General features: G+C 46.5%; 12 non-coding genes across 12 annotated transcripts; 11 read left to right on the top strand and 1 right to left on the bottom strand.

The window, feature by feature from the left end:
- The first annotated feature begins 14,069 nt into the window (after positions 1 to 14,069).
- On the top strand, positions 14,070 to 14,143 carry trnan-guu (transfer RNA asparagine (anticodon GUU)). Its single transcript has one exon. It is a non-coding gene; the product is annotated as a tRNA-Asn (tRNA).
- Positions 14,144 to 17,433: 3,290 nt separating this feature from the next.
- trnan-auu (transfer RNA asparagine (anticodon AUU)) lies at positions 17,434 to 17,507 on the top strand. The gene has a single exon. It is a non-coding gene; the product is annotated as a tRNA-Asn (tRNA).
- Positions 17,508 to 27,002: 9,495 nt separating this feature from the next.
- Positions 27,003 to 27,076, bottom strand: trnan-guu (transfer RNA asparagine (anticodon GUU)). Its single transcript has one exon. It is a non-coding gene; the product is annotated as a tRNA-Asn (tRNA).
- A 13,553-nt stretch (positions 27,077 to 40,629) lies between these two features.
- Positions 40,630 to 40,701, top strand: trnae-uuc (transfer RNA glutamic acid (anticodon UUC)). Its single transcript has one exon. It is a non-coding gene; the product is annotated as a tRNA-Glu (tRNA).
- Positions 40,702 to 41,325: 624 nt separating this feature from the next.
- On the top strand, positions 41,326 to 41,397 carry trnae-uuc (transfer RNA glutamic acid (anticodon UUC)). Its single transcript has one exon. It is a non-coding gene; the product is annotated as a tRNA-Glu (tRNA).
- A 625-nt stretch (positions 41,398 to 42,022) lies between these two features.
- trnae-uuc (transfer RNA glutamic acid (anticodon UUC)) lies at positions 42,023 to 42,094 on the top strand. Its single transcript has one exon. It is a non-coding gene; the product is annotated as a tRNA-Glu (tRNA).
- A 1,322-nt stretch (positions 42,095 to 43,416) lies between these two features.
- trnae-uuc (transfer RNA glutamic acid (anticodon UUC)) lies at positions 43,417 to 43,488 on the top strand. Its single transcript has one exon. It is a non-coding gene; the product is annotated as a tRNA-Glu (tRNA).
- Positions 43,489 to 44,113: 625 nt separating this feature from the next.
- Positions 44,114 to 44,185, top strand: trnae-uuc (transfer RNA glutamic acid (anticodon UUC)). The gene has a single exon. It is a non-coding gene; the product is annotated as a tRNA-Glu (tRNA).
- A 625-nt stretch (positions 44,186 to 44,810) lies between these two features.
- Positions 44,811 to 44,882, top strand: trnae-uuc (transfer RNA glutamic acid (anticodon UUC)). The gene has a single exon. It is a non-coding gene; the product is annotated as a tRNA-Glu (tRNA).
- A 625-nt stretch (positions 44,883 to 45,507) lies between these two features.
- Positions 45,508 to 45,579, top strand: trnae-uuc (transfer RNA glutamic acid (anticodon UUC)). Its single transcript has one exon. It is a non-coding gene; the product is annotated as a tRNA-Glu (tRNA).
- Positions 45,580 to 46,204: 625 nt separating this feature from the next.
- On the top strand, positions 46,205 to 46,276 carry trnae-uuc (transfer RNA glutamic acid (anticodon UUC)). The gene has a single exon. It is a non-coding gene; the product is annotated as a tRNA-Glu (tRNA).
- Positions 46,277 to 61,725: 15,449 nt separating this feature from the next.
- trnae-cuc (transfer RNA glutamic acid (anticodon CUC)) lies at positions 61,726 to 61,797 on the top strand. The gene has a single exon. It is a non-coding gene; the product is annotated as a tRNA-Glu (tRNA).
- The last annotated feature ends 9,428 nt before the right edge of the window (positions 61,798 to 71,225 follow it).

The following is a 71,225-nucleotide window of genomic DNA, read 5'->3' as shown; positions in this document are numbered from 1 at the left end:
CATAACCTCCACCCATAATCTTCTACACTCCAGTGAAAAAAAAGTCCCAGCCTATGCCGTCAATAAATCATTCTGGCAACATCATAGTTTAAAAAGGTGAGCTTTAAGAATTGACTGAAAGGGCAGTGAAGATTCAACCAGCTGACAGCGGATCTGAAATCACATGTAGATCAGATCAGATCGGGTTTGGACAGCAGGAAACCAGATAAGATTTTTACAATAAACCACAACGGTTTCATCATTAAACTTTTAATTCCAGATTTCTATTGAATTCAGATTCCACCATCTGCCGTGGCAGCTTATGAACCCAGGTCCCCAGAACATTACTTGGGTGAATAGTCTGCTGACAATAAAGTCGGCCATTGCCTCCCCTGAACACATTGGCATATTGTGTTATTGTGTTTAGAGGTAACAGAGGAGCAAGAGATTTCAGCAGCTGCTAAGTTGTTGATATTACACAAGGGACATCAGCGCTCTCAGTAATGGCACATACTGAAGCCAGGACACTGTATCAGAGTTGAGGGCTCGGGAACCATAAGCAATAGGAATAGGAAAATGCCATTCAACCCCTTGAGCCGACTTCTCCATTCAATAGAATTGTGGCTGATCTGACATTCCCCACATGCACTCTCCTGCCCTTTTCCAGTAACTATTCATCCCCCAACTGATCATGAATCTATCGATCCTAGTTTTAAATGTAACATGAAGGCTGTCAACAGAGTTACTGGGATGGAGGAAGGGTGGCCTCAGGTCGAACTTGGGGACGAACACAATGCCTTCACACTTCACAATATATAACTAAGGGAATTTTTATAGTTTATAGTTAAAAATTCCTGAAGAAGGGCTCATGCCCGAAACGTCGATTCTCCTGCTCCTTGGATGCTGCCTGACCTGCTGCGTTTTTCCAGCAACACATTTTCAGCTCTGATCTCCAGCACCTGCAGTCCTCACTTTCTCCTCGTAAATTACAAAAGAAACCTAGCACAAAATACCAAAATGTGTAGCAAAAGCTTCCATCAACACCCTCTGTCTTCTACCTTCTAGCAAGTTCTGTATCCAAATGGCTAGTTGTCCCTGCATTCCATGCGATTAAACCTTGCTCACCAATCTCCCATGAGGACCCTTGATGAACGCCTTCCTGAAGTCCATATAGATCACGTCCATCGCTCTGCCCTCATCAGTCCACATTGTACTTCTTCAAAAACTCAATCATGTTCGTGAGACATGATTTCCCAAGCATAAAGCCATGCTGGCTATCCCTAATCAATTTTTGCCTTTCCAAATACATGTAAATCCTATCTCTCAGGATTCTCTCCAAAACCTTGCCCTTCACGGATGTCTGGTCACTGGTCTATAGTTCCCTGGCTTTTCCTTACCACCTTTCTTAAATAGTGGCACCATGTTAGCCACCCTCTAGCCTTCCGGCACCTCACCTGTGACTATTGATGATACAAATGTCTCAGTGAGAGGCCCAGCAATCACTTCCCCAGTTTCCCACCGAGTTTTAGTGTACTCCTGATCAGGTCCTTAGGATTTATCCACTTCTATGCTTTTCAAGATATGCAGCAATTTCTCATCTGTAATATGGACATTTTTTCAACATGTCACCATCTACTTTCTCACATTCTATATCTTCCATGCCCTTGTCCATAGCAAACACTGATGCACAATATCCGTTCAGCATCCACCGCACCGCCGCCCCCCCCATCTCCTGCAGCTCCACACAAAGGCCGTGTGTGGAGGGGCCCTATTCTCTCTCTTGTTATCCTTTTGCCCTCAACGTATATATATAAAAAAAACCCTTTGGGTTACCCTTAACTCTATTTTCCAAAGCTATCTCATGTCTCCTTTTTGCCCTCATGATTTCCCTCGTATGTACGCTCGTACTGCCTTCATACTCTAAGGATTCACTCGATCGCTCTGTCGATACCTGACGTATGCATCCTTCTTTATCTTAACCAAAATATCATTTTCTCTAGTCATCCAGCATTCCCCACACCTACCAGCCTTTCCTTTCACCCTAACAGGAACATACTGTGTCTGGACTCTTGTTATCTCATATTTGAAGGCTTCCCATTTTCCAGCAGTCCTTTAACCTGCGAACAACTGCCCCCAATCAGCTTTTGAAAGATCTTGTCTAATACCTGAGTCTTCATCCAATTTAGAACTTCAACTTTGAGATCGGATATATTATTTTCAATCACGATCTAACGTTAATAGAATTATGGTTGCTGACACTTAGGTTTTGCACCCTCGCCAGTCTGTACATCCACATTTAGAATTAGAAAATTTCCTTGTACAGACTCAACAAATTCCTCTATTTGGCGGATAATTAAATGGGCAGGAGTTATACCTGGGGTCAACTCTTCCTTCATTCCCATCAACCCAACCCCATTCCCACCCCAATAGTCCAACAGCACTTTCCCCTGCAACCGCCGAATGTGTGACACCAGCCCATTTACCTGCACCCTCCTCACTCTCCAAAGGCCCAAACTTACCTTCCAGGTGAAGTGGCACTTTACCTGCACTTCCCACAACCCAGTCTACTGCATTTGCTGCTCACCTTGTGGTCTCATCTACAATGGGGAAAACGAAGCATAAACTGGGTGACTGCTGCACAGAACATCTACGTTCTGCCCGCAAAAAAGACCCTGAGATTCCAGTTGCCTGCCAATTCCACACCCACCCTATTCCCTGTCCGACATCTCTGTCTCAGGTTTTCTGTAGTGTCCCAGCGAAGCTCAGCACCAGCAGAACGAAGAGCACCGAATATTACACTTGGAGACAATCCATCCCTCCGGTCCCAATATCGAATTCAGTAATTCTAGGGCCTGAACTCCATAGTGTCTCGTCCCTTCCATACAAACCAAGCCTTGTTATCACATAGTCTGTCATTACACACTACATATTCTTAGCCACACGTCTCCAACAGCTCCATTTCAGCCCTCCCACGCCCGGATCGCTTATCAAACTCCTTTCCTGTTCAACAGTTCTTCCCTCGCTTTAGGGTCTGTCCTAATTTATGATTTACTGCATCCGCCTTCCTCCCACAATATCTCCTGCATATAAACTAACGTTTTCCCAATCAAATCAATTCTATGGAAGGGTCACCGGCAACTACTGTTTTTTTTTGTTTCTGATCTACAGCATCCACAGTTCTTTCAGCTTTTTATTGAGGTGGAGTTGGAAATTGTTTCGAGAGACAGAATGAGAGGGAGGAGAGACAGAACAGACATGAACTGTTGATCTCCGTTGTTACTCATAACATAAAATCATTGTAGTGCGATCAATTCCCTTAAGCATGAATAGAGTTCCTGAGCTGTCTGTGAGCTTGTGGCACAATGGTAGCGCGTCTAACTCCAGACCAGAAAATTGCGTGTTCAAATCGCATCAAGCTGATTGAAGCTGAAAATGTGTTGCTGGTTAAAGCACAGCAGGTTAGGCAGCATCCAAGGAACAGGAAATTCGACGTTTCGGGCCAGAGCCCTTCATCAGGAATGAGGAGAGTGTGCCAGGCAGGCTAAGATAAAAGGTAGGGAGGAGGGACTTGGGGGAGGGGCGATGGAGATGTGATAGGTGGAAGGAGGTCAAGGTGAGGGTGATAGGCCGGAGTGGGGTGGGGGCGGAGAGGTCAGGAAGAAGATTGCAGGTTAGGAGGGCGGTGCTGAGTTGAGGGAACCGACTGAGACAATGTTGGGGGAGGGGAAATGAGGAAACTGAAGAAATCTGAGTTCATTTCTTGTGGTTGGAGGGTTCCCAGGCGGAAGATGAGGCGCTCTTCCTCCAACCGTCGTGTTGTTATGTTCTGGCGATGGAGGAGTCCAAGGACCTGCATGTCCTCGGTGGAGTGGGAGGGAGAGTTAAAGTGTTGAGCCACGGGGTGGTTGAGTTGGTTGGTCCGGGCGTCCCAGAGGTGTTCCCTGAAGCCTTCCACAAGTAGGCGGAATATAGAGGAGGCCACATCGGGTGCAGCGGACGCAATAGATGATGTGTGTGGAGGTACAGGTGAACTTGTGGAGGATATGGAAGGATCCCTTGGGGCCTTGGAGAGAGGTAAGGGAGGAGGTGTGGGCGCAAGTTTTGCATTTCCTGCGGTTGCAGGGGAAGGTGCCGGAAGTGGAGGTTGGGTTGGTGGGGGATGTGGACCTGACGAGGGAGTCGCGAAGGGAGTGGTCTTTGTGGAACGCTGATAGGGGAGGTGAGGGAAATATATCCCTGGTGGTGGGGCCGTTTGGAGGTGGCGGAAATGACAGCGGATGCTATACTGTATACGGAGGTTGGTGAGGTGGTAGGTGAGAAACAGTGGGGTTCTGTCTTGGTGGCGGTTGAAGGGGGGGCTCAAGGGCGGAGGAGCGGGAAGTGGAGGAGATGCGGTGGAGGGCATCGTCGATCAGGTCTGTGGGGAATCTGCGGTCCTTGAAGAAGGAGGCCATCTGGGCTGTACGGTATTGGAACTTGTCCTCCTGGGAGCAGATGCGGTGGAGATGAAAGAATTGGGAATATGGGATGGCGTTTTTACAGGGGCAGGGTGGGAGGAGGTGTAGTCCAGGTAGCTGTGGGAGTCAGTCGGTTTATAGTAGATATCTGTGTTGAGTCGGTCGCCCGAGATAGAAATGGAAAGGTCTAGGAAGGGGAGGGAGGAGTCTGAGACAGTCCAGGTGAATTTGAGGTCGGGATGGAAGGTGTTGGTAAAGTTGATGAACTGTTCAGCCTCCTCGTGGGAGCACGAGGCAGCGCCGATACAGTCATCGATATAACGGAGGAAAAGGTGGGGGGTGGTGCCAGTGTAGTTGCGGAAGATGGGTGACTGTCTGTGAGGAGTTTGCACATTCTCCCAGTGTCTGCGTGGGCTTTCTCTGGGTGGTCCTGTCCAAAGATATGCAGGTCTGAGGTTTGATGAAGGCCTTCCTGCACTTAGAGCAACTGAACAACCTCTCCCCCATGTGGACCCACCAGTGGGCCAGCAGGTCAGAAGAAAGAGCAAAGCCCTTCCTGCGCTCGGGGCAGAAGAACGGCCTCTCCTCGGTGTGGATCCACTGGTGTCTCAGCAGGTGGGAAGAACTGCTGAAAGCCATCTCACACTCAGGGCATGAGAACAGCCGTCCCGGGTGTGGACCAACTGGTGTGTCCGCATGGCAGAGGAATCACGAAAGGCCTTCCCGCACTCAGGGCAGCAGAAGGGCCTCTCCTCTCTGTGGACTCATTGGAGCTTCAGAACCCTTTCAAATTTCACAATATCCTTCTGATAGGAGGGAATCCAGAATTGCACACAATATTCCAAAAGTACTCCACAATATTCCAGTGTCCTGTCCAGCCACAACGTAACTTCCCAACTCCAATACTCAAGTCAGAAGATTGCGAAAGTTTTTAAAACTCACAAAATCAAACGTGAAATAATGGAAGGACAAACCGAATTTTTGAAGTCAACTTGGAAGCATCATTGAGAAATCGGCGGACTGGGTTTATTAGGTACCTGTTCTCCTTAAATACACTATATACATCTTTCTCATCGGCTCTTCGTTGTTCACAAAACCAAGCTGAGTATCCTTGATCACATTATTCCTATCCAGATGTTCATAAATCCTATCCCTTACAATTCTCTCTGAGACTTTGCCCACAACAGAAGTGAGCCTCACCGGCCTATTGTTACTAGGGTTATCCCTACTTCTGTTCTTGAACAAGGGAACCACATTTGCTATCCTCCAGTTTTCTGGCACTATTCCTGTAGAAAACGACGTCATAAAAATCAAGGCCAGTGGCTCTGCAATCTCCTCCCTTGCTTCCCAGAGAATCCTAGCACATATGCCATCGGGCCCAGGGGACTTTACTATTTTCACCCTTTCCAGAATTTCCAATACCTCTTCCCTACGTACCTCAAAGCCATCCATTTTAATTAGTTGTGACTCAATATTCACATCGGCAACAATGTCCTGTTCCTGAGTGAATACTGATGAAAAGTATTCATTCAGTGTCTCCCCAATCTCTTCGGCCTCCATGCGCAACTTCCTACTACTATCCTTGACTGGACCTATTCCTACCCGAGTCATTCTTTTATTCCTGACATACCTATAGAAAACCTTTGGGTTTTCCCTAATCCTACGAAGGACTTTTCATGTCCCCTCCTTGCTGCTCTTAGCTCTCCCTTTAGATCCTCTCTGGCTACCTTATAACTCTCAATCGCCCCAATTGAAACTTTCACGCCTCATCTTTACATAGGCCGCCCTCTACGCTTTAACAAGGGATTCCAATTCATTATTAAACCACGGCTCCCTCACACGACCCTTTCCTCCCCGCCTGACAGGTACATACTTATCAAGGACACTCAATAGTTGATCCTTGAACAAGCTCCACATATCGATTGTGCCCTTCCCTTGAAGCCTACTTTTCCAAGCCACGCATCCTAAGTCATGCCTCACCGCATCATAATTTCCCTGCCCCCCGCTATGACTCTTGCCCTACAGTGCACACGTAACCTTCTTCATCACCAGAGTAAAAGTCACCGAATTGTGGTCACTGTCCCCAAATTGCTCACCTACCTCCAATTCAAACACCTGGCCTGATTCGTTACCCAGAACCAAATCCAGTATGGTGTCACCTCTTGTTGGCCTGTCAACATATTGTATCAGGAAACCCTCCTGCACACATTAGACAAACACCGACCCATCTAAAGTACTCGAGCTATAGCTTTCCTAGTCAATATCTGGAAAGTTAAAGTCCACCATAACAACCACCCTATTACTTTCACTCTTCTCCTGAATCACCCTTGCAATCCTTTCTTCTACGTCTCTAGGACTATTAGGCCTGTAGAAAACACCTAACAGGGTGACCTCACCTTTCCTATTTCTAACCTCAGCCCAAACTACCTCAGATGGCGAGTTTTCATCCATCGTCTTTCCACCGCTGCAATACTATCCTTGACAAGCAGTGCCACACCTCCCCCTCTTTTACCCCCACCTCTGACTCTACTAAAACATTTAAACACCGGAACCTGCAACAGCCAATTCTGTCCCTGTTCTATCCATGTCTCCGTAATAGCCACAACATCGAAATCCCAGGTCCCAACCCGCGCTGCAAGTTCACCTATCTTATTTTGTACACTTCTCGCATTGAAGCACTGTCAAATGTATTTCACACTGAGCAAGACTCAGCTGGTGAAAGAGGTGGAGCGGGGGTGCTTGTGTGCTCTCTGTGTGGCTCGTTGGTCTCGGGTATGATTCTCGCTTTGGGTCTTCTACTATGTAGACTTGCGCGAAATCCCGGACGAGCCCGCGTTTCCTGACTTGTGCAAGAGTGCCCGGTTAACTTTCTCAAAAAGTACCTTCGCTAAAGTGTGGACTTTTGCCCGAAACGTCGATTTTACTGCTCCTCGGATGCTGCCTGAACGGCTGTGCTTTTCCAGCACCACTAATCCAGAATCTGGTTTCCAGCATCTGCAGTCATTGATTTTCCCGCTTGGAGTACAAATTGGGCAGAAGGCAAGGAAGTGAAATGATGGAATATTGCGTTGACGTCAGTGGTGCCGTGTTTAAGGAATGTCAGCACTGAAGCAAGATTGGAAATTTGGGACAGCTCTCCTCGGAGAAGAGAAGTTTGAAATCTGGCCTGGTTGAAGCTTTCCAAGTCATGCAAAGTTTAGACAGAGAAAGTGATGTAGTCAAAATGCTCCCACGCCTGAAAGGATCGGCAACAAGTCATGAGGAAAAGAACTAAAAGTGACGTTGGGAAGAACGCTTTCGTACAGGGAGTGGTTGCGTTCAGTAAATCCCTAACTGACACTGACAAAGAGACAGATTGAATAGACGCAAACGGGAATTCGGTGGTCATGTTTAAAGTAACACTGTGCAGAATTACATGGAGAAGGAAAGAGAATGATACGAATAGAGACCCACGTTTACTTACTGTGTCGAACCACCAGAGCGAAGGTGGGCCGCATGGCCTCCGTCTGTGCTGTGACACATGCTGTGATTCAGAATGGAATCACAATTCGACCAACAGAATGTGGGAAGTTAGGAAAAAGTTTATATTTACAGAGCTTCCATACATCTGCGCAACAGCACATGATACGATAGCAGAGGAGATCTTTGACATCAGTCTCGAAGGGACCTGTGGAAAACTCTCGGCGTGTAGGAGCAGAGTGGCGTAGTGGTTGTGTGCTGGGCTCATAGTCCCGAGGTCGATGGATTGAAGTCATCCTCCGCTGTAGTGCAATGTCTCCTTGAGCGGCTTCCTTTTGAACGGGGGCTGTGCTATATTCTATATCTTGCCTTTGCACCTACTGCCTGAGTGTCTGAATACCCTGTATCATACCGATACTCTCGGGGAACTCACACGATTCAAGTAACATGCTTTATGGAGGTCTGAGTGGTCTTCTCCTGTTCTTCGTCGGTTTCCTATGAACTGATTCGCAAAACCACTTCTTCTCAATGCCAATGAGCTAATTAAGTTGAAACGCATGCCTTGTACTTCCATCCATTCCCTGCATTAATCGCCACGCCGGGTCGGACGTGAATGACAAGACGATAAGTATGTCAGAAACCGTATCACCACTCAGATACAGTTCCTTCCTATGAGGACAGATATCACTGATTGTGAATCACCTCAGAGAGAGGCAAGTGGCAGAGAGTCGCCGTGGACTCGATGGGCTGAACGGCTTCTGTCTGCGCGAGAATGGTGCAACGTGTTTATGCCGTCCCACTGCCTGTCTCTGGGACAGGGAGGCTGAAGGAGCAAAACTGGTTCATTTTTAACCGTCCCTTCCGTGTTGGACTGCCTGCAGTCCCTCAGCTCAGGGCCATGGGGATGACTCTCAGTGAGTGAAGGTTTCACTCGGATTCTCTTCATCTGGGACACTTGGGACTCAGATGTTAACTGCTGCGCAGTCGCAGCAAAGAAAGCGATGTCCACTTTGCAATCGACTTTCTGTAAGATTGCTGCGTGAAGACGATTTCTGAACACCAAGCAGGCTGTACAACAATGTGAATTTACTTGAGGGAAGAGTGCTTGGTGTCCATTTCTCTCTGTCTCGCCAGCACAGCATCTTTCTATCTCTCCGATAATAGACCTTTGGAGGAAATTCATATTCAAAGTTACTCACTTCCCACGCATTAGTGTAACAGATACTTCTCTCACCTCAAGTGATTGAGAGAGACAGCAGAAGAGCGAATGGACTCTTCCCTCACCCCCAGAACAGCTTGCGAGTAGAAACAAAATGGTTTAATTATCTGCCAGTACAGAGAGTCCAATTCCTGGGGATGAGACAAACATCAGCGCCCCGGGGACAGAATGACAAGCAGATGTTCTGGAAACGCTTTGCTGCTTGCAATTCTTGGAGCAATGTATTTCACGCTGAGCAAGTTTCAACTGGCTCAGAGTTGTGGTTCTGTTCGCCGAGCTGGAAGTTTTTGTTGCAAACGTTTCATCCCCTGGCTAGGAGACATCATCAGTGCTCTGGAGCCTCCTGCGAAGCGCTTCTTTGATGTTTCTTCCGGTATTTATAGCGGTTTGTTCTTGCCGCTTCCAGGTGTCAGTTTCAGCTGTCCGTTGTAGTGGTTTGTATATGGGGTCCAGGTCGATGTGTCTGTTGATGGAGTTTGGGGATGAATGCCATGCTTCTAGGAATTCTCTGGCTGTTCTCTGTCTGGCTTGCCCTATGATAGTAGTGCTTTCCCAGTCGAATTCATGTTGCTTGTTGTCTGAGTGTATGGCTACTAAGGATAGCTGGTCGTGTCGTTTTGTAGCTAGCTGATGTTCATGGATGCGGATTGTTAGCTGTCTTCCTGTTTGTCCTATATAGTGTTTTGTGCAGTCCTTGCATGGTATTTTGTAAACTACGTTAGTTTGGCTCATGCTGGGTATTGGGTCCTTTGTTCTAGTAAGTTGTTCTCTGAGCGTGGCTGTTGGTTTGTGTGCCGTTATGAGTCCTAAGGGTCGCAGTAGTCTGGCTGTCAGTTCTGAGACGCTCCTGACATATGGTAGTGTGGCTAGTCCTTTTGGTTGTGGCATATCCTCGTTCCGTGGTCTATCTCTTAGGCATCTGGTGATAAAGTTGCGTGGGTATCCGTTTTTGCGAATACCTTGTATAGGTGTTCCTCTTCCTCTTTTCGCAGTTCTGGTGTACTGCAGTGTGTTGTGGCTCTTTTGAATAGTGTCCTGATGCAGCTTCGTTTGTGTGTGTTGGGGTGGTTACTTTCATAGTTTAGGACTTGGTCTGTGTGTGTTAGTTTCCTGTGTACCCTTGTGGTGAATTCTCCGTTAGGTGTTCTCTCTACTAACACGTCTAGGAATGGGAGTTGGCTATCGTTTTCCTCTTTTCTCGTGAATCGGATTCCTGTGAGTGTGGCGTTGATGATTCTGTGTGTTTTTTCTATTTCTGTGTTTTTGATGATTACAAAGGTGTCATCGACATATCTGATCCAGAGTTTGGGTTGGATTTGTGGTAGGGCTGTTTGTTCTAACCTTTGCATAACTGCCTCTGCTATGAGTCCCGAGATTGGTGATCCCATGGGTGTTCCGTTGATTTGTTCGCATATCTGATTGTTGAATGTAAAGTGTGTAGTGAGGCACAGGTCCAGTAGTTTAAGTATGCCGTCCTTGTTGATAGGTTCGGCCTCCTGTGTTCTGTTATGTATGTCCAGTAGGTTGGCTATTGTTTCTCTGGCTAGGGTTTTGTCAATTGAAGTGAACAGTGCTGTCACGTCGAATGAGATCATGGTTTCTTCTTTGTCTCCAGAGTCTCCAGTGTACATTACCCCCTGAGTTTATATTTGCACATCGGCGATATGTCTGCACAACAGCACATGACACTACAGCAGTGAAGATCTTTTGATTTCATTCTCGAACGTGCAAGACACACGCCAACTGAAAAGCTGAATACTTTTCACTGAGTACTCGGGAAAGCTGCCGTGCAATGCAGGAGAATGGCACAGCGGGTGCATGTTAGGATCACAACCCAGAAGGGAAACCATTTTCACTTATTTACTCAATGTCGTCTTCAGCAGCTCTTCCCTATAACGGCGCTCTGCTCTCTCCTTTACCTTGTCATCTGCTTCCCAAAACTTCGTGTATCTGAGCTCAATGTGTCACATCGATACACAATTCAAATTTACACAGTTATTCTGGCACGCTTGTGGAGCTCTGAGTCGTGTTGTCCAGTTTTCTGTCGGTGTGTTCTGATCTCAAGTGTTAAACCTCTTCTCTCAGATGGCAATGAACCGGTGAAGTTGAAACACATGCTGTTTTTGTCCATTTCCTGCGGTAAAGAAACCGACGCCCGTGTAATAAAAGACTCTCTGTAGGATTGCTGTGTCAAGACAAATTCTGAACACCAAGCAGGCTGCACAAAAATGCACTCATATCAATTTACCTGAGGGAAGGGTCTCCATTTCTCTCGGTCCCGACAACACAGCATCTTTCGGTCTCTCCGTTAACAGGACCTTTGGAACAAGCTCAAAGTTCCCCATTTCCTACGCATTTCTGTAACTGACTTATCCTGCCTCAACAACTAGTGAGAGAGAGCAGAAGAGCGTGTGGGCTCCTTCTTCCACCAGGACAGCTTGCAAGGAGAAATAAAATGGTTCAATTATCCACCAGTGGAGAGAGTCCGGTCCCTGGGGACGGGACAAACAGCAGCGTCCTGGGAGCAGAGACAGATTGAGAAGCAGATGTTCTTGAAACTCTTCCTTGCTTGCAATTCTGGGAGCAATGCACAATGTATTTCGTACTGAGCAAGTCACAGGTGCTTCAGGAGGTGGCTGCACCCATGGCTGGTGGCTCGTTAGTCTGGCATATGATTCTAGCTTTGGGTCTTCTCGCGAATGCAGACGTGTGAGAGTTCCCGGGTTCCAATCCCAGGCGAACCATCTTTTCTTAAATTGACCAGAGCAAAAATACCCGATCAATTTTCTCAAAAAGACGCTTCGTTAAATGAGATCGGACTGCCTGAATTAGGGACGGCGCAAAAGCTGCCATTGCAGTGAACACAGCGAAGGGAAACGCATGTTCAAAGTGAAAACAAGTACTGCAGATTTTTCGCCGGCGCAATCCGAGTCTGAATGAATCTTCCACCTGTATTACGCTCAATTCTGAGTGTGATACTTCAGGAAGCGGGGAAGTGAAGTGTTTGCAGACGGCGCTGAACATGTTAACGTGAATGGTATCGTTCTGAGGAATGTCAGCAATGAAGGGAGATTGGAAAGTTTGGGCCAACTCACTTTGGAGAACAGACGGCTGAAAGCTGGCCTCATTGAAGTTTTCCACGTCATGAGGGTTTTAGACAGAGGCAATAATGCAGTGAAAATGCTCCCAGGCCAGAAAGGATCGAGAACGATTTGGCAGAGATTGAAAGTCATCAGGAAAATAAGTAAAAGTGACATTAGGAAGACCGTTTTCGCACAGGGAGTGGGGTCAGTAAGTTGCTGTCTGACAGTGACAAAGAGGCAGATTCAATGGACTCAAAAGGGAATTCGGTGGGCATGTTCAATGTAACAATGTGCAGATTTACAGGGAGAAGGCGACAGAATGAGACACTTATTTACATATTGTGTTGAACCAGCAGAGCTAAGGTGGGCTGCAGGCCTCAGTCTGCGCTGTCACACATTTTGTGATTCTGAGTGAAACCGGAGTGGGACCAACAGAACGTAGGAAATTTGACAACGGATATATTCTGCCCAACAGGATACTCCATCACAGCAATGAAGGTGTTTTGACATAATTCTCGAAGGTCCATGCCACAATACAGATTCAAAACCGAGTATTCATTTGAATCACTGAGTAAGTTGTTTACAGTTATTCAGTTGAGGTGAGCGGAGTTGCGCATTGGGAGCCACTCCAGTTGATCTGTCGAAGCCGTTTCCTCCTGTGTGATAGTCCCACCAGCACTCCAATTTGCTGTGCTTCCAGTCAGTAGATGCAGATTACTGTCCCATACTGATACACGGGCCACGATGACCCAACTGTGGTGACAAGCTTGTGAAGGTCTGAGTGCTCTTCTCCTGCTCTCTGTCGGCCTCCTATGATCCGAAACATCAAACCTCTCTTCCCCGAGATGGGAATAAACTGGTGAAGGTGAAACACATCAGTTGCGGTGTGTTCCATGTGCAGGAGGCCCTGCAGTAACTCCCCACACTGTTTCACACAGCAGCATCCTCTCGGTGAATTACGCTTGGCAAAAAAAACCTATTAAACCAAATCAGTGTCGTCCATTGGATTTTACTGACACCGTTTATACAATTCAGGCTCACCGTTAATGTGGAGAGGGGCCGTCAGACTGTAGTTTCCGCTCCTTCTGTTGAATAAAGATAATTTTAACAGTGTCCAGTGAGAGGAAAGAATTTGTTGTTGGTGGTAAACATTTCTATCTGAACTCGCTGTCACTCTGCTATGACAGGATGAGCTGGGACCTCCTGATAGATTGAAACACACAACTGGTAATCTCTAGATTATGTTGTAAAAACATCGGTATAATGTTATTCACACCGCGCTGTCACCAACTGAACGAAGCGGCTGTGTTTTCATTCTCACAGTGGGGGGAGCTGAGCATTTACCGAAACACTGGGCACACCACCTCCCTGACACAGTGTTCACAAATCAAACTGACAGCAAAGCCTCACGTGTGATCGAAAGTTTCCGCAACGAACATTTGACTCAACAGATATCGGGAGTGAACGTAATCATTCCTGGATTTGAAATGTAAGAAGCAGACTTTTAGTGAGCCTGACGCGATTTGAACACGCAACCGATTGATCTGGAGTCAGACGCGCTACAGTTGCGCCACAAGCTGATGGGGAACGAGCGCCTTCTTTTCATGCTTAAGGGAAGTGATCGCACTACAAGGATTTTACGTTATGAGTAACAACGGAGATCAACAGTTCATGTCTGTTCTGTTTCTTCCCCCTCTCTTTCTGCAGAGGGTGGCATCAGACTGTCCCCGGTGTCTCCACAATGAATGTCCCAGGCATTATTAAGGAAAAGTAAAAGTGATAGACGACAATTGTAATTCTAGGTGGGGCAGGCTGAATTATGAATTCACTAATAGCCTCCCCTAAGCGATGGCGCAGCTTCCGACATCGCCTGTCTCTGTGGCGCAATTGGTCAGCGCGTTCGGCTGTTAACCGAAAGGTTGGTGGTTCGAGCCCACCCAGGGACGCTTAGTTCGCTGCTCACCCTTCGCTTCGCGGCTGTGTGAACTGTAATGGGATAAGGCGAATGATATCCAAACGGAAACCTCCTCTACAAAGGGGTTTCTGAGTTGTATTATTGTCTAACGTTAGGGACTGCGGATGCTGAGAACCCGAGACAAAAAACGAGAAACTCGGCAGGTTTGACAGCACCTGTCGGAGAAAACGGAATTCTGAAATGCTGCGTCTGATTCTCTTTCCATAGATGTTGCCTGACCTTCTCCGTTCCTCCTGCAATTTCTAGATTTGGTTTTAACTGAAAGTTCATTACATCTTTTGCGATGAAACACCTAGACTCGCAGTGTCCAGATATTTAACCCTTTCGAATCACTGAAGTGAATAGATTCAAACAAACTCTGCGATGATTCACTCTTTCTCAGCTCCGCAGGCAGACAGACCTGGGAAGTGAAGCTGTCAGTGTGGTTCTGTATTCGTGGGCTGAGTGGTTTATGCGATGGACTTGAAACCCATTGCGGTTTCCCCACGCAGGTGTGACCCCTGCCGACTACAAAATGAGAAATGTCGTCGACAAGAAACGGAGCTTGCTCCCCGGCTTCTTCTTTAAGATTCAAGTCAGTGGAGGGGGAAAAATATTTCACTCACATTGGGAGTGGTGGGAATCTGCAACCCACTGCCTGTTCGGGTGGAACAAGCAGATATCCGCAGAGCTTCTTTTGATACAAGTGTCTGCAAATGAGACGAGAACAGTGAGGGACATGAAATCGTGATCGAAATGAAGCAGGCACCTGAGGACAAGGGTGTTTCCTTTGCCAGTGAAAGATACTGCTTCACAAAGTTGGGACTGTGGAAGGGAAGCAGTGACGCTGATTATCTTTGGTTGTTGACCTTGTGAATGTTCCCATTGCTGCGCATGTCCGTGTTAGTCAGTTACCAGAGGACAGGAATTCTGCAGCATGGTGGCGTTAGATACGCACAGGGCCAGGGGCGCAATGTCTCCACCTACCTGTTTGAAATGCAGCTCACAGCTTCTTCACACACCCCAATTAATCTTTCTCATTGTCCTGAAGCCGGCATACGGTTTGAATTCCCGATCTGCGGGAATGAGAATCTTTTCACTGTCTCGCGTCAATAAATGTCCCTCAGAACATCGGAGTCAAGTCACAGCGGAAGCTGAAATAGCCTCACACGCTGCTCACGGGCACATTTTACTTTCCCCAACTCAACGCCTCAACCACTGTGGCTCCTGGGAGTGGAAAGGAAACAGTCCCCAAAACCAGTCTTAGTTTTGCGAATCTTCAGAAAATAAGCAAACCTTCATCCCTTCGGATTTTCTATCCTGGGCTGACAGGGATGGGTTTTGTCACTCTTTTGTCGGATATTGCAAGTGGATGTTTTGCAGAAAAGCACCACAATGCAATCTGATTAATCAGGACCTGGATGTTTTCGGTCTTTGGATGTAAGTGTTGTGCTCCAGAACTTTGTTGTTCACAGTTTATAATACTTTTCTTCCCAGTCCCCTGTACCACTTGTCGAAAATGCTTAATTTGCGTCTTGTAATCCTTTCACTGTCTGCTAATGAGGATAGCGTTTCCGTATTTTACCTAAATTATCTTGACCTTGCATACCTCAAGCCTCAAGCTAATTTCACGAGAAACCTTCTCCAGTTCAAAAGCCAACTGTCAATAATGGCTCTGTTTCTTGTCACGTGTCCAATTTCAGATCGATATTGTTAATGTCCCTTTTATTCCATCAGATCCAGGTTTCACTCACAGGGCTAGAACAGAACTGTCACCAAATACATTTACCAATCTACCTTCATCCTTTCGATTGTATTAGCATCATGAACACTTCTCATCGAAATAACTCGAGAGACTTTCATCACCATTTTCTGTGAACAGTTCTACATTAGCTTTGCTGACTTAACACCAATTTTCTTGAAGTGGCTCCTTAGTTTCGAACCTGATTATTCATCTCTCTGCGCACGGAAATGGATCCTTCCCACCCGCTCTGTCCCTCATCAATGTGTGTAGTTCAAATCGATCTCCCATCAGCCTCCTCTGTCCTGATCAAATCCAGGGGAACAGGATACGTTGGGTCTATGGCGCGGACAGGACAAGTCCAGTACTCACCTTTCCTGTTAGAGCAATTCCATGAGAAATTTTAGATCATAACTTTGGGCGTGTAGTTGTGGCCGAATACTTAAGGTGCTGGCGTAGAGATCCTTTGGGGCTCCCCCACCCAGGGTGGTAACCTGCTGGCTATGCTTTCTTCGCCGGCGATTTTAAATGACTTCCTGTTGGTTGCATTATCGCTCAAACTTCACAAAACCCGTCTCAATAAAGTCCCGTTTTCTCGTGTCTGGGAATTGATTGCCATGCAGGAAATTCGAGTTCGGAACAAACAGCGTACCAGACTCAAAACGTCAGCTCTGTTTACCTTTCCACAGATGATGCACGACCTGTCGGTTTTCTGCAGTATTCTCTGCGTTTATTAGGCGCAAGTGCTGCTTTTCATTCAAGAACTTCAATTCCTGTCCTCTGGTAACTGACTCTGGTCAGTGGCAATTGGTTCTTCTGATCATTAATCTGCCCATTCCCACCGCGTCTTCTCCCATCATTACCAACAGCCCCAGGAAATCTCCAGTTAACCTTCTTTGCTCCAAAGCGAACATTCCCAACCTTGGGAATGTCTCCCCACAATGGAAATTCTTCATCCCTGTAAATTAGGCATGGCGTACACTTGGGAAGAGATTTTGGCAAAATATTGTCAGTTAGGAAATGGAAAAATGTTCATGAAACAAAACAGAAATCCCAGTCTCCAGCTTTGTGAACCTTTAGAAACTCTTTGGGAAGCGGATTTAGATGAGAATGAAAGATGAACCGTCCGACTGAGCAGAGACAGTCCAGACACCGTCCCCTTGTTGAAGAGGCCGGGAGATTGACTCTGATGTTCTCGGGACATGAACTGATCTGAGACATTGAAATAATTGTCGTTCGTGCACATCGGGAATTCAAACCCCTTCTCGCCTCCGAGCCAATGAGGGAACTCGGGAACAGGCAAAACACTGAAAGGCTCGAAGGGCGACGGTCCCGGAGTCAGAAAACTAGTTCCTCGTGACATGGATGTGTCTGCAGAGGGTGGGATCAGACTGTCCCCGGTGTCTCCACAATGAATGTCCCAGGCATTATTCAGGAAAAGTAAAAGTGATCGACGACAATTGTAATTCTAGGCGGGGTGGCTGAATTATGAATTTACTAATAGCCTCCCCTAAGCGATGGCGCTGCCCCAAACGTTGCTTGTCTCTGTGGCGCAATTGGTCCGCGCGTTCGGCTATTAATTGAAAGGTTGGTGGTTCGAGCCCACCCAGGGCCGTTTAGTTCGCTGCTCCACCTTTTCTTCGCGGCTGTGTGCGGTTTAATGGGGTCAGGGAAATGATATCCAAACGGAACCCTTCTCCACAAAGGAGCTGCTGAATTGTATTATTGTCTAACGTAAAGGACTGCGGATGCTGAAAACCCGAGCCAAAAAAGAGAAGCTCGGCAGGTTTGACAGCACCTGTCGGAGAAAACGGAATTCTGAAATCCTGTGTCTGATTCTCTTTCCATAGATGTTGCCTGACCTTCTCCGTTCCTCCAGAAATTTCTTGATTTGTTTTTAACTGAAAGTTCATTTCATCTTTTGCGATGAAACACCTAGACTCGCCATGTGCAGATATTTTACCCTTTCGAATCACTGAAGTCAATGTACAACTCTTTCATGCAGAGCATGTTGCGGGCATGGAATTAGCTGCTTGAGGAAGTCGTGGAGGCTAGTATAATTACGACACTTAAAAGGCATCTGGACGGGTTCATGAATAGGAAGGGTATAGCGGGATATGGGCCAAGTGCTACCAAATGGGACTAGACTGTTTAGGATAACTGGTCAACATGGATGAGTTGGACTGAAGGGTCTCTTTCCATGCTGTAATTCGTGTGACACTGTGGAATTCTCTGCCCAAGGGAGCAGATGAGGCAGCTTCATTAATTATATTCAAGACACAGTTGGATAGGATATTGCATGGAGGGGAATTAAGGGTAGATGGAATGATACAGGTAGGAGGAGCCCAGATGATGGATAGATCAGCCTTCATCTGAATGAATGGTGGAGCAGGCTCGACACGCCAAATAGCCGACTCCTGCTTCTATTACTATGAACCGATAACTCTGCATTTCCCATGGCTAACCTATCTAACCTGCACATCCCTGGACATTAAGGGCAATCCAAATCAAGGCAGGTGAGCAATGAAGTAATGTGAAAAGTGAATGTCAGAGAACAAAGGGACAAGGGGAATAAATGTACTACCAATCAAAGCTGGATTGAAAAGATCACAAAAATTGAAACTAAAGACTGTGTCTGAATATTTGCTGCACTGTAAGAAAAGTGAACGAATTGACTGAAGAAAATAAGTGTGTACAGAGGGTCAGTACAGAGACGTGGTTTTAGGATGACAAGGATTAGACCCTGAATATTGAGGGTACGTGACATTCAAATCAAATCAAACCTTTGGTAAAGGTAGAGGGTTGGCAATGCAAATCAAAGCACTGATAACATGGTAGTCTGATGTCAGTTTGGATTCCAGGTCCTGATTTATCTGTCCTCTGTTGGTCTCCCGTTCCCACAGAGCTAGCTGTTGTCTGTTCTCAGTTCTGCTGGATTTCTATTGAAGCTTTGACACCCCCCGCCAACTATCCCACCCGCCCAACCGCATCCCCACCCCCCCCCCACCATCACCCCGCCCCGGCCTTTTACACCTTCCCGAACACGGTGGGTGGTATGGTGGCACAGTGGTTAGCACTGCTGCCTCACAGCGCCAGAGACCCGTGTTCAATTCCCAACTCAGGCGACTGACTGTGTGGAGTTTGCACGTTCTCCCCGTATCTGCGTGGGTTTCCTCCGGTTTCCTCCCACAGTCACAAAGATGTGCAGGCCAGGTGAATTGGCCATGCTAAATTGCCCGTAGTGTTAGGTAAAGGGGGAAATGTAGGGGAATGGGTGGGTTGCGCTTCGGCGGATCGGTGTGGACTTGTTGGGCGGAAGGGCCTGTTTCCACACTGTAAGTAATCTAATCTAATCTAAAAAAACATTCAGTCGATCAAGGCCCAACCCATAATCTCCCAGCCTGTCAACCATCAGACAGAGAGAGTCAACTTGGCTGGAAATAAAACAAGTAAAGTGAAAATGTGAAAATCATTGTCCTCAAGTTTCTCTCTGAGGTTCGCACTGCCTCCATCTGCCCAACACCCAATTCTAGATACTTGAAACTCTTGCACAATTAAATAATGAGAAGTTTAAATCCATTGTGTCCAAATCACGCTGCAAACACCACTCTCCAGCACCACTTCCATCTATCCTCATGCCAAATGTGTGAGGCTGAAGTAGCCGCTTGAAAGCTTGGTAAATGCTTTACCTCTCAGATGAGCTACCAGCTGCATGCCCACACTTTCATTGGGACCACCTCTTCAAATCTCAGGAATAATTTCTGACCCTGCCCCACCTCATTTTATCTGATTCTGAAAATTACACTATGCCTTTGTCACCTCTTGATTTTGATTCTTCTGTCACACACCTGAAGGCCTGAAACATTCTACTCTCCATAAATCTGAGATCATCCAAATTGCTGAATAAGAAACAAATAACTGTGGATGCTGGAAATCTGAAACAGAAACAAAAACAAAAATTGCTGGAGAACCTCAGTAGGTCTGGTAGCATCAATGGGCAGACAGTACAGTCAACATTTCAGGTCCAGTGACCTCCTTTCGTTCCAGGTCACGGCTGCTTCTCTCCTTCCTCACGCTAAGTTCGTTTAATCTATGATTGCTATGCCTGCTGATGCACACAGGTTCCTGGTGATGCAGCAGATCCATTATAAAATGTCAGTCTTTGCCCATAGTCTTGTCCCTCGCTATCTCTATCATCTTCTCCGGCTCTAAACCTCTGAACTCAGGGAGCTCAGTAAATGCCCAACATTCTCATTCAAACTGACATCGAACCCCAGGGTTTCCTGATGAAGGGCTTTTGCCCGAAACATCGATTGCTCATCGGATGCTGCCTGACCTGCTGAGCTTTTCCAGCACCACACTCTAGAATCCAACTCCAGGGGTCTGAAGTCTGGATCTCAGAACAGCACAATTAGTTATAGCAAATAGATGTGAAAGACGTTCAGGTCCCATGTATGAGTAAGATTGAGGAGTGCAGCTTAGTCGCAGCAAACTACAAACCACCAAAATTATCACGTGAATGACACAGAGGTCAGAAAGACTCACCACATAACTCCAGTCAAACATTCAAACATTACTCGAGGAAAAGCCTGGAAATGCCCCCCGCCCGTTAAGGCTGCGCGGTGGCTCGGGCGGTGGTTCCCGCCTCAGGTAACTGTCTGTGTGGAGTTTGCACATTCTCCCCGTATCTGCGTGGGTTTCCTCCCACAATCCAAAACTGTGCAGGTTAGGTGAATTGGCCATGCTAAATTGTCCATAGCGTTAGGTGGATTAGGCAGGGGTAAATGTAGGGGAATGGGTCTGCGTGGGTTCTCTTCGGAGGGTTGGTGTTGGGCCTTATAGCCTGTTTCCACACTGTAGGTAATCTAATCTAATCTGTGAGAGGAGTTTCTCGAAACCATCACTGTCAGTGTTGGACCGAAATTGGCATCATTCTCCCTTCAGGCTTACGGACCATCAGTGCGCATGTTCCCAACTCCAGCCCATGTGCCTGTAAGCACGCATTGCGCGTGCTCGTGGGACTCCTGCATTAAGAATGGGGTGCGATAACAATCGCATGCCATGTTGGGTAAATTATATGCCATGGAAGACCGTGATTTTACATCAGACAGAGCGATTATAGATTGGTCGCTGAAAAAAAGTTCAAAATTAATAAACACGGAAATTTTCTGAAAGGTAGCCAAATTCAAGGAAGGGTTTTATAGACTGGAATCTAATCAAGAGATAGGGTTTGTTAACTGACAGAATAACACAATCAGAAGTGAGCTCCAGACGGAAATTTGATCGAGGGAATCAGGATGATTACATCCAGTATAACAGAAAACTGAGTGTGTAATACAGGCTATAATGTAATTGAGGGGTTCGGGATAGTTTGTATATAGAATAACATACTCGGGAATGAATTACAGACTGGAACCTAATCAAGAGGATCGTTGTGATTTATATAGAGAATAACGTACGCAGTAGTAAATTGCATCCTGGAATCTCATCAAAGCACCTTGATGCCACACTGGGTCGAATGTAGCCTTGAGGTCAAGGGTTGCCAATCTCATCTCACCTCAAGGATTAAGCTTTTTTGTCCATGTTTTAACCAAGGCTTGAATGTGGTCAGTACCTGAGTGAGCCTGGTGGTCCCCAAGCTGGTCACTCAGCAGCTCACAGCTGAGAGGATGTTATTCGATATGTTACATAGCATTATCGATAATCGGGAGTATACTGATAGGACGATTAATCCTGAGTTGGATGTGTACTGCTACTTGTGCACAGGCAATCTGGCAAATTTCCAGATTGTTGGGTAGATACCAATGTTGTAACTGCACTGAAGAGCTGAGAAAACTGAATGCAGTTTGTATTACACTCGGAGCAAGTGAATGATCTCTCCCTAGAGTGAACTCATTGATGTGTCGGCAGAAGTGAATTCTTTCACACACTCTCACCAGAATGAATGTGTTGATGTATCAGCGGGTTGTGGGACTATCCGAATCCCTTTGCAAACTCTGAGCAAGTAAATAATTTATCTCCAGTGTGAACTCGCTGATGTCACAACAAGTTTGATGTCCGTGCAAATTCCTTCCCATATACAGGGCACAAAAACAGCTTGTCCCCAGTGTGAACTCGTTGGTGCACAGTGAGGTTGACTGACTGTGTGAAATACTTTCCACAGGAGGTTCAGCTAAACGGTATCTCCTCAGTGTGATAAGCACATTTTTCTGGAAGCTGGAATACACTGTGAATCTCTTTCCACATGTAGAGCAGGCAAAAGCTTATTTCCAGTGTGACTGTATCAATCAATTTCCAGCTAGACAGGGGAACTACAATCTCTTCCCATAGTCACCACGTTTACATGGTTTCATCATGGTGTTGGAGTCTTCGTGTTAATCCAGGGCAAATGATCAATGCAATGTTACGAAGTCCAGAGCATGTATTGTCAGTTTTCGATAGAGAGTGTTTTTCTCAAGTTAAAGTACAGCCACAGCTACTAGCAAAAGGTCGGGCTGTTTCAAATGTAGCAATTGGTTTTTAAATGGATACCTGTGTTCTGTTTGATGTTTTGACAACAATTCAAATTTAATTAATTTAATCTATGCCCAGGATACCAGAAGACAATGAGATTCGAATTCTATGGTTTTGATCCCTGGAAATCAATCAAATAAGAATTTAATGTGTCCTATGGGGGATATAAACCCGGCATTTTGAAAGTTAGTGGGAAGCAACTGCCGATCTAATACTTTGCTCTCAGAGAAATTGAAAACACTCTCCATCAAAGGTACCTTTTCACGTGAAACACACAGTAAAAAGAAGAGCACCCAGGAAGATCAGCAGTTAGAAAAGTGAAAACATCAATGAAGAGGAGACTGTGTGGACTTGAGATTAAGTTAAAGTAACGATTAATAAATACGTTATTAGAATAGCATATTAAGTTGTGTCGAGTTGGGGTCAGATAGTAAGTAGTTTAAGAAAGGGGTGTTGGATTTGTGAATAAGTTTTGTTTAGTGTTCACTATTAGTTAGAAAAATATTTTCTTTAAATAGTGCAATTTAGGAATTCTGTCACTCACATTTTAACAGATTAAGAGGCAAGATGAGCTTTTCTGGGCGGTTAGTTTAATTAACAGGGTTTGATCTCCATGACGTAACAATAAATATTATTCTTACTCACACACGGACTTATGGGTTATGATTCTTCTTTTCATATGTAAATCTTCTCCCTAAAATCCTGTGAGGGAGTTTTACAGCAGTTATTCCTGTCAGTTCATGTTGGAAATTCTGAATAGATTTCCCTGAAACATTGTGTCCTCTTGTTGACCAAAGCTGGAAATTCTTGTCTCAGGAGACAGTGGTTTTGTCTCAATGTAACTGGTCTAGTCCTAGCTCACCCTGGTTAATGTTCTGTGGGAGGTGTTCAAATCTCACCAGGCCAAATAGAGGTGTTCTGTTACGTTATTAAAAATCTGGACTGTCAGTTATTGTAAGATACCATTGGGCTCACCTTTCTCCGGTTAGACTTACATGTGACTCCATTGTGGTTGACTCCTCACCGCCCTCCAGACAACGAGGGATGGACAATAAACACAAGCCGACTCAGAGATGAACACATATCTCTTTTATGCTTCAGCTCTTGTGTGACTGACCGCATTTCCTGCCCAATAGAAAGTGGGGCAGCTCAGGACGACATTCTGGAATTTGCGGGACTCCAGGCCAATCAGAGTGAACAAAAGGCAGCGCCAAGTTGTTTATGGAGCATGCGCAGTGCGGGTGTCTGAGCTGGTGGAGTTGAAAAGTGAGAGACAGAGCTGGAGGGAGGGATTGGATGGATTTAGGAACAACCTGCTGCGAAGTGTTTGTATTCGAGTTAGTACTGAACTCTGGGAAATTCTTTTACACGGGGTTAGAGTTGAAGAATTTCCCCACAGCAATCTCAAACCAAGAGGAACGTTTTTCTCTCCTGCACTGAGAAGGAGAGGCTTCGGAGCGGCTGGTTCTTGTAGGTCAGTAAGCGGCAATTCTCTCTCTCTCTTCTCTCCCTCTCTCTAAAGAAACAAAACCATGTATCTCCAGGAGGACAGAGTGTGTCTGGTAGCGGAGTTTATAGGTGATGATTCTTCATCCACTCTGGTCTTGATCTTCTTGAAGTGAGGATCTGTCAGTTATTCCTGTGATGGAGATGGAGGAAACTGTCTGTAAGTATCCCATTGTTCTCACTATCTTTACTCTCATTGAGGGCTGAGTCTTGTGGAGGGCCAGAACACGCCCTTCCCCTGAAGGACATTTCTCAGCTAGTTGAGTTTTTCATAACAATCCAGTAATGTTTCACGGTCAGTATTTGAGTGACTTTCACACAAATTGCTGGATTCAAAGAACTCCATGGTGACCCAATGGTTAGCACTGCTGCCTCTCAGCTCTGGGGACCTGGGTTTGATTCCAGATTCGGGTGATTGCGTGGAGTAAGTAATTTCTTCATATATCTGTGTAGTTTCCTCTCGGTGCTCCTGTTTCCTCCCAAAATTCAATGATATCTGGATTAGGTGGGTTGGCCATGCTAAATTGCCCATAATGTGCAGGGATGTGCAGGCTGGATAGGTAAACCGTGGGGAATGCAGGGATATGGGACGGATCTATGTGGGATGCTCTTCAGAGGACGGGTGTGGATTCAAACGGCCTGCTTCCACACTATAAGGTTTTTATGATTCTTAACTCCTTTTAGTATCTTAAACAGTACGATTTCTCAATCTCTAATTTTTCCTGATTTAAGTTTGTTTTACAGAGAATCACAGGGGCACATTTATCAGCGAGAATTCCAAGCAAATACCTTATCAGGATCTTAAAGTGAGTCAATTAATCAGGATTTGAAAACCATTGGATTGTCAATGTTTATCTGTGGTAAAAGTTTGCAAACATCAGTGTACCCAGTGACAAATGGACAAGTCTTGCACCATTTCCACAGATTGAATAGCATCCCGCGATTCACAGCAGGGAGAGATTGTATCACCACCGTGGCTCAATCCCAGCCTCAGGCGACTGTCTCTGTGGAGTTTGCACATTCTCCCGGGGTCTGCGTCAGCTCCATCTGGGTACTCCGGTTTCCTCTCCCAATTCAAAGATGGGCAGGTTAGGTCAATTGGCCATATAAAATTGCCCACAGTGTTCAGGGATGTGTAGGTTAGGTGCATTAGTCAAGGGTAAATGTTCAGTAATGGGGTAGGAGAATAGGTTTGGATGTCTTTATCCCAGAGGGTTGGTGTGGACTTGTGGACTGTAGGGATTCTATAAGTCTACGAAACCTGTCCTGTGTCTGGGTGAGGAGTCAGCTGATCATCCAATATGGAGAGACATGATCTACACCATAGAAACCATGGAAATGTGCAAACTGTGGGAGGGAAACAAATGTCTCTACATGCTGAAAATTCATTGATGCAGTCACGCTGGAGATAAGTCATTCATCTACTGTTTGTGGGAAGGGATTCAATCAATCACCCGTCCTTGAGAAACAAGAATGCACTCAGTAAGGAGAGGCCATTCATCTGCCTTAAGTGTGGGAAAGATTCAGTGACACATCCTACCTGCTGACTCACCAGTGAGATCACACTGGGGAGAGGCCATTCCCCTGCTTTGAGTGTAACAAGGCATTCTCTGCTGATTAACACTGAGAGACCTTTCAAATGCTCACATTGAGAGAAAAGCTTTAAACACAAACATGAAATGCTGATACATGAGTACGTTCACACTGGGGAGAGGCCATTCCCCTCTCTGTGTGTGGGAAACGGTTTGTCCATTCAAAAAAAAACCTTCTGAAACCCCAACGAAAACACACTGGTAAGAAGCTGTTACCTGCTGCTTTTCTGGAAAGGATTCATTCAGTTATCCCACCTTCTGAGTTCACACCTGACTCAGGCAGCTGTATGCTGTTCCTGCTGTTCTCAATAAAATTCTGATGGAGCTCCAACCCCCTCCAACGCCGCAGAGGACCAGGAAACAGATGCAGTGGAACAGGGAAATGTGGCGCTTGTGATGTCACATGGGTAGGCCAGCAGAAGGCGGCATTGTGTTACTGTACTTCTCAGAGAGAGAGAGAAACTCTGACTTTGAAAGAATGCATTATAAACGTGCTGAATCAAAGTTTGTCCCATTGCAGGCAGAACTGGGCATACACCAACACGCACAGGCACAAAATCAGATTCACAGACAGATATAAAGAAACTTTCCGACACACACGTCCGGGACAATGTGTGCCACTGCAGACAGAATTTGTCATTCATACACAGACAGATACACTCACACTTCTCTCCGATGTAATCTGTGTCCTATTGCTTGCAGAGATAGTCACATCAACACAGAAAAACAGACATTAACACAGAGATGGGAGCGCAATACGGTTAGAGTGAGATACAGAATCACTGACTTTTACAAATATGTCCAGAGATATACTCAGACAATGTTGTATTCAGCTGTGTGAAAATCTTTGGCTCATAGTCCCAATGTGAGTGAAATAGTTTTCCCACTCCACTGACGTGAATCTTAAAGAAGAAGCCGGGGAGCAAGCTCCCTTTCTTTTCGACGACATTTCTCATTTTGTAGTCGTCAGGGGTCACACCTGCGTGGGGAAACCGCAATGGGTTTCAAGTCCATCGCATTAACCACTCAGCCCACGAATACAGAACCATACTGACAGCTTCACTTCCCAGGTCTGTCTGCCTGTGGAGCAGAGAAAGAGTGAATCATCGCAGAGTTTTTTGAATCCATTCACTTCACGGTGATTCGAAAGGGTTAAATATCTGCACACGGCGAGTCTAGGTGTTTCATCCCTAAATACTTTTAACTTTTAGTTAAAAACAAATATGGAAAATTGCAGGAGGAACGGAGAAGGTCAGGCAACATCTATGGAAAGAGAATCAGACGCAGCATTTCAGAATTCCGTTTTCTCTGACAGGTGCTGTCAAACCTGCCGAGTTTCTCTTTTTGTCTCGGCTTCGCCGCATTCGCAGTCCCTGACGTCAGGCATTAATTAATTAATCAGAAACCCCTTTGTGGAGAAGGTTTTCGTTGGGGGAACATTTTCCTGACCCCATTTAAAAGCACGCTGATTCAAAGTCAAGGAAGAACAGCGAGCAAAGCGTCCCTGGGTGGGTTCGAACCACCAACCTTTCGGTTAACAGCCGAACGCGCTGACCAATTGCGCCACAGAGACAGGCGCTGCAAGCCGTTTCGCTGCACCATGATTTAGGGGTGGCTGTTAGTAAATACATAATTCAGCCTGCCCCGCCTAGAATTACAATTGTCGTCTATCACTTTTACTTTTCCTTAATAATGCCTGGACATTCATTGTGGAGACACCGGGGACAGTCTGATCCCACCTTCTGCAGACACATCCATGTCACGAGGAATTAGTTTTTTTCCTCCGGGACCGTCGCCCTTCGAGCCTTTCAGTGTTTTGTCTGTTCGCAAGTTCCCTCATTGGCTCGGAGGCGAGAAGGGGTTTGAAGTCCTGATGTGCACGAACGACAATTCTTTCAATGTCTCAGATCAGTTCATGTCCCGAGAACATCAGAGTCAATCTCCCAGCCTCTTCAACAAGGGGACGGTGTCTGGACTGTCTCTGCTCAGTCGGACGGTTCATCTTTCATTCTCATCTAAATCCGCTTCCCAAAGACTTTCTAAACGTTCAAAAAGCTGGAGACTGGGATTTCTGTTTTGCTTCATGAACATTTTTCCATTTCCTAACTGACAATATTTTGCCAAAATCTCTTCCCAAGTGTATGCCATGCTTCATTTCCAGGGATAAGGAATTTCCATTGTGGGGAGACATTCCCAAGGTTGGGAATGTTCGCTTTGGAGCAAAGAAGGTTAACTGGAGATTTCCTGGGGCTGTTGGTAATGATGGGAGAAGACGCGGTGGGAATGGGCAGATTAATGATCATTGGCTCGGAGGAGAGAAGGGGTTTGAATTCCTGGTGTGCACGAACGACAATTCTTTCCATGTCTCAGATCAGTTCATACCCCGAGATCATCAGAGTCAACCTCCCGGCCTGTACAACAAGAGGACGTTGTCTGGATTGTCTCTGGACAATCAATAGGATGAGTGTAGATTGGTAAATGTATTTAGAGACAGTTCTGTTCATGCCCTGTGAGCGAAACCTGGATCTGAAGGAATAAAAGGGACATTAACAACATCGATCTGAAATTGGATACGTGACAAGAAACAGAGCCATCACTAACAGTTTGCTTTTGAACTGGAGAAGGTTTCTCGTGAAATTAGCTTGAGGCTCGAGGTATGCATGATCAACATAACTTAGGTAAAACACGCAAACACTTTCCTCATTAGCAGACAGTGAAAGGATTACAAAACGCAAATTAAACATTTTCGACAAGTGATACAGGGGACTGGGAAGATAAGTATTATAAACTGTGAACACCAATGTTCTGGAGCACAACACTTACATTCAAAGACCGAAAACATCCAGGTCCTGATTAATCAGATTGCATTGTGGTGCTCTTCTGCAAAACCTCCACTTGTAATGTCCTACAAAAGAGTGACAAAGCTCAGGATGGAAAATCTGAAGGGATGAACGTTGGCTTATTTTCTGAAGATTCACAAAGCTAAGACTGGGTTTTGGTGATTGTTTCCTTTCCACTCCCAGGAGCCGCAGTGGGGGAGAAAAACACCATCTGATTCACTCCTGGCCCTTTTTAGTGAAGGAAACTGCCGTTGCAGGAAAGGGTCCACTCAGTCATCCCAGCTGCATGCTTTACCTGGCTGTACCAGGGATCCAGTAACAAACGGACAACTCAGCTGACCAACAAAGAAAGTGGGGTGGGGGGACTGGGTGCACTTTGGGCTGGAGGTGTTTTCTTTTAAAAGCACTTATTGTATGCCTCTTTTGCTGGTGAAATCTGAAGCTGTAACAAAATAAGGTCGTAGTAAAGGTTACCTGAACATACCGCCACGTTCAGAGTCTGCGAGGTCCAACAGGTTTTTGTTTTAAAGTTGCTCATTTCTTTCAGCTTCCAGCACTAATGTCATGTCTCAGAAGGATCAGTGAATGAGTAGCTAATCTTGTTAGAAATTGTATATTTTTCAGGACTACAGGTTCATTGTTTCATTGGCATTGCAAAGTTTACTGGCAACAGTTTGAGGTGTGGGCTGTATTCACTGGAAATAAAGTTTTAAAATCTCACAAACACCAGAGTATAGTCCAACAGGTTTATTTGGAGGCACTGGGTTTCGAAGTGCTGCTCCTTCATCAGGTAGCTGTGGAGTAGGATCACAAGGCACAGAATATAGTGCAAAAAGATTATAGTGTCATGCAACATAAGTGATGAATTGAAGAAACCTAGATTTCTGTTAAATCATTCATCTTTTAAAATGGATTGCAGATTTCGGCTAATTAATCTGTACATTCCAGAACTTCTTTTAAGTCACGTTTTCCAGGAAACTTTATGTTTTATAAAAGGAGGTAGCACCTCACGTCAAACAATGCATGAAAGCTGTGAGGTTAGAGTCTGTCTGTAACCCAATCTTGAGTCAGAATGGTTCTACTTCCAAATATATAATCCTGCAAATGCAAATTCACTCCAAATGCGTGAGTGCGTGCATGAGAGAGAGAGAGTGTGTGTAAGTGCGTGTGCATGCTGGGTAAAGTGTGTGTGTGATGGGGTATAATCATGTGCGAAGATGTATGCATTGGTGTGAGTGTAGGGACGTATTATTGTGTGTCTGAGAGAGAGCATGTCTACCGGAAAGGCTCTGCACGAGCGTGTGAGTGTGTAAGTGTGAGAGAGAGCATAACAGTGAAGTGGGGTTACCTGTCATGTGACATGAACCCAAGGTCGCGGTTGAGGCCATCCTCCTGGTTTGCCAAATTGGCTATTAGCCTTTGCTGGGCCACTAAAAGTGATTAAGCAGTTACACAACACACATGGGAGAGGGCAGGTTGGGACTTGTCTTTCGATTTGCAGAACGTGGGACGTTCTGGGTGCTGGAAACTAGGGAAAACACACACTGGAGGAATTTCGGCACAGAGAGATGGAGCTGGAAGCCAGGCTGGAGACACGTTGGGGGAATCACTGTGGATACAGGCCGTTTGGCCCACCAAGTCCATACTGGCCCTCGGAAGAACATACACCCCCACAGCTTATCCCTGAATTTCGAACGCCCAATCCATTCTAGCCAGTACATGTTTGGAACATGGGAGGAAAATCAAGCGCCCAGAGGAAACCCACGTAGACAGGGAGTGGGGGAGGGGTAGGAAAGGGCAAAATCCACACTGTCACCATGAGGGTGGGTTCAAACCCAGGTCCCTGGTGCTGCAAGGAATCCCCTCTCCAGCACTCGGCAACCGATTGGCTTCTGCCCAATCCTGGTGACACTCCAGTCAGTTTGAGGAAATCAATTTGCTTCCATAGAGTTTCCACGGGGCAGGGGTCGTTGTTACCCGCCAGATTCAACAATCCAATGAAAGGCTCGTCTACAGCGAGAACACTAGTCCACATTTCGCGAAAGAATTAAATTTCTCTCTGCAATTAGAGCCCTTGAGCCCTCCCACGCAGGCTGCGTGTATTCATGGGGATTCTCAATGCATGTTGATATTCGAAATTCCCCAATCCTGGGAAAAAAGATTGAGTGCATTCACCCTCTCCATGCCTCTCAGGATCTCTTCACCTCTATGAGCCCGCCCCAACCCCCCGAGGCTCTTATGCTCGAAATAAAAACGTCTTAGCTTGTCCAACCTCTCCCTGTTACTCAGACCTTGAGTCCTGGTTTCTTGTAAATGTCTTCTGCACTCTTTTCAAGTTTAATAACATCTTTGTTTCGCAAGGTGATCAAAACGAATCACGATACTCCAAGTGTGGCCTCACCAATATCCTGATTAACTGCAACATAACTTGTCAACTTCTATACTCAATTCCCTGACTGATGAAGGGCAGTGAGGCTTAAGCCTTCTTCACTGCCCTGTCTACCTATTTTGTTGGACATATCGGACCTGCTCCAAACTGGATAATCTAACTGATGTGACAGGAAACCGCTTCCTTTCTTGAGACAAGTCTCCCAGAGAGAAGTTGCTGGTTGACTGTCTGAACTACTGAACCTCAGTGCCCTCCTGCCCTCAGGAGGGGGGTCCACATATTTGCATAAAGTGGTGCTCGAAATTTTTATCATCTTTGGGATGGATCTCCATTCATTCAGTGCTATGGAGTCATGTAGGCCAGAAACATACCCTTCAGACCAACCAGTCCATGATCCCCAACTAAACTAATGCCACCTGTCTGCTCTTGGCCTATAACCAGTTTGTTAATAGTTGTGTTTATTTTTTAACTGTAACGATTGGATAAAAAAATTGCTGATAATTGATTTTAAAGTGTTGGGGATTTATTTTTATCACTAGAACAGATTACACCACTTTTCAGGCTAATTTTACCTAATGTAGGGCAACATGTTCCTCTGGGTGTTTCTGTTTGAGATCTTGAATGCTGCTGTGATGTCGTGCTGAATGCAATGGAGTCAATATTAATCCTAGCCTCACTGTGGCTGTGGGTGAATTGCCTTAATTTGGCTCCTGACTCAGAAACTGCGCAGAGAATCAACTGCTGAAACAATGATTTGCACTTTATTGTCTGTAGCAACCAAAAATAACACCCCCCCCCCCCCACCACAAGTCACCAAGTTCAACCTCACTCCCAACTTGGGGATCATCCAATTGATGGCAGAATTTAATTGACTTTCCACCGACAATATCTGTCTCTGGAAGTGTTCAGGGATTCACTGCAGTGTTGTTCTTCCAAGTACTGCTGCTGCATCTTTCTGGGTTTAAATTCTGGTGGAGATTCATCACTTTTAAATCTGTGGTGTGATGTTTCTTTAGATTCTAACACCACCTCCCCACATTGCTAGAGACCTCCAGTGTGTAGCATACCTTCTTAGCCTTGAGGTTTAGCTGTCTGTTTGAAACAGCCTGTCCTGCAATTAACCTCTTGGTGTCAAGGCCATCCTTCCACAGACAGACTAACTTGTCCTTTTGTCACGAGTTTATTAAAAACTTATCTCATCTGTCCCAGGAAACAGCTTGTTGTTATACATCCTTCTTCCCAGGGATAGTTAGCTAGCAGAAATTAGGCCATTCAGCCCATTGAGTCTGCTCCACCATTCAATCCTGGCTGAAAACTTTCTCATCCCCATTCTCCCCGTAACCCTTGATACTTAAGAATGATTATATGGTGGAGCAGACTCAATGGGCTGAATTGCCTAATTTCTTTTTCTGAGGGCTTATGATTTTGCAGTTTCTCAGTGGCCCTTTTGTTTCTTGATCCAGAAAGAGTTATTGCTGACTCAGGTTTACAGGACCACACCATAGTCCTCTCTGCATTGTCCAGGAATAACTATTCCTTCTGAGATATTGGAAATTCCAGACCTACCTTGGTATCCCTGAATAAAATCGGTTTGTCAGAAAATCTCTGCTCCTACTCTGGAACAGAAGGATTATGGGGAGAAAATTCAGAAATCGGATGTGCAAAGAGACGATGGAGTTCTATTCCAGGATTCTCTCAAGGTAAACTTGAAGGTTGAATCAATAGTTGGGGAGGCAAATGCAATGATGGCATTTATTTTGATCAGACTTGAATATAAAGGCAGGGATGTACTTCTGAGGCTCTGTAAGGCTCCGGTCAAGCCGCATTTGGAGTATTGAACGCAATTTTGGGCCCCATATCTCAGGAAGGATGTACTGGCCCCTTTATTATTAACTATTCAATTCAGCTCATTGAATCAATTCTGCCATTTATTCCGATCACGTTAACTCTGGTAAACATCAACTCCACTTTCTTGCTATTTCGCCATAATCCTCGATTCCCTCACTAGTTAAACAAAAACTGACAGCCTTGAATGTACTTAACGACCCAAGCTCAACAACCCCCTGTAGTAACATGTTCCACAGATTTACTGCCCTCAGTAAAAATTCCTATCTGTCTTCAACATGCAATCTCTCATTTGCAGGTTATTCCCTCTGGTGCTAGACTCACCCACAAACGTAAACTTTTCCACATCAAGCCTGTCAAGTCTCCCCAGAATCGTTTATGTGAAAATAAGGTTACCTCCAAATCTTCTCACTTGTAATAAGTATAGGCCCAACCTATTCACTTCTCTTCATATGATATTCTTTTCATCCTAGTCAACCTTCTCTGGACTGCCTCCAAAGCCAGTATATCTTTCCTTGGGTAAAGGACCCACCCAGTGTTCAGTTGTGGCCTGACTGGTGCCTGACATAGGTTCACTATAACCTCCCGACCTTTACACTGTATTTAAAGGTAAACCTCCCATTTGCCTTCCCTATTTTTCACTGAACTTGGAGGAAGAGATGCATGGGTATGGGCTTCCAAATCCCTCTATTCAACAGCTTTCTCCATTTAACATTCAGCACTGTTCCTCCTGGCAAAGTGCACAACCTCATTTCCCCAAATTCTATTCCATCTGCAAAAGGTTTGCTCATTTACTTAATCTGTCTATATCCCTGTGCAGATATTTCATGTCTTCTCACCACCTGCCTTCCCATCAACCATCTTTTCTGCAATCTTGGCAATAGTGCATTCACTTTACTTATCCAAGTAAATACTTGTAAATAATACATATTGTAAATACGTTTGGCCCCAGCACTGATCCCTGTGGCACACTACTAGTTACAAGTTGCTCTCCTGAACGTGCCCCTTATCCCAATTGTATCATTGGTTAGCCATTCCTCTATCCATGCCTCTTTGCTTATTATTTCATGTGATGTGAATATCATTGGGTCTGCCAACAACCCTTCCCAAATTGTCCTTGAAAATGTGGCGCTGAGCTGCCTCTTAAATTGCTTCACATTATGATTTGGTCTGCAATAATGTTCAGGAGCGAGTTCCAGGTTTTTGATCAATAACAAAGAAGCAATGCGATATATTTCACAGTTGGAATGCGTTGTTCACACTTACCTGCTCTTGGTAGTTGAGGTGATGGCTTGGAAGGTGCCATTGAAGAGCCACCAATTAATCAAGCCAGAATGATAGATTGTGGCCAGAGATTCTGCTTTCTGACTTTCATCATCAATCTACATTCTTTCCAGCCAATATTTTAGTCTCAAACTGCCACACAATTACTCCTGTTATAGCTTCAATCAGCTATAATAATATGACCACCCTTGGGATGACTTTTCACACTTGAGTGCAAAATAAATACAGATAATTTTTTCCAGCTTTGATGGAACAAAAAAACAGCAAATTGATGGATAATTGCAGTTAGTGCAAACAAAGCTAGCGATCGATAAAGACTAACCCTGTTCACTTCAATGGCCAAATTACATTTTGAAAACCAAATACACACAGACAACATGTCAAAGTGGTTCCTAGGAGGAGAAATGGGACATTGAAGAGGAGTGAAATGATTGCTTTTGGTCACCGCCAGCATTGTCCGAAAAACATATTGAAAGGATTCTTTATAGGTAGGCAAAAAGATGGAGTGGTATAACACTTCAGACACCGCAAAGTGTAAGACCACTTTCTAGTGGAAGAAAAAGACATTTCTTATTTCTAGAAGAACGGGGGAACAAATGGGAAATAAATCTGAATTGGTAACTCTTTCTTATTAAGGATGTTCCTTCACCACAGTCTTGACTTAGAGCATAAGTTCTTCATCAGGAATGAAGGTTGGTCCAACGGGGCTGAGAGATAATTGGGAAGAGGATGGGGATGGAGGCGGGGGGGGGTAACTGTGAATGAAATAGGTCGATGGTGGTGCTGATTTATCATGAGAGGTAAGACAGGAGGGTGGAGCGAATAGGTGGGAAGCAAGATGAAAATGTAGGACTGCTCAAGAGGCTAATGCCGAGTTGGAAGGTTGGATCTGGGACAAGGCGCGTGGTGTGAGAGTGAGGGTGAGGGGAAATACGGAAACTGTAGTTGGTGGGTCCCAAGGCAGAAGATGAAGTATTCTTCCTACAAGCGTCAGGTAGCTAGAGCTTGGAGGGGGATGCGGCACAGGACTTGCATGCCCTTGACCGAGTGGGAGGGGAAGTTAAAGTATTCAGCCACAGGGCGATGGGGTCGTTTAGGTTTGGAGTCCTAGAGCTGTTCCCTGAAATGTTCTGCAAGTTGGCATCCAGTCTCCCCAATGTGTCAGAGCAATGGACATATAAATAAATCTTATAAACAAATTGGATAAATTTTAGCATGCCGGAGTATTTATCTTTAATGAAGATAACGAAAATATTAATAAAATTCGGTGACTGTTTGATACGGTTTGTCGGTCAGGCTCAACTCATCCCCTTCAAATGAGACAATGCTATTGATAGCGGTGAACTACTCTTTTTGCTGTAAAATCACAAGTTATTGATTTATTTTCACAACTTACTGGTATTCACACCTGCACATTCAATGTCAAACTCTGACATCAGAAATGAAATTACAGCATTAATTTTGACTTACAATATTTGAACAAACAAATTAATAGCACACAGTGAATACCAAGTCTGATAAATATGAAATCAAATTTGACCCAAAAAATATACAATCAAGATGGGAGATAATAAATGGGGGAAGTGCATAAGGTAAGAAATGCAGCATCAAAGAAGGTGCTCCTCCAGGGAGTGTATTTTACCAACTACAACTGCTAAATATAAACAAACACTCTGACATGATCCTCCGGTTTTAATGTGAACCAAAGCCCCATACAGTAGGTACCATTTAAATAAGTTAATAGATACAAGCCTTGAGCCAATCCAGCCTCCAGTTGGGCCCCCCTTTTGGAGCTCGGAGCTTCCTCCAGCTCCGGTGGGTTGTTGAGCTCCTGGGCTCCAGCTGCCACTGCCACTCCTCCACTGAAGAAGCTTTGGGAAGCAGATGCAAAGGTAAGATACAGAACAGTGCACCTTTGCCAAGGAAAGCAGCTTATGGAGACATTGAGCAATAGCATCACATGGTTTTGACCCATCGACCTCTGGGTTATGTGCCCAGCACACTCATGCTGCACTACTCTGCTTCGGTGCTCCGAGTCACCGGATTGTGGATCAGTTTAAATTCGATCCTCTATCTCTGATAACATCGCTGCACAAGGCAGTGAAGAAAGGTTTAGGCACACTAACCTTCATCAGTTAGGGAATTGAGTATAGATGTTGGCAAGATATAGTGTAGTTATACAGAACGTTGATAAGGCTGCACCTGGAGTATTGTGATCAGTTTTGGTCCCCTTGGTATCGTGTGATTTCTGACATCTTCAACTCTGGGTTAGTGTTGAACTTGATAGGATATTTTGTCCAACTCAGCATGTTTAAACAGTATCGCTCGGATGGAGTCATTTGAAACATTTGAGGAGGTGAGTTCAACAAGATTGAACTATTCAAAGTTACTTGGACTCTCTTTTAAACTTACATCAGGACCGGTAGTCAGAGACACATACAACATGGAAACAGACCCTTCGGTCCAACTTTTCCATGCTGACCTGATATCCTAAATTAACCTAGTCCCATTTGACAGCACCTGACCCATATACTCTGGAAGCTCATTTCATGTATGTGCCACCCTCTGCATGAAGAAGTTGTCCCTTTAATATATTTCGCCTGTCACCCTGAACCTGTACCCTCTATTTCTGGACTCCTCCAGCCCAGGGAAAATACCTTGTCTTTTACCCTGTCCATCCCTCTCATGAATTTAAACGTCTATTAGGTCACTCCTCTACCTCCGATGCTCCAGTGAAAACAGCCCCAGCCTATTCAGACTCTCCCTGTAGCTCAAACCCTCCAACCCCCAGCAACGTTCCGTAAATCTTTTCTCATAGAGAAGTCAACGTTTCAGTCCTGAAGAAGGGTTAATATCCAAAATGCTGACTACTCCACATCCTGATGCTGCCTGGCTTGCTGTGTTCTCTAGACCTCCTGCTTGCCTACTTCGGGTTGCAATAGGTAGTGGCTCAGTGGTTACCACTGCAGCCTAACTGTGCCACAGATCCAGGTTTGATTCCAGCCTTGAGTGTCTGTCTGTGAGGAGTTTGCATATTCTCCCAGTGTCTGCGTGTGTTTTCTCTGGGTGGTCGTGTCCAAAGACGTGCAGGTCTGAGGTTTGATGAAGGCCTTCCTGCACTTAGAGCAACTGAACACCCTCTCCCCCATGTGGACCCACCAGTGGGCCAGCAGGTCAGAAGGAAGAGCAAAGCCCTTCATGCACTCGGGGCAGAAGAACCGCCTCTCCTCGGTGTGGACCCACTGGTGTCTCAGCAGGTGGGAAGAACTGCTGAAAGCCATCTTGCACTCAGGGCTTGAGAACAGACGTCCGGGGTGCTGCACTCAGGGCAGCAGAAGGGCCTCTCCTCTCTGTGGACCCATTGGTGCTTCAGAACCCTTTCAAATTTCCCAATATCCTTCTGATAGGAGGGAGACCAGAATTGCACACAATATTCCAAATGTATTCCACAATATTCCAGTGTCCTGTCCAGCCACAACGAAACTTCCTAACTCCCATACTCAAGTTAGAGGATTGCGATAGTTTTTAAAACTCACAAAATAAAATAGGCAAAAAATGGAAGGACAAACCGAATTTTGAAGTCAACTTGGAAGCATCATTGAGAAATCGGCGGACTAGGTTTATTAGGTACCTGTTCTCCTTAAATACACGATATACATCTTTATCTTCTGCTCTTCGTAGTTCACAAAACCATGCTGAGTATCCTTGATCACATTATTCCTATCCAGATGTTCATAAATCCTATCCCTTACAATTTTCTCTAAGACTTTGCCCACAACAAAAGTGAGACTCACCGGCCTATAGTTACTAGGGTTATCTCTACTCCCCTTCTTGAACAAGGGAACCACCTTTGCTATCCTCCAGTCTTCTGGCACTATTCCTGTAGACAATGAGGTCATAAAAAATCAAGGCCAATGGCTCTGCAATCTCCTCCCTTGCTTCCCAGAGAATCCTAGGATTAATGCCATCAGGCCCAGGGGACTTATCTATTTTCACCCTTTCCAGAATTTCCAATACCTCTTCCCTACATACCTCAAAGCCATGAATTTTAATTGATTGTGACTCAATATTCACATCGGCAAGAATGTCCTGTTCCTGAGTGAATACTGATGAAAAATATTCATTCAGTGTTTCCCCAATCTCTTCTGCCTCCATGCGCAACTTCCCACTACTATCCTTGACTGGACCTATTCCTACCCGAGTCATTCTTTTATTCCTGACATACCTATAGAAAGCCTTTGGGTTTTCCCTAAACCTACCAACCAAGGACTTTTCATGTCCCCTCCTTTCTGCTCGTAGCTCTCTCTTTAGATCCTCCCTGGCTAACATAACTCTCAATCGCCCCAATTGAATTTCATGCCTCATCTTTACATAGGCCACCCTTTTCACTTTAACAAGGGATTCCAATTCATTATTAAACCACGGCTCCCTCACACGACCCTTTCCTCCCTGCCTGACTGGTACATACTTATCAAGAACATTCAATAGTTGCTCCTTGAACAAGCTCCACATATCGATTTTGCCCTTCCCTTAAAGACTACTTTTCCAAGCCACGCATCCTAAGTCATGCCTCATCGCATCATAATTTCCTTGCCCCCAGCTTTAACTGTTGCCCTGCAGGGCACATTTATCCTTCTTCATCACCAGAGTAAAAGTCACCGAATTGTGGTCACTGTCCCCAAAGTGCTCACCTACCTCCAATTCTAACACCTGGCCTGGTTCATTACCCAGAACCAAATCCAGTACGGCCTCACCTCTTGTTGGCATGTCAACATATTGTGTCAGGAAACCCTCCCGCACACATTGGACAAACACCGCCCCATTTAATGTACTCGAGCTATAGCTTTCCCAGTAAACATCTGGAAAGTCAAAGACTCCCATAACAACCACCCTATTACGTTCACTCTTCTCCTGAATCACCCTCGCAATCCTTTCTTCTACATCTCTAGGACTATTAGGCCTGTAGAAAACTCCTAACAGGGTGACCTCACCTTTCCTATTTCTAACCACAGCCCAAACTACCTCAGATGGCGAGTCTTCATCCATCGTCCTTTCCACCGCTGGAATACGATCCTTGACAAGCAATGCCACACCTCCCCCTCTTTTCCCCTCACCTCTGACCCTACTAAAACATTTAAACACTGGAACCTGCAACAACCAATTCTGTCCCTATTCTACCCATGTCTCCGTAATAGCCACAACATCGAACTCCCAGGTACCAACTCACGCTGCAAGTTCACCTACCTTATTTCGTATACTTCTCAAATTGAAGTATATACACTTCATGTCACATTCCTGTTTAGAGGCAACCTCCTGTGAAATTGATGCCATGTTCCTAACCTCCCTCCACTCAAGGTCCTGCACCCTAAAGCTACAGTCTCGGTTCCCATGTCCCGGCAGAGTTAGTTTAAACCCCACCTAAAACAGCACTAGCAAACGTCCCCCCAAAAGATACTGGTGCCCCTCAGGTTCAGGTGTAGACCCTCCTGTTTATAGAGGTCCCACCTTCCCCAGGAAGAATCCAAGTTATCCAGATACCGGAATCCCCCCCTCCTGCACCATCCCTGTTGCCACGCTTTTAACTGTTCTCTCTCACTATTCCTTGACTCGCTATCAAGTGGCACGGGTAACAAACCAGAGACAACAACTCTGACTGTTCTAACTCTGCACTTCCAACCTGGCTCCCTGAAAGCCTGCCTAACATCCTCATCCTTCTTCCTACCTATGTCGTTGGTGCCAATGTGGACCACTTCGGACTGCTCCCCCACCCCCTGAAGGACCCGGAAAACACGATCAGAGACGTCGCTTACCCTTGCACCTGGGAGGCAACATACCAATCGTGAGACTCTCTCACCCCCACAACACCGGCTATCTGTGCCCCAAACTATCGAGTACCCAATAACTATTGCTCTGCTCTTCTCCACCCTTCCCTTCTGAGCAACAGGAACAGGCTCCGTGCCAGAGGCCTGAACCCCACTGCTTACCCCTGGTAAGTCCTCCCCCCAACAAGTATTCAAAGGGGTTACTTGTTCTTGAGGGGAACGACCGCAGGGGTTCTCTGCATTGCTGCTTTCTCCAAATCCTCCTCAGTGTCACCCGTCTGCCTGCAATCTTTGGAGTTGCAACTTTCCTGAAGCACCGATCTATGACCCCCTCTGCCTCCCAAATGATTCTAAGTTCATCCAACTCCAGCTCCAGTTCCTGAACACGGTCTTGGAGGAGCTGGAGATGGGTACACTTCCTGCAAGTGTAATCAGCAGGGACGACCATGGCATTCCTCACCTCAAACCTGTCGCAAGAGGAACATTACAATGTCTTCACTGCAATCCCTCCAAAAGTAACCTTCAAATAAAAAACAAGGTCTGAAGAACAGAACAAGCAAAATGCAGCACTTACCTGCTTACCACAATGGGTCTTATTATTAGGTTAGAGGAGGAGGGCGGGAGGGAGGCACTACCCGTGTAGTGCCTCGGGTGACTCTCCTGCTCGCCTTTATTGGGAAAAAAAACCTACTCAGGTTAGCTTGCGCTACACCAGCTTCCGGGTCCGCTCCGCGCTTTTTTCCAATAAAGGCGCGCAGGTGAGTCCCGGAGATGTGACATGACTCTCCAGTCTCCCCAATGTTATAGACATCACATCTGGAGCAAGGGATACAAGAAAATTACATTGATGGATGTACCGGTGAAAGTCTTCTTTCTGCCGCAGCCCAGGTTCGATTCACGGGCAGCGAGGAAATTTTCAGCAGAGCTACCAAGCGGCGTCGATGTCTCCCTGGTGGTCTAGTGGTTAGGATTTGGCGCTTTCACCGCCGCGGCCCGGGTTCGATTCCCGGTCAGGGAAGCAGTTTTCAGCGGGTCAGAGGGCCCTCTATTCGTCTTAAACGCACTGCACAGTTGTTTATTGATCTTCGTCGTTCCTGTGTGCTGCAGTGTAAAATAGCATCCTGATGCAGATTTGCTTGCGTGCGTTGGGATGATTGCTTCTGCAGCTGCAAACGAGTGAACAATCTTCACTCTCTCGGCGGAGCAGATCAGGGCTGTTTGGCAGTGTCTGTTTGTAGACGCGGTTACCTTTGTTTAACAATTTAAATTTAATTTTTTTTATGTATCCATTGCTCCCAATGCGATCTCTGTAACATTGGGGAGACTGGAGAGTCAAGTCACATCTCTGGGACTCTCCTGCTCGCCTTTATTGGGAAAAAAAACCTACCCAGGTTAGCTTGCGCTACACCAGCTTCCGGGTCCGCTCCGCGCTTTTTTCCAATAAAGGCGCGCAGGTGAGTCCCGGAGATGTGACATGACTCTCCAGTCTCCCCAATGTTATAGACATCACATCTGGAGCAAGGGATACAAGAAAATTACATTGATGGATGTACCGGTGAAAGTCTTCTTTCTGCCGCAGCCCAGGTTCGATTCACGGGCAGCGAGGAAATTTTCAGCAGAGCTAACAAGCGGCGTCGATGTCTCCCTGGTGGTCTAGTGGTTAGGATTTGGCGCTTTCACCGCCGCGGCCCGGGTTCGATTCCCGTTCAGGGAAGCAGTTTTCAGCGGGTCAGAGGGCCCTCTATTCGTCTTAAACGCACTGCACAGTTGTTTATTGATCTTCGTCGTTCCTGTGTGCTGCAGTGTGAAATAGCATCCTGATGCAGATTTGCTTGCGTGCGTTGGGATGATCGCTTCTGCAGCTGCAAACGAGTGAACAATCTTCACTCTCTCGGCGGAGCAGATCAGGGCTGTTTGGCAGTGTCTGTTTGTAGACGCGGTTACCTTTGTTTAACAATTTAAATTTAATTTTTTTTATGTATCCATTGCTCCCGATGCGATCTCTGTAACATTGGGGAGACTGGAGAGTCAAGTCACATCTCTGGGACTCTCCTGCTCGCCTTTATTGGGAAAAAAAAACCTACCCAGGTTAGCTTGCGCTACACCAGCTTCCGGGTCCGCTCCGCGCTTTTTTCCAATAAAGGCGCGCAGGTGAGTCCCGGAGATGTGACATGACTCTCCAGTCTCCCCAATGTTATAGACATCACATCTGGAGCAAGGGATACAAGAAAATTACATTGATGGATGTACCGGTGAAAGTCTTCTTTCTGCCGCAGCCCAGGTTCGATTCACGGGCAGCGAGGAAATTTTCAGCAGAGCTACCAAGCGGCGTCGATGTATCCCTGGTGGTCTAGTGGTTAGGATTTGGCGCTTTCACCGCCGCGGCCCGGGTTCGATTCCCGGTCAGGGAAGCAGTTTTCAGCGGGTCAGAGGGCCCTCTATTCGTCTTAAACGCACTGCACAGTTGTTTATTGATCTTCGTCGTTCCTGTGTGCTGCAGTGTGAAATAGCATCCTGATGCAGATTTGCTTGCGTGCGTTGGGATGATTGCTTCTGCAGCTGCAAACGAGTGAACAATCTTCACTCTCTCGGCGGAGCAGATCAGGGCTGTTTGGCAGTGTCTGTTTGTAGACGCGGTTACCTTTGTTTAACAATTTAAATTTAATTTTTTTTATGTATCCATTGCTCCCGATGCGATCTCTGTAACATTGGGGAGACTGGAGAGTCAAGTCACATCTCTGGGACTCTCCTGCTCGCCTTTATTGGGAAAAAAAAACCTACTCAGGTTAGCTTGCGCTACACCAGCTTCCGGGTCCGCTCCGCGCTTTTTTCCAATAAAGGCGCGCAGGTGAGTCCCGGAGATGTGACATGACTCTCCAGTCTCCCCAATGTTATAGACATCACATCTGGAGCAAGGGATACAAGAAAATTACATTGATGGATGTACCGGTGAAAGTCTTCTTTCTGCCGCAGCCCAGGTTCGATTCACGGGCAGCGAGGAAATTTTCAGCAGAGCTACCAAGCGGCGTCGATGTCTCCCTGGTGGTCTAGTGGTTAGGATTTGGCGCTTTCACCGCCGCGACCCGGGTTCGATTCCCCGTCAGGGAAGCAGTTTTCAGCGGGTCAGAGGGCCCTCTATTCGTCTTAAACGCACTGCACAGTTGTTTATTGATCTTCGTCGTTCCTGTGTGCTGCAGTGTGAAATAGCATCCTGATGCAGATTTGCTTGCGTGCGTTGGGATGATTGCTTCTGCAGCTGCAAACGAGTGAACAATCTTCACTCTCTCGGCGGAGCAGATCAGGGCTGTTTGGCAGTGTCTGTTTGTAGACGCGGTTACCTTTGTTTAACAATTTAAATTTAATTTTTTTTATGTATCCATTGCTCCCGATGCGATCTCTGTAACATTGGGGAGACTGGAGAGTCAAGTCACATCTCTGGGACTCTCCTGCTCGCCTTTATTGGGAAAAAAAAACCTACCCAGGTTAGCTTGCGCTACACCAGCTTCCGGGTCCGCTCCGCGCTTTTTTCCAATAAAGGCGCGCAGGTGAGTCCCGGAGATGTGACATGACTCTCCAGTCTCCCCAATGTTATAGACATCACATCTGGAGCAAGGGATACAAGAAAATTACATTGATGGATGTACCGGTGAAAGTCTTCTTTCTGCCGCAGCCCAGGTTCGATTCACGGGCAGCGAGGAAATTTTCAGCAGAGCTGCCAAGCGGCGTCGATGTCTCCCTGGTGGTCTAGTGGTTAGGATTTGGCGCTTTCACCGCCGCGGCCCGGGTTCGATTCCCGGTCAGGGAAGCAGTTTTCAGCGGGTCAGAGGGCCCTCTTTTCGTCTTAAACGCACTGCACAGTTGTTTATTGATCTTCGTCGTTCCTGTGTGCTGCAGTGTGAAATAGCATCCTGATGCAGATTTGCTTGCGTGCGTTGGGATGATTGCTTCTGCAGCTGCAAACGAGTGAACAATCTTCACTCTCTCGGCGGAGCAGATCAGGGCTGTTTGGCAGTGTCTGTTTGTAGACGCGGTTACCTTTGTTTAATAATTTAAATTTAATTTTTTTTATGTATCCATTGCTCCCGATGCGATCTCTGTAACATTGGGGAGACTGGAGAGTCAAGTCACATCTCTGGGACTCTCCTGCTCGCCTTTATTGGGAAAAAAAAACCTACCCAGGTTAGCTTGCGCTACACCAGCTTCCGGGTCCGCTCCGCGCTTTTTTCCAATAAAGGCGCGCAGGTGAGTCCCGGAGATGTGACATGACTCTCCAGTCTCCCCAATGTTATAGACATCACATCTGGAGCAAGGGATACAAGAAAATTACATTGATGGATGTACCGGTGAAAGTCTTCTTTCTGCCGCAGCCCAGGTTCGATTCACGGGCAGCGAGGAAATTTTCAGCAGAGCTACCAAGCGGCGTCGATGTCTCCCTGGTGGTCTAGTGGTTAGGATTTGGCGCTTTCACCGCCGCGGCCCGGGTTCGATTCCCGGTCAGGGAAGCAGTTTTCAGCGGGTCAGAGGGCCCTCTATTCGTCTTAAACGCACTGCACAGTTGTTTATTGATCTTCGTCGTTCCTGTGTGCTGCAGTGTGAAATAGCATCCTGATGCAGATTTGCTTGCGTGCGTTGGGATGATTGCTTCTGCAGCTGCAAACGAGTGAACAATCTTCACTCTCTCGGCGGAGCAGATCAGGGCTGTTTGGCAGTGTCTGTTTGTAGACGCGGTTACCTTTGTTTAACAATTTAAATTTATTTTTTTTTATGTATCCATTGCTCCCGATGCGATCTCTGTAACATTGGGGAGACTGGAGAGTCAAGTCACATCTCTGGGACTCTCCTGCTCGCCTTTATTGGGAAAAAAAAACCTACCCAGGTTAGCTTGCGCTACACCAGCTTCCGGGTCCGCTCCGCGCTTTTTTCCAATAAAGGCGCGCAGGTGAGTCCCGGAGATGTGACATGACTCTCCAGTCTCTCCAATGTTATAGACATCACATCTGGAGCAAGGGATACAAGAAAATTACATTGATGGATGTACCGGTGAAAGTCTTCTTTCTGCCGCAGCCCAGGTTCGATTCACGGGCAGCGAGGAAATTTTCAGCAGAGCTACCAAGCGGCGTCGATGTCTCCCTGGTGGTCTAGTGGTTAGGATTTGGCGCTTTCACCGCCGCGGCCCGGGTTCGATTCCCGGTCAGGGAAGCAGTTTTCAGCGGGTCAGAGGGCCCTCTATTCGTCTTAAACGCACTGCACAGTTGTTTATTGATCTTCGTCGTTCCTGTGTGCTGCAGTGTGAAATAGCATCCTGATGCAGATTTGCTTGCGTGCGTTGGGATGATTGCTTCTGCAGCTGCAAACGAGTGAACAATCTTCACTCTCTCGGCGGAGCAGATCAGGGCTGTTTGGCAGTGTCTGTTTGTAGACGCGGTTACCTTTGTTTAACAATTTAAATTTAATTTTTTTTATGTATCCATTGCTCCCGATGCGATCTCTGTAACATTGGGGAGACTGGAGAGTCAAGTCACATCTCTGGGACTCTCCTGCTCGCCTTTATTGGGAAAAAAAAACCTACCCAGGTTAGCTTGCGCTACACCAGCTTCCGGGTCCGCTCCGCGCTTTTTTCCAATAAAGGCGCGCAGGTGAGTCCCGGAGATGTGACATGACTCTCCAGTCTCCCCAATGTTATAGACATCACATCTGGAGCAAGGGATACAAGAAAATTACATTGATGGATGTACCGGTGAAAGTCTTCTTTCTGCCGCAGCCCAGGTTCGATTCACGGGCAGCGAGGAAATTTTCAGCAGAGCTACCAAGCGGCGTCGATGTCTCCCTGGTGGTCTAGTGGTTAGGATTTGGCGCTTTCACCGCCGCGGCCCGGGTTCGATTCCCGGTCAGGGAAGCAGTTTTCAGCGGGTCAGAGGGCCCTCTATTCGTCTTAAACGCACTGCACAGTTGTTTATTGATCTTCGTCGTTCCTGTGTGCTGCAGTGTGAAATAGCATCCTGATGCAGATTTGCTTGCGTGCGTTGGGATGATTGCTTCTGCAGCTGCAAACGAGTGAACAATCTTCACTCTCTCGGCGGAGCAGATCAGGGCTGTTTGGCAGTGTCTGTTTGTAGACGCGGTTACCTTTGTTTAACAATTTAACTTTAATTTTTTTTATGTATCCATTGCTCCCGATGCGATCTCTGTAACATTGGGGAGACTGGAGAGTCAAGTCACATCTCTGGGACTCTCCTGCTCGCCTTTATTGGGAAAAAAAAACCTACCCAGGTTAGCTTGCGCTACACCAGCTTCCGGGTCCGCTCCGCGCTTTTTTCCAATAAAGGCGCGCAGGTGAGTCCCGGAGATGTGACATGACTCTCCAGTCTCCCCAATGTTATAGACATCACATCTGGAGCAAGGGATACAAGAAAATTACATTGATGGATGTACCGGTGAAAGTCTTCTTTCTGCCGCAGCCCAGGTTCGATTCACGGGCAGCGAGGAAATTTTCAGCAGAGCTACCAAGCGGCGTCGATGTCTCCCTGGTGGTCTAGTGGTTAGGATTTGGCGCTTTCACCGCCGCGGCCCGGGTTCGATTCCCGGTCAGGGAAGCAGTTTTCAGCGGGTCAGAGGGCCCTCTATTCGTCTTAAACGCACTGCACAGTTGTTTATTGATCTTCGTCGTTCCTGTGTGCTGCAGTGTGAAATAGCATCCTGATGCAGATTTGCTTGCGTGCGTTGGGATGATTGCTTCTGCAGCTGCAAACGAGTGAACAATCTTCACTCTCTCGGCGGAGCAGATCAGGGCTGTTTGGCAGTGTCTGTTTGTAGACGCGGTTACCTTTGTTTAACAATTTAAATTTAATTTTTTTTATGTATCCATTGCTCCCGATGCGATCTCTGTAACATTGGGGACACTGGAGAGTCAAGTCACATCTCTGGGACTCTCCTGCTCGCCTTTATTGGGAAAAAAAACCTACCCAGGTTAGCTTGCGCTACACCAGCTTCCGGGTCCGCTCCGTGCTTTTTTCCAATAAAGGCGCGCAGGAGAGTCCCGGAGATGTGACTTGACTCTCTAGTCTCCCCAATGTTCTCGAGATTACATCAGGAGCAATGGATACTAAAAAAATTAAATTGTAACTGTTAAACAAACGTAACCGCGTCTACAAACAGACACTGCCAAATAGCCCTGACCTGCTCCGCCGAGAGAGTGAGCATTGCTCACTCATTTGTAGCTGCAGAAGCAATCATCACAACATATGCGAACAAATCTGCATCAGGACGCTATTTCAACGAACTACTTCACACTGCAGCACCCAGGAACGACGAAGATCAATCAATAATCTACTGTACAGCGTATTTTAGATGAATGGGTAGCACGCAGACAACTGCTTCTTTGACCGGGAATCGAACCCGGGTCGCGGCGGTGGAAGTGCCAAATCCTAACCACTAGACCACCAGGGAGACATCGACCCCTTCTTGTAGCTCTGCTGAAAATTGCCTCGCTGCCCGGGGATTGAACCCGGGCTGCGGCAGGAAGAGGACTTTCACCGGTACATCCATCAATGTAATTTTTTTAGTATCCTTTGCTCCCGATGCGATCTCTATGACATTGAGGAGACTGGAGAGTCAAGTCACATCTCCGGGACTCGCTTGCGCGCCTTTCTTGGAAAAAAGCGCGGAGCGGACCCGGAAGCTGGTGTAGCGCAAGCTAACCTGGGTAGGTTTTCTTTCCTATAAAGGCGCGCAGGAGAGGAACCCCAGGCACTACATGGGTAGTGCCTCCCACCCGCCCTCCTCCTCTAACCTGATAGTAAGACCCGTTGTGGTAAGCAGGTAAGAGCTGCGTTTTGCTGGTTCTATTCTTTAGACCTAGCATTTTTCAAAAGTTACTTTTAGTGGGATGGTAGTGAAGGTAGTGTAATGTTCCTTTTGCGACATGTTTGAGGTGAGGGATGCCATGGTCTTCCCTGTTGATTACACTTGCAGGAAGAGCTCCTCCAAGACTGTGTTCGTGAACTGGAGCTGTAGTTGGAAGAACTTCGAATCATTCGGTAGGCAGAGGGGGTCATAGATCAGAACTTTAGGGAAGTAGTAATTTCAAAGATTGCAGACAGGTGGGTGACAGTGAGGGGAACTTGGAGAAAGCAGCCAGTGCTGCGACCCCCTGCGGTCGTTCCCCTCAAGAACAAGTACACCATTTTGGATACTTGTGTGTTGGAAGACTTACCAGGGGTAAGCAAAGGGGTTCAGGCCCCGGCACGGAGCCTGTTCCCTTTGCTCAGAAGGGAAGGTTGGAGAAGAGCAGAGCAATAATTATTGGGGACTCGATATTTTGTGGCACATATAGGCGGTTTTGTGGGGGCGAGAGAGACTCACGATTGGTATGTTGCCTCCCAGGTGCAAGGGTAAGTGACGTCTCTGATCGTGTTTTCCGAGTCCTTAAGGGGGTGGCGGAGCAGCCCGAAGTCATGGTCCACATTGGCACCAACGACATAGGTAGGAAGAAGGATGAGGATGTTAGGCAGGCTTTCAGGGAGCTAGGTTGGAAGCTCAGAGTTAGAACAAACAGAGTTGTTGTCTCTGGTTTGTTACCTGTGCCACGTGATGGTGAGTCGAGGAATAGTGAGAGAGAACAGTTAAATGCATGGCTACAGGGATGGTGCAGGAGGGGGGGATTCCGGTATCTGGATAACTGGGGTTCTTTCTGGGGAAGGTGGGACCTCTATAAACAGGATAGTCTACACCTGAACCTGAGGGGCACCAGTATCCTTGGGGGGACGTTTGCTAGGTATCTTTGGGGGAGGGGGTTTAAACTAACTCTGCAGGCGCATGGGAACCTAGACTGTAGATTTAGGGTGCAGGACCTTGAGTGTAGGGAGATTAGGAGCTTGGCATCAATCTTGAAGGAGGGTGCCTCTAAACAGCAATGTGACATTGAAGTATACTTCAATGCGAGAAGTATACGAAATAAGATAGGTGAACTTGCAGCGTGGGTTGGTACCTGGGATTTTGATGTTGTGGCTATTACTGCGACATGGGTAGAACAGGGACACGATTGGCTGTTGCAGGTTCCAGGGTTTAAATGCTTTAGTAGGGTCAGAGGTGGGGGTAAGAGAAGGGGAGGTGTGGCATTGCTTGTCAAGGATGGTATTACAGCGGTGGAAAGGACGATGGATGAACACTCGCCATCTGAGGTACGTTGGGCTGAAGTTAGAAATAGGAAAGGGGAGGACACCCTGTTTGGATTTTCTATAGGCCTCCTAATAGTCCTAGAGACGTAGAAGAAAGGATTGAGAGGGTGATTCAGGAGAAGAGGGAAAGTAATAGGGTGGTTGTTATGGGGGACTTTAACTTTCCAGATATTGACTGGGAAAGCCATAGCTCGAGTACGTTAGATGGGTCGGTGTTTATCTGTTGTGTGCAGGAGGGTTACCTGACACAATATGTTGACAGGCCAACAAGAGGTGAGGCCGTACTGGATTTGGTTCTGGGTAATGAATCAGGCCAGGTATTAGAATTGGAGGTAGGTGGGCACTTTGGGGACAGTAACCACAATTCGGTGATTTTTACTCTGGTGATGGAGAGGGATACGTGTGCACTGTAGGGCAAGAGTTATAGCTGGGGGCAGGGAAATTATGATGCGGTGAGGCATGACTTAGGACGTGTGGCTTGGAAAAGTAGGCTTCAATGGAAGGGTGCAATCGATATGTGGAGCTTGTTCAAGGAGCAACTATTGAGTGTCCTTGATAAGTATGTACCTGTCAGGCAGGGAGGAAAACGTCGTGTGAGGGAGCCGTGGTTTAATAATGAATTGGAATCCCTTGTTAAAGCGAAGAGGGCGGCCTATGTAAAGATGAGGCGTGAAGGTTCAATTGGGGCAATTGAGAGTTATAAAGTAGCCAGGGAGGATCTAAAGAGAGAGTTAAGAGCAGCAAGGAGGGGACATGAAAAGTCCTTGGTTGGTAGGATAAGGGACAACCCAAAGGCTTTCTATAGGTATGTCAGGAATAAAAGAATGACTCAGGTTGGAATAGGTCCAGTCAAGGATAGTAGTGGGAAGTTGCACATGGAGGCCGAAGAGATTGGGGAGACACTGAATGAATACTTTTCATCAGTATTCACTCAGGAACAGGGCATTGTTGCCGATATGAATATTGAGTCACAATTAATTTTAATGGATGGCTTTGAGGTATGTAGGGAAGAGGTATTGGAAATTCTGGAAAGGGTGAAAATAGATAAGTCCCCTGGGCCTGATGGCATATATCCTAGCATTCTCTGGGAAGCAAGGGAGGAGATTGCAGACCCATTGGCCTTGATTTTTATAACCTCGTTGTCTACCGGAATAGTGCCAGAAGACTGGAGGATAGCAAAGGTGGTTCCCTTGTTCAAGAAGGGGAGTAGGGATAACACTAGTTCCTATAGCCGGTGAGTCTCACTTCTGTTGTGGGCAAAGTCTTAGAGAAAATTGTAAGGGATAGGATTTATGAACATCTGGATAGGAATAATGTGATCAAGGATAGTCAGCATGGTTTTGTGAAGGGCAGGTCTTGTCTCACAAACCTTATTGAATTCTTTGAGAAGGTGACTAAGGAGGTGGACGAGGGTAAAGCTGTAGATGTGGTGTATATGGAATTTAGTAAGGCGTTTGATAAGGTTCCCCATGGTTGGCTACTGCAAAAAATACGGAGGTATGGCATTGAGAGTGCGTTGGAGGTTTGTATTAGGAATTGGCTGGCTGGAAGAAGACAGAGTGTAATAGCTGATGGTAAAGGTTCATCTTGGAGTGCAGTTACTAGTGGTGTTCCGGAAGGATCTGTTTTGGGACCATTGCTGTTTGCCATTTTTATAAATGACCTGGAGGAGGGGCTAGAAGGTTGGGTGAGCAAGTTTGCGGATGATACGAATGTCAGTGGAGTTGTTGACAGTGAGGAAGGATGTGGCAGGTTACAATGAGATATAGTTAAGCTGCAGAGCTGGGCAGAAAGGTGGCAAATGGAGTTCAATTTTGGTTAAGAGTAACAAGAAGATGGATTACTGGGCTAATGGTTGGATACTTGGTAGTGTGGATGAGCAGAGGGATCTTGGTGGCCATGTACACAGATCTCTGAAAGTGCTGTGAAGAAGGCATATGGCGTACTAGCTTTTATTGGTAGAGAAATTGAGTTCCGGAGTCCTGAGGTCATGTTGCAGTTGTATAAGACACTGGTGCGGCCGCGTCTGGAGTATTGTGTGCAGTTTTGGTCGCCATACTATAGGAAGGGTGTGGAGGCACTGGAACGGGTGCAGAGGAGGTTTACCAGGATGTTACCTGGTATGGTAGGAAGATCGTATGAGGAAACGCTGAGGCACTTGGGGCTTTTTTCATTGGAGACAAGAAGGTTTAGGGGTGACTTGATAGAGGTGTACAAGATGATTAGGGGTTTAGATCGGGTTGGCAATGAGAACCTTTTTCCACCTAAGGAGTCAGCTATTACGAGGGGGCATAGCTTTAAATTAAGGGGTGGTAGGTATAGGACAGATGTTAGGGGTAGCTTCTTGACTCAGCGAGTCATGAGTTCATGGAATGCCCTGCCAGTAGCAGTGGTGGACTCTCCCTCTTTATGGGCATTTAAACGGTCATTGGATAGGCATATGGAGGATAGTAGGCTAGTGTAGGTTAGGTGGGCTTGGATCGGCGCAACATCGAGGGCCAAAGGGCCTGTACTGCGCTATAATTTTCTATGTTCTATGTTCTATTAAGCTGCATCAGGACATTATTTCAACGAGCCACGACACACTGCAGCACAGAGAAACTGTGAAGAGCAGAAGAAAAAGATGTATATAGTGTATTTAAGGAGAACAGGTACCTAATAAACCCAGTCCGCCGATTTCTCAAATATGCTTCCAAGTTGACTTCAAAAATTCGGTTTGTCCTTCCATTTTTTGCTATTTTATTTTGTGAGTTTTAAAAATTCCGCAATCCTCTGACTTGAGTATTGGAGTTGGTAAGTTACGTTGTGGCTGGACAGGGCACTGGAATATTGTGGAATACTTTTGGAATATTGTGTGCAATTCTGGTCTCCCTCCTATCAGAAGGATATTGTGAAATTTGAAAGGGTTCTGAAGCACCAATGAGTCCGCAGAGAGGAGAGGCCCTTCTGCTGCCGTGAGTGCGGGAAGGCCTTTAGTGATTCCTCTGCCATGCGGACGCAGCAATTGGTCCACACCCGGGACGGCTGTTCTCATGCCCTGAGTGCGAGATGGCTTTCAGCAGTTCTTCCCACCTGCCGAGACACCAGTGGGTCCACACCGAGGAGAGGCATTCTTCTGCCCCGAATGCAGGATGGGCTTTGCTCTTTCTTCTGACCTGCTGGCCCACTGGTGGGTCCACAGTGGGGAGAGGTTGCTCAGTTCCTCTAAGTGCAGGAAGGCCTTCATCAAACCTCAGACCTGCATTTGTTTGGACAGGACCACCGTGCGAAAACACATGCAGACACTGGGAGAATGTGCAAACTCCTCACTGGCTGGAATCAAACCTGGGTCCCTGGTGCTGTGAGGCTGCAGTGGTAACCACTGAGGCACTACATATTGCAACCTGAAGTAGGCAAGCAGGAGGTCGGGAGAATACAGCCAGCCAGGCAGCACCAAGATGTGGAGTAGTCAGCATTTTGGGTATTAACCCTTCTTCAGGACTGAAAAGTTGACTTCTCTATGAGAAACGATTTACGGAATGTTGCTGGGGGTTGAAGGGATTGAGCTACAGGGAGAGTCTGAATAGGCTGGGGCTATTTTCACTGGAGCATCGGAGGTAGAGGAGTGACCTAATAGAGGTTACAAATTCATGAGAGGGATGGACAGGGTAAAAGACAAGGTATTTTCCCTGGGATGGAGGACCCCAAAACTAGAGGGCATAGGTTTAGGGTGAGAGGCGAAATATATTAAAGGGACAACTTCTTCATGCAGAGGGTGGTACATACATGAAATGAGCTGCCAGGGTATATGGGTCAGGTGGGACTAGATTAATTTAGGATATCAGGTCAGCAAGGAAAAGTTGGACTGAAGGGTCTGTTTCCATGTTGTATGTGTCTCTGACTACTGGTCCTCATGTAAGTTTAAAAGAGAGTCCAAGTAACTTTGAATACTTCAATCTTGTTGAAATCACCTCCTCAAATGTTTCAAATGACTCCCTCCGAGCGATACTGTTTAAACATGCTGAGTTGAACAAAATATCCTATCAAGTTCAACACAAACCCAGAGTTGAAGATGTCAGAAGTCACACGATACCGAGGGGACCAAAACTGATCACAATATTCCAGGTGCAGCCTCATCAACATTCTGTATAACTACACTATATCTTGCCAACATCTATACTCAATTCCCTAACTGATGAAGGTTAGTGTGCCTAAACCTTTCTTCACTGCCTTGTGTAGCGATGTTATCAGAGATATAGGATCGACTTTAAACTGATCCACAATCCAGCGACTGGGAGCACTGAAGCAGAGTACTGCAGCATGAGTGTGCTGGGCACATAACCCAGAGGTCGATTGGTCAAAACCATATGATGCTATTGCTCAATGTCTCCAAAAGTTGCTTTCCTTTGCAAGGGTACTCTGTTCCGTATCTTGCCTTTGCATCTGCTTCCCAAAGCTTCTTCAGTAGAGGAGTGACAGTGGCAGCTGGAGCCCAGGAACTCACCAACCCCCTGGACCTGGAGGAATTTCCGAGCTCCAAAGTGGGGGGTGCCCAACTGGAGGCTGGATTTGCTCAAGGCTTGTATCGATTAACTTATTTAAATGGTACCTACTGTATGGGGATTTGGTTCACCTTAAAACTGGAGGATCATGTCAGAATGTTTGTTTATATTTAGCAGTTGTAGTTGGTAAAATACACTCCCTGGAGGAACACATTCTATGATGCTGCATTTCTTGCCTTCTGCCCTTTCCCCATTTCTTATCTCCCATCTTGATTGTATTTTTTTTGGGTCAAATTTGATTTCATATTTATCCGACTTGGTATTCACTGTGTGCTATTAATTTGTTTGTTTGAATATTCTAAGTCAAAATTAATGGTGTAATTTCATTTCTGATGTCAGAGTTTGACATTGAATGTGCAGTTGTGAATACCAGTAAGTTGTGAAAATAAATCAATAACTTGTGATTTTACAGCAAAAAGAGCAGTTCACCGCTATCAATGGCATTGTCTCATTTGAAGGGGATGAGTTGAGCCTGACCAACAATTTCAAACAGTCACCCAATTTTATTAATATTTTCGTTATCTTCATTGAAGATAACAACTCTGGCATGCTAAAATTTACACAATTTGTTTATAAGATTTATTTATATATCCATTGCTCTGCCACATTGGGGAGACTGGATGCCAACTTGCAGAACATTTCAGGGAACAGCTCTAGGACTCCAAACCTAAACGATCCCACCGCCCTGTGGCTGAATATTTTAACTTTCCCTCCCATTCCGTCAAGGGCATGCAAGTCCTGTGCCGCATCCCCTCAAAGCTCTAGCTACCTGACGTTTGTAGGAAGAACACTTCATCTTCCGCCTTGGGACCCACCAACTACATGGGATCAATGTCAATTTCACCAGTTTCCATATTTCCCCCCACCCTCACTCCCACACCACGCGCCTTGTCCCAGATCCAACTTTCCAACTCGGCATTGGCCTCTTGAGCTGTCTTACATTTTCATCTTGCTTCCTACCTATTCGGTCCACTCTCCTGTCTTACCTCTCATGATAAATCAGCACCTCCAAGGACCTATTTCATTCACAGTTACCTCCCCTCCATCCCCATCCCCTTCCCAATTATCTCTCAGCCCCGTTGGACCAACCTTCATTCCTGATGAAGAACTTATGCTGCAAACCAAGACTGTGGTGAAGGAGCATCCTTAATAAGAAAGAGTTCCCAATTCAGATTTATTCCCCATTTGTTCCCCCGTTCTTCTAGAAATAAGAAATGTCTTTTTCTTCCACTAGAAAGTGGTCTTACACTTTGCGGTGTCTGAAGTGTTATACAACTCCACTTTTTTGCCTACCTTTTAAGAATCCTTTCAACCTGTTTTTCGGACAATGGTGTCGGTTACCAAAAGTAATCATTTCACTCCTCTTCAATGCCCCATTTCTCCTCCTAGGAACCACTTTGACATGTTGTCTGAGTGTACTTGGTTTTCAAAATGTAATTTGGCCATTGAAGTGAACAGGCTTAGTCTTTATTGATCGCTAGCTTTGTTTGCACTAACTGTAATTATCCACTAATTTGCTGTTTTTTTGTTCCACCAAAGCTGGAAAAAATTATCTGTATTTATTTTGCACTCAGGTGTGAAAAATCATCCCAAGAATCGTCATATTATTATAGTTGATTGAAGCTATAACAGGAGGCATTCTGTGGCAGTTTGAGACTAAAATCTTGGCTGGAAAGAATGTAAATTGATGATGAAAGTCAAAAAACAGAATCTCTGGCCACAATCTATCAGTCTTGCTTGATTAATTAGTGGCTCTTCAAAAGCACTTCCAAGCCATCACCTCAACCACCAAGAGCAGGTAAGTGTGAACACAGCATTCCAACTGTGAAATATATCGCATTGCTTCTTTGTTATTGATCAAAAACCTGGAACTCGCTCCTGAACATTATTGCAGACCACATCATAATGTGAAGCAATTTAAGAGGCAGCTCAGCGCCACTTTTTCAAGGACAGTTTGGGAAGGGTTGTTGGCAGAGCCAATGATATTCACATCTCATGAAATAATAAGCAAAGAGGCATGGATAGAGGATTGGCTAACCAATGATACAATTGGGATAAGGGGCATGTTCAGGATAGCAAATTGTAACCAGTAGTGTGCCACAGAGATTAGTGCTGGGGCCAAAATTATTTACAATATGTATTATTTACAATTATTTACTTGGATAAGTAAAGTGAATGCACTATTGTCAAGATTGCAAAAAAGATGGTTGATGGGAAGGCAGGTGGTGAGAAGACATGAAACATCTGCAGAGGTTTATAGACAGGTTAAGCAAATGGCAAATGGAATAGAATTTGGGGAAATGAGGTTGTGCACTTTGCCAGGAGGAACAGTGCTGAATGTGAAATGGAGAAATCTGTTGAATAGAGGGATTTGGAAGCCCATACCCATGCATCTCTTCCTCCAAGTTCAGTGAAAAATAGGGAAGGCAAATGGGAGGTTTACCTTTAAATACAGTGTAAAGGTCGGGAGGTTATAGTGAATCTATGTCAGGCACCAGTCAGGCCACAACTGAACACTGGGTGGGTCCTTTACCCAAGGAAAGATATACTGGCTTTGGAGGCAGTCCAGAGAAGGTTGACTAGGATGAAAAGAATATCATATGAAGAGAAGTGAATAGGTTGGGCCTATACTTATTAGAAGTGAGAAGATTTAGAGGTAACCTTATTTTCACATAAACGATTCTGAGGAGACTTGACAGGCTTGATGTGGAAAAGTTTACCTTTGTGGGTGAATATAGCACCAGAGGGAATAACCTGCAAATGAGAGATTGCATGTTGAAGACAGATAGGAATTTTTACTGAGGGCAGTAAATCTGTGGAACATGTTACTCCAGAGGGTTGTTGAGCTTGGGTCGTTAAGTACATTCAAGGCTGTCAGTATTTGTTTAACTAGTGAGGAAATTGAGGATTATGTGGAAATAGCAGGAAGTGGAGTTGATGTTTACCAGAGCAAACGTGATCTGAATAAATGGCAGAATTGATTCAATGAGCTGAATTAAATAGTTAAGAATAAAGGAGAAAAGGATACAACTGGCAACTACAGGCCAGTCAGTGTTGGAAATTAGAGATTGGACGGAGTTGGTGGCATTTTGGCATTGTTACTGGATTTAACATCTGGAGATTCAAATTGATGCTGCTATGTCCCCGATACACTTTGGAATCAATTAATATATCTGGAATATAACGCTTATCGCTGCTTTGGTGATCTTAGCAATTGATATAAGGACCTATCTTGTTAAGGAAGGAAATCTTTAGTCCTTACCCAGTTTGGCGATTGTGTCAATCTTGATCCACGGTAATGTGATTAACTCGTAACTGCCTCTGAAATGGCCCTTGGTATTTCTGGGAGATAACGTGCCACATCCCATGAATGAATAAAGGAAAATATTCAGCAGAAAATTGTCACTGAAGTGAAGATTGTGATCTAGTGGTAATGGTTGAGTAACCCAGAGATCTAGGTCTTCTGACAACAAAAATTCAAATCCCATCATGGCAGCTCGTGGAATTTATGTTCAACTAATAAAAAGATCTGGAAGTGAGAGTTTGTCTCAGTACTGGCCACCAGGAAACCATTATTGATGAAAACAATGAACGGCAGATGTTGGACATCGGAAACAACAGGCACATTGCTGGGGCATTGCAGCAGGTCTGTCAGCATCTGTGGAGAGAAAACAGTTATTGTTTTGAATCCAGCCAGTTTTGAAGGGCCATTGGACACAAAACATTAACACTAATCTCTTTGTAGATGTTGCCAGAACTGTGCTGTTTCACCAACCATTATTGATCGATGTGAAATTATTCCTTTATGGAGGAAAATCTACTATTCTTTAACACTGTGCGTGCACCAGGGACCATGTGATTCCAGACCTACTACAGTGTGGGGTTGACCCTCAGCTGCCTTCTCGCATGTAATCAATTACTCGGTCCAAGTGACATCAGGGACGGTGAGAAAATGTTGCACATGTTTGCAACAATCACATGCCGCAATTTCTTTGTACAAGAAAAGCACCAGTTAACGAAGGACAGCCAAGACAAATTGCTATGGGAAGGTCATACCCAACTGGTTTCATTTCCTTGTAGTAATACCAGAATTGTAAGTATTTTTAAAAGTCGTGTTCAGAGGTTACAAAGCTGTAGGAATACTGAAAGGGTTCAGAAAAGATTTACAAGGACGCTGCCGGGGTTGGAGAGTTTGAGGGCAAGGAAAAGGCTGGACAGACACGAGCTATTTTCCCTGGAGCTTTGGAGGCTGAGGGATGACTTTATAGAACTTCATAAAATCATGAGGAGCATGGATAGGGTAAATATGAAAGGTCCTTTACCTGGGGTGGGGGGAGTCAAAAACTAGAGTGCATAGGTCTAACTGAACATGTGGCTGCAAGGATGGTGTAGGAGGGAGGGTTTCAGGTTCTTGGATAATTGGGGCTCATTTTCGAGTTTTTTTTATAGGCTTCCGCAGAGTTCCAGGGAGGTGGAAGGGAGGATAAGCAAAATTATTCTGGGTAGAAGTGAATGGAACAGGGTGGCCATTATGGGGGATTTTAACTTTCCCAACTTTGACTGGAAATGCTATAACTCTAGTACGTTGAACGGGTCTGTTTTTGTCCAATGTGTACAGGAGGGTTTCCTGACACAGTATGTCGAAGGACCGACAAGAGGCCACATTGGGTCTGGTGCTTGGTAATGAACCAGGCCAGGTGTTTGATATAGTGGTAGGTGAGCAATTTGTAGAGAGTGACCATAATTCAGTTACGTTTACTTTAGCGATGAAAAGGTTTATGTACATGCCACAGGTCAAGAGTTGTCGGTGGGGCAAGGGCAATTATAATGCGATTAGGCAGGAATTAGGATGCATAGAATGGAGTAGCAAAATGCAGGGCGTGCAGACAATGGGAATGTGGAGCTGGTTTAAGGAACAGATATTGCATGTCCTTGATAGGTATGTCCCTGTCAGGCAGGGAGTCAGTGATATGGTAAGGGAACCGTGGTTTACAACAGAAATTGCATCTCTTCTTACAAAGAAGAAGGAGGCTTTTGTGTTGATGAGGCAAGATGGTTCAGATGAGGCGATGGAGAGTTACAGATCAGCTCGGAAGGATTTAAAGAGACAAATTCTGGATTAGTGGTGCTGGAAAAGCACAACAGTTCAGGCAGCATCTGAGGAGCAGTAAAATCGACGTTTTGGCACCTGGATACACCGTGCTGGCCTATTACCTACCCTCGATCTCTTCATTTCCAACTGCCACCAGGACATTAACCACCTCAACCTGTCTACTCCCTCCCCACTCCAACCTTTCATCCTCACAACGCACAGCCCTCCACTCCCCCTGCTCCAATCCCAACCTCACCATCAAACCAGCAGATAAAGGGGGTGCAGTGGTAGTCTGGTGCACTGACCTCTACACCGCTGAAGACAGAGGCCAACTCGAGGACACCTCCTCCTACTGCCCCCTAGACTATGACCCCACCCCCCATCACCAAACCATCATCGGCCAGACCATACAGAACCTCATCACCTCAGGAGATCTCCCACCCACAGCTTCCAACCTCATAGCCCAGGAACCCTGCACTGCCCAGTTCTACCTCCTTTCCAAGATCCACAAGCCTGACCAGCCTGGCTGCCCCATTGTCTCAGCATGCTCCTGCCCCACTGAACTCATCTATACCTACTTCGACACTGTCCTATCCCCCCAGCCCAGGAACACTCCACATATGTTCGAGTCACCACCCATACCCTCCACTTCCTCCAAGACTTCAGTTTCCCCGGCCCCCAACGCCTCATGTTCACCATGGGTATCCAGTCCATCGATACCTCCATCCCCCATGACCAGGGCCTCCAAGCCCTCCGTTTCTTCCTATCCCGACGTCCCCAACAGTACCCTTCCACCGACACTCTCATTCATTTGGCTGAACTGGTCCTCACACTTACCAATTTCTCCTTCGAATCCTCCCACTTCCTCCAGACCAAAGGGGTAGCCATGGGTACCCGTATGGGCCCCAGCTATGCCTGTCTCTTTGTTGGCTAGGTAGAACAGTCCATCTTCCGGAATTATACCGGCACCACTCCCCATGTCTTCCTCCGCTTCATTGATGACTGCATTGGCGCCACCTCGTGCTCTTGCGAGGAGATTGAGCAATTCATCAACTTTACCAACACGTTCCACTCTCTTAAATTTACCTGGACCACCTCTGACACCTCCCTCCCCTTCCTGGACCTCTCCATCTCCATTAATGTCGACTGACTTGACACCGACATTTTTTACAAACCCACCGACTCCCATAGCTACCTGGATTACACCACTTCCCACCTTACCTCCTGCAAAAATGCCATCTCGTATTCCCAATTCCTCCACCTCCACCGTATCTGCTTCCAGGAGGACCAGCTCCAACACAGAACACACCAGATGGCCTCCTTCTTTCAAGACCGCAATTTCCCTCCCAACGTGGTTAAAGATGCCCTCCAACGTGTCTGGTCCACATCCCGCACCTCCGCTCTCAGACCCCACCCCTCCAACGGAACAAGGATAGAACCCCCCCATGTGCACATCTTCCACCCTACCAAGCTTCACATAAACCAAGTTACTCGACGACATTTCCGCCACCTCCAAACGGACCCCACCACCAGAGATATATTTCCCTCCCCACCCCTTTCCGCCTTCCGCAAAGACCATTCCCTTCGTGACTACCTGGTCATGGTTACGCCGCTCAATAATCCACTCTCCTGTACTGGCATCTTCCCCTGCCACGGCAGGAATTGCAAACCCGGGGCCCACACCTCCTCCCTCTCCTCCATCCAAGGCCCTAGAGGAGCCTTCCACATTCATCAAAGTTTTACCTGCACATCCACCAATATCATTTATTGTATCTGTTGCTCCCGATGCGGGCCCCTGTACATTGGGGAGACTGGACGCCTCCTGGCAAAGCGCTTGAAGGAGCATCACTGGGACACCCGCACCAGTCAACCACACCGCCCTGTGACCCAGCATTTCAACTCTCCCTCACACTCTGCCGAGGACATGGAGGTCCTGGGCCTCCTTCACCGTCGCTCCCTCACCCACCCAACGCCTGGAGGAAGAACGCCTCAACTTCCGCCTTGGAACACTTCAACCCTAGGGCATCAATTTGGACTTCAACAGTTTCCTCATTTCCCCTTCCCCCATCTCACCCCAGGTCCAAACTTCCATGACGTGTCCTACCTGCCTATCTTCCGTTTCACCTCTCTACTCCTTCGTCCTCCCTGACATATCATCTTCATCCCACCCTCATCCACCCTCTGTACTCCTTCATCCCCACCCCCACTCACCTATGGGGGTGCTCTATGCTCCTTTTTCCTCACCCCCACCCTCCTCTCATTTAGCTCGTATTCCTTCAGGCACTCTGCCTGTATTCCTGATGAAAGGCTTTTGCCCGAAACGTCCCGAGCCCTTACCTCTGATACAGGACACTGACTTCAGTATGTGTCATTACTGAGAGTGCTGATGTTCCCTTGTGTAATATCAACAACTTATCAGCTTCTGACACCGCTTGCTCCTTTGTTGCCTCTAAACACAATATGCCAATGTGTTCAGGGGAGGCGATGGCCGACTTTATTGTCAGCAGACTATTCACATAGGTAATGTTCTGGGGACCTGGGTTCAAAACCTGCCACGGCAGATGCTGGAATCTGAATTCAATATAAATCTGGTATTAAGAGTCTAATGATGAAACCGTTGTGGTTTGTTGTAAAAGCTTATCTGGTTTCCTGCTGTCCGAACCTGGTCTGATCTACTTATGATTTCAGATCCACTGTCAGCTGGTTGAATCTTCACTGCCCTTTCAGTCGATTCTTAAAGCTCATCTTTTTTAACTATGATATTGCCAGAATGATGTATAGACGGCATAGGCTGGGACTTTCTTTCACTGGAGTGTAGAAGGTTGAGGGTGGAGATTATGGAGGTTTATGAAGTCATGAGGGACAAAGATAAGGTGAATAACCAGTGTCTTTTCCTTAAGGGAAGGGAAGTTCAAAACTTGGGAGTATATTTCTAAGATGAGAGGGAGAAGATTTAAAAAGGACTACCCATGTAGTGCCTGGGGTCCCTCTCCTGCGCGCCTTTACAGGGAAAAAAATCCTACCCAGGTAAGCTTGCGCTACACCAGCTTCTGGGTCCGCTCCGCGCTTTTTTCCCTATAAAGGCGCGCAGGAGAGTCGCGGAGATGTGACTTGACTCTCTAGTCTCCCCAATGTTCTCGAGATCGGTGGAAGTCTTCTTACTGCCGTAGCCCGGGTACGATTCCCGGGCAGAGAGGAAATTTTCAGCAGAGCTACAGGAATGAATCTACGTCTCCCTGGTGGTCTAGTGGTTAGGATTTGGCGCTCTCACCCCCGCGACCCGGGTTCGATTCCCGATCAGGGAAGCAATTTTCAGCGGGTCGACGGGCTATCCAATCGTCTTAAATGCGCTGTACGGTTGTTTATTGATCTTCGTCGTTCTTGGGTGCTGCAGAGTGAAGCAGCTCGTTGAAATAGCATCCTGATGCGGATTTGTTGGGATGATTGTTTCTGCAGCTATAAACGAGTGAACAATCCTCACTCTCTCGGCGGAGCAGGACAGGGCTGTTTGGCAGTGCCTGTTTGTAGACGCGGTTACGTTTGTTTAACAGTTTAAATTTAATTTTTTGTATCTATTGCTCCCGATGCGATCTCTATAACATTCTCAAGATAGCTTTTAACAATAGGTGTCATCTCAATCAGATAATGCATTGAAGGTGTTAAGCTAAAGTCTGTCTGTGTCGCAATGTTAGGTCAGACGGATTCTATTTCTATCGTGGTATTACAGAATCTTACATGTATGTGTTTTTGTGCAAAATAAAATGCGATTCTGCAAGTACAAATTCAACCCACAAACTTGTGTGTGTGTGTGCGCACAGGAGAAACCGAGTGATTATATGTGTGTGAGAGAGTATAATGCAGTTTAAGTCTGTGAGAGGGTGTATGTGAGAGAGAGAGAGAGCATTTGAGAGAGTGCATGTGTATGAGAGAGTCTGTGTGATTGTGTTGGCTTGAAGGTGTGTGTGTGTGAGAGTGAGTGAGTGAGAGACAGAATGTATAGTGTAGTGGGGTCACCTGTAGTGTGACATGAACCCAACGTCCTGGTTGAGGCCATCTCCATGGGTATTGAACTTGGCTATCACACTTTCCTTTTTTGCCTATCCTGAAGTCTACCTTGAAGGATGGTCACCCGAAGATCCAAGGCTGAATGTCCTGGACTCCTGTAATGTTCCCCGACTGGGAGGGAACACGCCTGGCTGGTGATTGTTGTGCAGTGTCCATTCATCTGTTGCTGTAGCCTCTGCTTGGTCTCATCAATATACCAAGACTCAGGGCATCGTTGCCTGCAGCATATGAGATAAACAATGCTGGCTAAGTCACATGAGTACCTGCTACACTCATGGTGGGTGGTGTCCCCATGTGTAATGGTGGTAATCGTGTCAACACTCTGATACGTCTTTCATCATCTGCCGTGACAGTGTTGTATCGTGTTGTCCTGAAGGCCAGGTGGTTTTCTGCGAAGAACTATTTGTTTAAAGTTTGGTGGTTGTTTGAATGCGAGAAATGGAGGCGTGGGGAAGGTCTGGGCGAGCTGCTCATCCTCATCAATAATATGTTGCAGGCTGCGAAGAACGTGGCGTAGTGTTTCGGCTCCTGAGAAGTACTGGACAACAAAGGGTACCATTTTGGTTGCAGCTCGTGTCTGTCTCCTAAAATAAGTCATTACAGTTTCTTGCTGTGACACATTGGAACTGGCAGTTGATGAGTTGAACATTGCACCCCGTTCTTATGAGAGCATGCTTGTGTACTTCCAAGTGTCTGTCACGTTCCTCCTCACCTGAACAGGGCTTGTCCAGAGGGGATGGCTGTTTTAATATGTTTCACTAGAGAAGTGTAGCACTGTCAGGTTATCCATGGTTTTGCGGTATAGAGAAGTGCTGAGACATCCATTCTTGATAGAGCTGCATGTGTTCAAAAATGAGACAGATACTAAATAGTGTGGCGAGTGTGATGGTGGGATGAAACTTGTTAATATCACAGTATCGTTGTTTCAGTGACTCCTCACCATGGGTCCAGAGGAAGAAATGTCATCAATATATCTGCTGTATAGTGTTGATTGGAGGTCCTGTGCAGAAAAGAAGCCTTGTTCGAACCTGTGCATGAAAGCGTTGGCATACTGGAGTGCAAATTTGGTCCCCATGGCTGTTCCATGTGTCTGGATAAAGAATTGGTTGTTAAAGGTGAAAATGTTGTGGTTGAGAATGAAGCGGATGAGTTGTAGGACAGTGCTCAGAGATTGGCAGTTGTTGGTATTGAGTACTGAGGCTGTTACCAAGATGCCATCATCGTGAGGAATGCTGGTGTAGAATACTGACACGTCCACGGATTCAAATAGTCTGTGGATGCTGAGCTTCTGGAAGGATTGGATCAGAAGTCTTGATGAATGTTGTCAGTTCATGGTTGTATTTTTTGGTCTGATCAGCTGGTAGTTGCCTGTCGTGTTCCTGTTCAGTTGTTTGTATACTTCCTTGCAAAACTGAAAATGTGTTGCTGGAAAAGCGCAGCAGGTCAGGCAGCATCCAAAGAGCAGGAAAATCGACGTTTCTGGCATGAGCCCTTCTTCAGGAATGAGGAAAGCGTGTCCAGAAGGCTAAGATAAAAGGTAGGTAGGAGGGACTTGGAGGAGGGGCCATGGAAATGCGATAGGTGGAAGGAGGTCAAGGTGAGGGTGATAGGCCAGAGAGGGGATGGGGGTGGAGATGTCAGGAAGAAGATTGCAGGTTAGGAAGGCGGTGCTGAGTTCGAGGGATTTGACTGGGACAAGGTGGGGGGAGGGAAAATGAGGAAACTGGAGAAATCTAGGTTCATCCCTTGTGGTTGGAGAGTTCCTAGGAAGAAGATGAGGTGCTCTTCCTCCAGCCGTTGTGTTGCTATGGTCTGGCGATGGAGGAGTCCAAGGACCTGCATGTCCTTGGCGGAGTGGGAGGACAAGTTGAAGTGTTGAGCCACGGGGTGGTTGGGTTGGTTTGTCCGGGTGTAGGTTGGTGGGGTGGTAGGTGAGGACCAGTGGGGTTCTGTCGTGGTGGCGATCGGAGGGGCGGGGCTCAAGGGCGGAGGAGTGGGAGGTGGAGGAGATGGTGTGGAGGGTATCATCAATCACATCTGGGGGGAAATTGCGGTCTTTGAAGAAGGAGGCTATTTGGGTTTTACTGTATTGGAACTGGTCCTCCTGGGAGCAGATGCGGCGGAGACGAAGAAATTGGGAGTATGGGCAGGCATTTTAAAAAGACATGAGGGGCACCTTTTTATTTTAAGACAGAGAATGGTTCTCATGTGGTATCAATGTCCAGAGGAGGTGGTGGATGCAGGTACAGTTACAGTGTTTAAAAGACATTTGGATAAGTACATAGAGTCATAGAGATGTACAGCATGGAAACAGACCCTTCCGTCCAACCCGTCCATGCCGACAAGATATCCCAACCCAATCTAGTCCCACCTGCCAGCACCCGGCCAATATCCCTCCAAACCCTTCCTATTCATATACCCATCCAAATGCCTCTTAAATGTTGCAATTGTAATAGGAAAGGTTCAGAGAGTCTGGGCCAAACACTGGCAGGTGGGACTAGTTTAGTTTCAGAACACAGTCAGCATGGACTAGTTGGACTTAATGTGCTTTATGACTGTAACTATCCGCAGTCCTCACTTTTTACTCGAAGATTTTAACCTACTGCGAATCATCTTGCAAGGATGCCTTCCTTGAAGAAGCTCTCTTCCTCCCTCTACAAGGATTTCAGTGAATCTTTCTCTCACTGCACCCCCCAGGTCATCTCCTCTGCACAGAAACTCTTACCTATCACATTTCCATCGCCCCTCCTCCAAGTCCCTCCTCCCTACCTTTTATCTTAGCCTGCTGGACACACTTTCCTCATTCCTGATGAAGAGCTTTTGCCCGAAACGTTGAATCTCCTGTTCCTTGGATGCTGCCTGACCTGCTGTGCTTTAACCAGCAACACATTTTCAATACTGGTCTTAAAACCAGTTTCTTACCTTCCCCAATACCCACCCACTTCTTTGTTCTTCAAAGTCAAGTGAACTCAGCGTTGAATACATTCAATGGCCGACCTAACTGCAGGAAGACATCGCCACTTGTGAACTCAACTTCTCTTGCTAATATATCATTGGCCTTGCTGATTGCTTGCTGCTCCTGACTGACAACAGGCAGTGACTGGTGTAGAAGGATGCTGAGGCCCCTTTGTCCATCCACACATCATTCCTGATGAAGGGTTCGTGCCCAAAACATTGACTCTCCTCCTCAGTTGTTGACTGACCTCCTGTGCTTTTCCAGCGCCACACTTTTCAACTCTGATCTCCATCATCTCACTTTCGCCACATCTCAACATATCACCATTTAAACAATGCGCCTCTTCTCTGCGTTTTTTAACATCAAAGGCTATAGATTGTGTCACTTCATTTGCCATGTGTTTGCAAATTGCGACACAGACCTGGATCAACTTTTCCAGAGTCTGTCGCACACACACACCTCGCCCACCTCAATTCACTCTTTCCTTTCAGTTGCTGCGTATTAACAATTGAACCCCAGAATGAAACAAAAAATGGATAACGTGGTGATAAACAGACTGTTGTACTCACAAAAGTTAGACAGAGGAAGGAAGTTACAGTCTGGGGTAAAGTTCACAGAGGAAGGAGCAGCAGCAGCTTCAGAACTCACAGTCCAACCTGCACATTTCGACAATGGGCGGCCCTGATTGGCAGGAGGACCAGTCTCTTTCCGGTCCTCCAAGGTTCTTCATTGGTCCATGGAAAGGAGCTGACGCGCAGTTTCTGCGGGCACCAAGGAATACGCGCAGTGTTTTGCTGACACCGGCGGTCATGCGCAGTGCTTGCTGACACCGCGGAGCATGCTCAGTATGCAGGAATTTGTTACAGATTTTAAAGTTAAAAATCACAAAACACCTGGTTATAGTCCAACAGACTGATTTGGAAGCACTAGCTTTCAGAGCGCTGCTCCTTCACCGGGTGGTTGTGGAGTTAACATCGTAAGACACAGAATTTATGATCTTATACTCCACACCCGCCTGATGAAGGAGCGACGCTCCGAAAGCTAGTGCTTCCAAACAAGCCGATTGGACTGTAACCTGCTGTTGTGTGATTTTTAACCTCGTACACCCCAGTCCATCACGGGCACCTCCACATCATGACAAATTTTAAGTGTCCAACTGCGAATACGAGAGAAAAATACCAAAGCAATTTTTTGTCGAAATGTTTTTTCCCTGTGCCTTGACATGTTATTCCTTTTGCATTTTGTCTGGCTGCTCAATGTTTCTGTCTTTTCCCCAGCATAGAGGTATCCCAAAACTACAGGGTATAGGTTTAGGGTGAGGGGAAAAGATTTTAAAAGATTTAAAAGACTAGGAATATAACATTCACCCCTTACAAGGCGAAAGTGAGGACGGCAGATGCTGGAGATTAGGGTCGAGACTGTGTGCTGGAAAAGGAGCAGGAGAATCGATGTTTTCGGCAAAACCCTTCATCAGAAAATAGCCATGGGGAACTGCAGAGCTGCAGCGTAAATGAGTGGGTCTGGGTGGGATGCTGTTGGGAAGGTCGGTGTGAATGGCCTGTAGGGATGATATGCCTTAGCCATGCTTACATTGAGAAATGATTCCCCCAAATCTGCTGTGGGACGAGTGGGTTCCAGTTCGTGGGACACTGACACCAGTCCTGGGAAAGGTGGGATTTGTGCTGTCTCTCGCTTCACATTCTGCCCCTTGTCCATTTTCTCCCCACCCACTGCCCCCTGCCCTTTCTCCCCTTTTCACACTGCACCCCGATTCTCTCCCCAACCCTCTGAACCCCAGTCATTCCCTACTCCCCAACCTCTGTCCCCTCTCCATTTCTCTCCCTTCTCCACTACCACCAGTGCCCCCGCCGGTCCTTTCTCGTGCCTCAGCCCTCTTTGATCTAGTGGCCGAGCAGAGGCTGATAGCCAAGTTTAGAACACATGAGGATGGCCTCAGCCGAGACCCTGGGTTCATGTCACACTACAGGAGACCCACCTACACAATACACTCACACACACACAAGCACACTCTCTTACATACTCACACGCTCGTGCAGACCCTCACTGATAGACATGCTCTCTCTCTCAGACACACAGTAATACATCCCCACACTCAAACCCACGCACACACCATCTCACATGCTTATACTCCATCACACACACATACACACACTGTACCGAGCATGCACACGCAAACTCAACCACTCTCTCTCATGCATGTACTCACATAGAGAAGTATTTGGGGTGAATCTGCGTTTGCAGGATTATATATTTGGAAATAGAACCAGTCTCACTCAAGATTAGGATACAGAGAGACCGTACCCTCACAGTTTTCATGCATTGTCTGACCTGAGGTGTCACCTCCTTTTATAAACCTTAAGTCACCTGGAGAATGTGACTTTTAAAACGTTCTGGGATTTACAGATTAATAAATCGAAATCTACAACCCGTTTTAAAAGATGAAAGACTCTACAGCAATCTAGGTTTCTTCAATATATCATTTATGTTACATGACACTATAATCTTTTATTCTATATCCTGTGTCTTATGATCCTGCTCCACAGAACCAGAGGTCCGAGGAGATCTGTCCCAACTTTCCAATCTACCTTCATTGCTGCCACTCCTCAGGCACGGCACAATTCACGTCAACCTGTTCATACCCTGAGACCAACGAGCCACATGCCATGGGCGCAGCCAGCTCCAGAAGCAGCTGAGACTTGCTCAGTATGAAATACATTGTACATTCCTCCCAGAATTTCAAGCAGCAAAGCGTTTGAAGAACATCTGCTTGTCGATCTGTCTCCTGCTCCCAGAACACTGCTGTTTGTCCCGTCCCCAGGGACCGGGCTCTCTCCACTAGCGGATAATTGAACCATTTTGTTTCTACTTGTACGCTGTGCTGGTGGAAGGCAGAGCCCATTCGCTCTTCTGCTCTCTCTCACTATCACTTGAGGTAGGAGACGAATGCATCAAAGGACAACTTTGAACTTGCTCCAAAGGTCTGTTATGGGAGAAATGGAAAGGTGATGTGCTATCGGTACAGACAGAAATGGAGACCGGAGAGTCTTCCCTCAGGTAAATTGATACGAGTGCCTTCTTGTGCAGCCTGTTTGGTGTTCAGAATTTGCCTTGACACAGCAATCCTGCAGAAAGTATTTTGTTACACGGGCGTCTGTTTCTTTACAGCAGGAAATGGACAAAAACAGCAAGTCATGTGTTTCAACTTCACCAGTTCATTACCATCTGAGAGAAGAGGTTTCACACTTGAGGTCAGAACACACCGACAGAAGAGGACAAGACAACTCAGAGCTCCACAAGGGTGCCAGCGCAACTGTGTAAATCTGACCCGAACCACTCTCTGCACGAAAACGTCCTTTATAATGTCATTTTACCTTCCTTTTTCTCGGTCCCACATGACTTCGGTTCACACGTCAACCTGTTCGACAAGACATCCAACCATTTCACTTCCCTGTTTTCTGCCTTGTCCGTACTCCAGACAGCCCAACCTCGTTTCACCAAGGTGCGTTTTGAGAAAATTAATCAGGTAGTTTTGCACAAGTCAAGTTTTAGAAAAACCTAGGGCTTGTCCTGGATTTGAACCCGGAACCTCTCGCAACTCATCACAGCAAAGCACCCAAAGCGAAAATCATACGCCTAGACCAACGAGCCGGCCCGAAACGGCTGCCCCACACCGCTTGAGTGACCTGAGACGTGCTCACTATGAAATACATTTGAGATTGCTCTAAGAATTGCAAGCGGCAAAGAGTTTCTCGAACAGTTGCTTCTCATTCAGTCTCCCTGCTGCTGTTTGTCACGTCCCCAGGAACCGGGCTCTCTCCACTGGCAGACAATTCAACCATTTTGTTTTGAAACTCTTCTATGACACCCGAGCGGCCAGTGACAAGCATTGCCCTCCTCACCATGGGATACAGAGAACAGGAGAAGACCACGCAGGTCTCCACGAGTGTATCAACTCGACTGTGCACATTGGGCCAGTATATCACTGTGAAATATTTATGTCCAAGCTTTTTTTCGGAAGCAGATGAGAAGGCGAGGTGCAGAACAGAGCGCAGTTATAAGGGAAAGCTGCTAAAGACGACATTGAGTGAATAGGAGAGAGTGGGTTATGGTCCCAACACGCACCCGTTGCGCCAGGGGTTACACTTCGGGTGCACTCTTCCTTCACTCGCAACACCCCACACCCACCTCCCATAGTGCCAAGTCGCTTTCGCCTGCAACCGCCGAATGTGTAACACCTGCCCATTTACCTGCTCCCTCCTGAATATCCAAGGGCTCAAACATACCTGCCAGGTGAAGCAGCACATTTGCCACAACCTAGTCCACTGCATTCGCTGCTCACAGTGTCGTTTCCCCAATGTAGCATGAAGCATAAACTGGGTGACTGCTTCGCAGAACATCCCGGTTCTGCCCGCAGGAAAAAGGCCCTGACCTGGCGGTTGTCTGCCACTTTAACACATCACCCTGTTCCCTGACCAACATCTCTGTCTCAGGCTTGCAGCAGTGTTCTAGCTCCAGATGAAAGAACAACACCTCATTTTCCACTTGGAGACCTTACAGCCCTCCGGTCTTCAATATCGAGTTCCATAACTTTAGGGCCTGAACTCCCCCATGTCCTTGACCCCTACCACACAAACGACTCCTTGTTATCACCTCGTCTGCTATGACACACTACGTATTGTTAGCCACTAACAGTCTCCATGAACATTTATTCGCCCTCTCAAGCGGATCGTTATTCACTCCTACGTCCTTCCTATTGTTCTCTCTCCCTGAGCTGGCGGCAAACACAGCAATGTACATTGGAGACTCTGAGCCAGCTGAAACTTGCTCAGTGTGAAGTACATTCCACATTGCTCCAAGAATTGCAAGCAGCAAAGCGTTTCCAGAACTTCTGCTTGCCATTTTGTCCCCGGGGCGATGATGTTTGTCTCATCCCCAGGAACTGGACTATCTCCACTGCTCGATAATTAAACCAATTTATTTCTACTTGCACGTTGTTCTGGCGGGGGGGGGGGGGTGTGGGGCGGGGTGTAGGGTGGGGGCGGGTAGAGTCTCTCTCTCTCTCTCTCACTCTCTGAAACCGTTGGGGTGAGAGGTGTCAGTTGCATTAATGCGGCGAACATGAACAACTTTGATTGTGAACTTTCTCCAAAGGTCTGTTATCGGAGAGATAGAAAGATGCTGTGCTGGCAGGACATAAAGAAATGGACACCGAGGACTCTTCGCCCAGGTCAATTCACATTGTTGTGCAGCCTTCTTGGTGTTCAGAAATCGTCTTCAAGCAGCAATCTTACGGAAAGTCTATTGCAAAGTGGGCATCGCTTTCTTTGTTGCTACCGCGCAGCAGTTAACATCTGAGCGCCAAGTGTCCCAGATGAAGAAAATCGGAGTGAAACCTTCACTCACTGAGAGTCCTCCCCACGGCCCTGAGCTGAGGGACTGCAGGCAGTCCAACACGGAAGGGACGGTTAAAAATAAACCAGTTTTGCTCCCTCAGCCTCCCTGTCCCAGAGACAGGCAGTGGGACGCCATAAACACGTAGCACCATTCTCGCGTAGACACAAGCCGTTCAACCCATCGAATCCACGCCGTTTGCCTGTCTCTCTCTCTCTGAGGTTATTCACAATCGGTGGGATCCGTCCTAATCGTGGGGGAACTGTGTCTGAGTCGTGATGAGGTTTTTGACATGCTTGT

The sequence above is a fragment of the Hemiscyllium ocellatum genome (genome assembly GCF_020745735.1).
Source record: "Hemiscyllium ocellatum isolate sHemOce1 chromosome 27 unlocalized genomic scaffold, sHemOce1.pat.X.cur. SUPER_27_unloc_25, whole genome shotgun sequence".
In the NCBI taxonomy this organism is placed as follows: Eukaryota; Metazoa; Chordata; class Chondrichthyes; order Orectolobiformes; family Hemiscylliidae; genus Hemiscyllium; species Hemiscyllium ocellatum.
The sequence above is the reverse complement of the archived record's forward strand: the minus strand, read 5'-3'. Positions and strand labels throughout refer to the sequence as shown.